Below are 72,089 nucleotides of genomic sequence, written 5' to 3'. Positions count from 1 at the left end.
CAAACACCCAATGCAGCCAAAAATAAAATAAATAAATAAATTTACTTTTTAAATTTATTAAAATTTATTTTAAAAAAAGAAGCTCCCAACAAACAAAAGTCCAAGATCAGATGGCTTCACAGGTGAATTCTATCAAGCATTTAGAGAACACTAAACACCTGTTCTTCTGAAACTATTCCATAAAATTTCAGAAGAAGAAACATTCCCAAACTCATCCTATGAGGCCATAATCACCCTGATACCAAAACCAAACAAAGGTACTACAAAAAAAGAAAAAATAAGTCAATATCACTGATGAACATAGACTCAAAAATCATTTACAAAATACTAGCAAAGTGAATCCAACAACGCATTAAAAGGCTCAGACACCATGATCAAGTGGGATTTATCCCAAGGATGCAAGGATTTTTCAATCTCCACATATCAATCAGTGTGATACACCACATCAATGAATTCAGTAAAGTCACAGAATACAAAATTAATACACAGAAATCTCTTTCATTCCTATACACCAAAAACAAAAGATCAGAAAGAGAAATTATGGAAGGAAACCCATTTACCATCACATCAAAGAGAATAAATACCTATAAATAAATCTACCTAAGGAGACAAAAGACCTGTACTCTGAAAACTCTAAGATGCTGATGAAAGAAATCGAAAGTGACACAAACATTTTGTTGAGGATTTTTGCATCTATGTTCATCAGTGATATTGGCCTGTAGTTTTCTTTCTTTGTGACATCCTTGTCTGGTTTTGGTATCAAGGTGATGGTGGCCTCGTAGAATGAGTTTGGGAGTGTTCCTCCCTCTGCTATATTTTGGAAGAGTTTGAGAAGGATAGGTGTTAGCTCTTCTCTAAATGCTTGATAGAATTCGCCTGTGAAGCCATCTGGTCCTGGGCTTTTGTTTGTTGGAAGATTTTTAATCACAGTTTCAATTTCAGTGCTTGTGATTGGTCTGTTCATATTTTCTATTTCTTCCTGATTCAGTCTTGGCAGGTTGTGCATTTCTAAGAATTTGTCCATTTCTTCCAGGTTGTCCATTTTATTGGCATAGAGTTGCTTATAGTAATCTCTCATGATCTTTTGTATTTCTGCAGTGTCAGTTGTTACTTCTCCTTTTTCATTTCTAATTCTATTGATTTGAGTCTTCTCCCTTTTTTTCTTGATGAGTCTGGCTAATGGTTTATCAATTTTGTTTATCCTCTCAAAGAACCAGCTTTTAGTTTTATTGATCTTTGCTATCGTTTCCTTCATTTCTTTTTCATTTATTTCTGATCTGATTTTTATGATTTCTTTCCTTCTGCTAACTTTGGGATGTTTTTGTTCTTCTTTCTCTAATTGCTTTAGGTGCAAGGTTAGGTTGTTTATTCGAGATATTTCCTGTTTCTTAAGGTGGGATTGTATTGCCATAAACTTCCCTCTTAGAACTGCTTTTGCTGCATCCCATAGGTTTTGGGTCGTCGTGTCTCCATTGTCATTTGTTTCTAGGTATTTTTTAATTTCCTCTTTGATTTCTTCAGTGATCACTTCGTTATTAAGTAGTGTATTGTTTAGCCTCCATGTGTTTGTATGTTTTACAGCTCTTTTCCTGTAATTGATATCTAGTCTCATAGCATTGTGGTCAGAAAAGATACTTGATACAATTTCAATTTTCTTAAATTTACCAAGGCTTGATTTGTGACCCAAGATATGATCTATCCTGGAGAATGTTCCATGAGCACTTGAGAAAAATGTGTATTCTGTTGTTTTTGGATGGAATGTCCTATAAATATCAATTAAGTCCATCTTGTTTAATGTATCATTTAAAGCTTGTGTTTCCTTATTTATTTTCATTTTGGATGACCTGTCCATTGGTGAAAGTGGGGTGTTAAAGTCCCCTACTATGATTGTGTTACTGTCGATTTCTCCTTTTATGGCTGTTAATATTTCCCTTATGTATTGAGGTGCTCCTATGTTTGGTGCATAAATATTTACAATTGTTATATCTTCTTCTTGGATTGATCCCTTGATCATTATGTAGTGTCCTTCTTTGTCTCTTCTAGTAGTCTTTATTTTAAAGTCTATTTTGTCTGATATGAGAATTGCTACTCCAGCTTTCTTTTGGTTTCCATTTGCATGGAATATCTTTTTCCATCCCCTTACTTTCAGTCTGTATGTGTCTCTAGGTCTGAAGTGGGTCTCTTGTAGACAGCATATATATGGGTCTTGTTTTTGTATCCATTCAGCCAGTCTGTGTCTTTTGCTGGGAGCATTTAGTCCATTTACATTTAAGGTAATTATTGATATGCTGGAGAGGGTGTGGAAAAAAGGGAACACTCTTGCACTGCTGGTGGGAATGTGAATTGGTACAGCCACTATGGAGAACGGTATGGAGGTTCCTTTAAAAACTACAAATAGAACTACCATATGACCCAGCAATCCCACTACTGGGCATATACCCTGAGAAAACCATAATTCAAAAAGAGACATGTACCAAAATGTTCATAGCAGCCCTATTTACAATAGCCCGGAGATGGAAACAACCTAAGTGTCCATCATTGGATGAATGGATAAAGAAGATGTGGCACATATATACAATGGAATATTACTCAGCCATAAAAAGAAATGAAATTGAGCTATTTGTAATGAGGTGGATGGACCTAGAGTCTGTCATACAGAGTGAAGTAAGTCAGAAAGAGAAAGACAAATACTGTATGCTGACACATATATATGGAATTTAAGAAAAAAATGACATCAAGAACATAGGGGTAAGACAGGAATAAAGACACAGACCTACTAGAGCATGGACTTGAGGATATGGGGAGGGGGAAGGGTAAGCTGTGACAAAGTGAAAGAGCGGCATGGACATATATACACTACCAAACGTAAGGTAGATAGCTAGTGGGAAGCAGCCGCATAGCACAGGGAGATCAGCTCGGTTCTTTGTGACCGCCTGGAGGGGTGGGATAGGGAGGGTGGGAGGGAGACGCAAAAGGGAGGGGATATGGGAACATATGTATATGTATAACTGATTAAATTTGTAAAATAAAAAAAAAAAAAAAAAGAAAAGAAAGTGACACAAACAGATGGAGAGATATACCATGTGCTTGGATTGGAAGAATCAATACTGTCAAAATGACTATACTACTTAAGGCAATCTACAGATTCAATGCAATCCCTATTAAATTACCAGTGGAATTTTTTTTTTTAGATTTTTTTCATGTGGACCATTTTTAAAGTCTTTATTGAATTTGTTACAATATTGCTTCTGTTTTATGTTTTGGTTTTTGTTTTTTTTGTGTGTTTTTTTGGTTGCATGGCATGTGGGATCCCAACTCCCTGACCAGGGATCGAACCTGCATCCTCCTCATTGGAAGGTGAAGTCCCAACCACCGGACCGCCAGGAAAGCCCCCACCAATGGCATTTTTCACAGAACTAGAACAGAAAATTTTAAAATGTGTATAGAAACACAAACCCCCAAATAGCCAAAGCATACTATGAAAGCAAAATGGAGCTGGAGGAATCAGGCTCACTGTCTTCAGACTATATTACAAAGCTACAGTAATCAGTATGGTACTTGCACAAAAACAGAAATATAGATCAATGGAACACAATAGAAAGCCCAGAAATAAACCCACACAACTATGGTCAATTAATCTATGACAAAGGAGGCAGGAATATACAATGGAGAAAAGACAGTCTCTTCCATAAGTGGTGCTGGGAAAACTGGACAGCTACATGTAAAAAAATGAAATTAGAACAATTTTCTAACATCACAGACAAAAATCAACTCAAAATGCATTAAAGACCTCAATGTAAGACTGGATATTATAAAACGCTTAGAGGAAAATCCAGGCAGAACACTCTTTCACAGCAGCAATATCTTTTTGGATCCACCTCCTAGAGGAAAGAAAACAAAAACTAAAATAAACAAATGGGACCTAATCAAACTTAAAAGCTTTTGCACAGCAAAGGAAACCATAAACAAAACAAAAAGACAACCTACAGAATGGGAGAAAATATTTGCAAATGATGAGACTGACAATGGAATAATCTCCAAAGTATACAAATAGCTCATGCAGCTCAATATCAAAAAAGCAAACAACCCAATCAAAAACTGGACAGAAGATCTAAATAGACATTTCTCCAAAGAAGACATACTGATGGGCAAAAAGCACATGAAAATCTGCTCAACATCGCTAATTATTAGAGAAATGCAAATCAAAACTACAATGAGGTATCACCTCACACCAGTCAGAGTAACCGTCATCAAAAAGTCTACAAACTGTAGACTACAAAAATGTTGGAGAGGGTGTGGAGAAAAGGAGTCCTCCTGCACTGTTGGTGGGAATGTAAATTGGTTCAACCACTATGGAGAATATTATGGGATTCCTTAAAAAACTAAAAATAGAAGTACCATATGATCCAGCAATCCTACTCTTAGGCATGTATCTGGAGAAAATTATACTTCCAAAAGATACATGCACCCCAGTGTTCAGTGCAGCACTATTCACAATAACCAGGATATGAAAGCAATTTAAATGTCCATCGACAGATGAATGGATAAAGAAGATGTGGTACATATATACAATGGAATATTACTCAGCCATAAAAATGAATGAAATAATGCCATTTGCAGTAACATGAATTGACGTAGAGATTATCATACTAAGTGAAGTAATTCAGAGAAAGACAAGTATCATATGATATCACTTATCTGTGGAATCTGAAAACATGATACAAATGAACTTAATTACAAAAGAGAAACAAACTCACAGACTTAAAAAACAAACTTATGGTTACTAAAGGGAAAAGGTATGGGGAGGGATAAATTAGGAGTTTGGATTCACATATACACACTACTATATATAAAATAGATAATCAACAAGACCCTACTGTAGAGCAAAGGGAACTCTACTCACTATTCTGTAATAACCTATATGGCAAAAGAATCTGAAAAAGAATGGATATATGTATATGTATAACTGAATCATTTTGCTGTACACCTGAAACTAATTCAACATTGTAAATCAACTATACTTCAATATAAAATAAAAATTAAATTAAAAAAAGAGATGAACAAAAGAAGTGTCTTCCAATGCAAGGATCAGATCAAAGAACATGAATGGAATATTCCTACTGGGACGATTAGGAGGATAACACATCCTTGGTAGGTGCAGAGCCTGTTCACTTATCCTCTGACTTTCCTTGTTCCCTTTCTCCACTACATCCTATTAAGCAGATAAAAACTTTGAGAAAGCTGCCTCTTCCTTCACCAATGCCAAGAAGGACAAACTCAAAGAGCCATTTTCTGTCTGTCTTCCTCTGATGTTGCTTCTTCATGTTTGAGCTATTGGGAGGAGAGAGAGGCAATAAATTCTCTTAATAAAAGCAAAAAATAAAAATAAAAAATAAGCCTATATGGTTAGTCATGATTCTTGCTATACTTATATAAATAAGACCAAGTTTATTGAATCTAGACTTATTTTGCAAACAAATTTGTCTTAATTTGGCTATCTTTGATAGAAATGAGGGTGATTTTAGAGAGAAAAATTATCTTTCGATAGAAACCAAAATACGTATTGTGGATATTAGATTCTAGTGCTATTAATTTTCCTTGAAGTTTTGTTAATTACCTGAAAACTGGACTGTGTCCTGAATTTTTCTAGTTTCCTCCACTACCTGACTACAGCTCTCCAAACTAGTGTTTCCAAATTTTCTCCCACCCTTTTAACTTGGAATCATTGAAACTAAAACTGCCTTTTTTTCTGAAGTCCTGCATACTGAAGGTAGATATCTTAATATAAACTTCAGAGAAATCTCCACAGCAGCTCATGTTTAGACAGTCTTCTTCGTTCCTGTTGCTATATGGACCACTCAGAAAGTTTACCTGAACATCTGATGGACATTCAAACTACAAAAGATGCTTTAACCCTGACATTTAGAGATCTTCTCAACTGTCTACCCTCAGAACTCAAAAACTGGTATGAAATTTGCCTCCATTATTAACCATTGTTTTTTTTGTCTCCATAGCAATGCCTCTTATTCAATACCTGATTGCTTGTATAGTCAGCTTAACTTCTACTTGGAAATACTGCTTTGGAAGAGAAAATTAAGGTAAAATGATCATACGGATGGACTCTAATCCAAGATGACTTGTATCTTTATAAGGGGGGAATACTAGAACACAGACATGCACAGACTGAGGGGCAACCATGTGAGGACACAGCGAGAAGGTAGCCATCAAAGGAGAGAGACCTCAAAGAAACTAAACTTGATACTTTGATCTTGGACTTCTAGCCTCTAGAGCTATGAGAAAATATATTTTTGTTGTTTAAGCCACCTAGTAGCCAGTGTGGTATTTTGTTATGGCAGCCCTAGCAAACAAATACAATCACTATTAGGGAAAAAAAAATCATGTGCTTTGTTATTCCAGTAGAATGATTTTAACACTGATTACTTCTTACCTTGAGATTATAAAAGACAGTGATAAACATTACTGTAGAGTATATATGAGTTGTGTCCTATGAAACAAAGGTAGTTAACAAACACCTCTCAGCTGTAGATGATGCCCTGTGTTCATCTGATCAGCAAGAGGACATGAGTGGAAGGGAGAACCTTTTCTGCTTCAGACAAGCAACTTCCTGGGTTACCCTGAGTACGACAAAGAGGGCCATTGCTTGGGGACCAGGTCTCCAAGCAGTCACAACAGGCCTCAGGAACCCACAAGAAAATTGTGAAGGAAGAATATTACTAGCCAGGCCCATATGAATCTTTTCCTCCGATCACTGCTCTTTTGTGAAAAGTTCTTCCAAATACACATTTTTGTCCCAAAATATCATGTTGGATGCTCGCTACTAGGAGCAAATTTTTCTAGCATCTCTGTTGGATGAATTTTCACACTTGCAAAATCACTCAGAAAAGAGTTCATCCTCCCAACACCTCCCCTGCACCAGTGTCCCCCTAAACAGCATCTGACCACAATATGAAGGAACTTACCTCCCAGGTAAACAGGTGCTTGAATGTGATTTAATTATCTCTGCATCCTCTCCCTGGTCTCCCTGTGAAATCTAGTCACCTCTTTGCATTAAAGCATTTCTGTGGGAAGCCCTGTAAGGTGCTGGCTATTCTCAATTCTGTCCTGCTGGTTTCTCTGAAGTGCCTAGAAGCTGTCCTCTCCACACACAAACTGTTCTGACAAACTTCATTTGAATGATTTGGATTTTAATTCTCAATTTGCTTCTGTTCCTAAGCCTTAAGGCTTTTTTTTTTTTTTTTTTTTTTTACCAATTCAGAAAAAAGCATCATTAAAAAAAAGACAAGGTTGGGCTTCCCTGGTGGCGCAGTGGTTGAGAGTCCGCCTGCCGATGCAGGGGACACGGGTTCGTGCCCCGGTCCGGGAAGATCCCACATGCCGCGGAGCGGCTGGACCCGTGAGCCATGACCACTGAGCCGGCGTGTCCGGAGCCTGTGCTCTGCAACGGGAGAGGCCACAACAGTGAGAGGCCTGCGTACCAAAAAAAAAAAAAAAAAAAAAGACAAGGCTACTCGCAGATCTAAGATGCTAAGCTTTAACTTAGTACGTTCTTAGGACTGATGTTTTCCAAGGAACAAACTTTCTTGTTTCCTGTGCAATAATAAAGGTTTGTTATAAAAGTTAGTACAAAAAGTGAGAAAAAATAGAAATAGTGGTATCTTCACAGTTGAGTTCTTAACATATTTTCTGATATATGTAAAAAGAGAAAAATTGGCAAAATGAGTACCAACATTTTAAAAAATAATAATTAAGCCTAAATCCCTGGATTTACCAATTTTATAAAATAAGAAAGTAACATTTTATAAAATACAATTTTATGAAATATGATTTTATAAAATTTGTTTAGCTAAGTAACAAATGATTTGCCCACAAAACAGATTTAGCAGGTGGAGTCCAGGAGGCACATTCTACAAAATAAATTTATTGACACTGTAAATGGTTACTAGCATAAAATTGTGGTGGGAATAAAAAGGGCAGTGACCTTCGTCCTGAAGTTTAGGAGTGATCCCTGAATTGAGAGATATCTGAGTTGAAGTGGTCACTGGAAACAAATGGTAGAGACAAATCACAGAGAGCAGACTGTATCAATTCCAGCTTCTGGACTCAGAGAAGGAAGGAAGAGCTTCAGATTACATTGCAGAGAATGAGGCTGAGAAACTTTAAAATCAGATGCTTTTTCCCAGATCCAGGGGGCCAGCTAATGCACAAAAATGCTTAAAGCCACATAGGTATGCCACCTTTATTTCCTAGAGAAGATGTTAGCATTTTCTAAATCCTCATCTACCGTGCCTGGCATGCATTATTTTATAGCTTTCTGGAAGTTTCATCAGCACCACTTGTATATTTGTAGTACGATGTGTCTGTGGAGAGTAGAGAATGCAGGTCCGGGCTGGGGGCAACGGACTCTTCTAGCTACCACAGTGAGTGGTGCCCCTGCAAACCTGAGTAAGGAAGACAACTTGCCTTTGGGTGGGTAGTGTTACAATCTGCATGTCTAGGGGCACAAATGTAAAGACCGACCCTGTTCTGGGAATGATTATGATTCTGACTGACCTCAAAGGGGTAATGATGAACCCCCTGGATCATCAGGATCTGGATGTTCCCTACTTTTTCCATGGTGTGATCATGACAGAAAGTGTGGCTGTAGATATCTGGGAACATTTCCAGAAATGTCCTCCTGTAGGAGTTAATTATAAAGTAAATGTGCATAAAAGAGAAAATAATATTGAAACCTATCAAGGGGAGTAGATCTTAAGGGTTAATATTGTAGATGGACTACTTTGGAAAAAATCTTTTTCCCTTGGAGTATTAAGAAGTCATCGCATAATTGCCATCTCTCCACATTTTGTTCTAGAGTGCCTGGTTTCTTGATATCAGTGTGAGACCTGTTTTAAATAAAAATCTATTTGTAAAAATCCAGATCTGTAATATGTTCTAAATATCATTATAGTGTCTTTTAACTATAGATTAAAAATCACTTCATTTTCAACAAAATATTTCGATGTAAACATCAAATGTTTTGAAAACAAAGGGGATCTGTTTTTGTTGTTTTCTCTTTTATCTAATTTTTGTATCCATTTTGTCTGGGCATATTAAATGGTAAAAATATTTATAAGATTTGCACTAGGTGAATCTTCTTAAAAAGAAAATACGGAAGGCCACAGAGTCTGGGAATATTAATATCTTTTTAATAGATTGATCCCCCTTGATTTCTTATTCTGGAGTAAAGGTACAAGTTTTTCCATGAAAATTAGACACACAAATCATCTGACACAATGTATGACAGATGGAAAATGGTTGATGGGAATTTTGCTTTAATGCACATTGTTCATTGTAATTTTGCCCAGCTTAGTGAACTGTGAATTAATAATGAGGAGCAACACATTCAACGTATTATAGTAATAAAGTGCTTTTATGGACATTTTTCATGTTTCCAGACTTTCTTGGCCACCCTGAACAATTTTAACTCAAAGGATTAAAAAATAATCACTTATTTAACTGTGTTAAAATAGTCAACTTTGAAAAGGATATTTTCCTGTATGAACTTTTTCCTAATTGATTCCATTTTGTTCTGATCAGTAAACTTACCTGAGTAAGCTGCACTATTAAAAAAAAAGTGATCTGATAGAGTATTAGATGACATACATGACCATAGTCCATTGTTTTCTGATTCAATGACATAAAGGAGTAAAGGGAAAAATTAATAATTATACATTTTTTAATTAGGAGAATAGAAAAACGAACTTTCTTGTAGAAATAAGCCCAGAGTCCTCGTGTCAGCCCTGTTCCTCTTAAAAGACCGTGACGCTGTAATACTAATGGATAATCTGGGAGACAACCAGCTGTCATTAAGATAGATTTTACCAAGGCAAGGGCAATAGGTTGCTTATTAGCAGTGAGAAATCAGTAGTCTTTTAGAAGTGTACCCTTTGGAAAGTGTGAGATATATAATAAATGAAAGCCTTTCATTATTCATTGTTATAAGCCAAATGTAGATTAAATGTACACTACCTTCAATTCAGATATTAAGATACCCTTCCCTCAGTAATTTTATGAGGTAACATGTAGAATGTCAAGCATAGGCTAAGTCATATATTTTATAATCTTTCAAAAATTTTTTAAGCAATGTGTTAACCCTATAATGAATATAAAGTGGATCCTAACTGCATGTCTTAGAAAATGTGCATTTCATAGAATTATTTAAGAATGAATCCTTAATAGCCCATCTTTTTAAGTATGTTAGCTGAACGTTATGATTGTGTAATATCATTTTAGGGCATTACCACATTTTAAGAAATAAAATAATATTCAGAAGCATAATTTTGCCAGAATGTAAAATTTAAAACCAGAAATTTGACTTGTGAAAAATCCTCACATGATTATTGGCCTGTTCAAAAATAAAGCAAACCCCACAAACCTGATGCAAGCTATTATGTGCAAAATAATGTGCTAGTTACACAGCCCTCTGGGAAGTGAATGTGAGTCCGGATGCTTCTTTCTTGGTTTATTTCATTCCTAGAGTACCTTTGTTGCAGGTTTTTCTTATGTTCCCAAAGGAAACAAGTAAGCCATCTCAAGTTTAAGTTCTGTCCTCAATAAAGTAAAAAATGTGCCAGATACCATTTGACTGGATGATAACTAAAACTGGACAAATATTTTCTCTCACTGGAGACTGACAGTGTTTTAGTTGTGCTTAAAATTTGTGATTCTCCTAAAAAAAAGGGTACAAATGAAAACTTATGGTTACCAGGAGATAAGGGGGGAAGGATAAATTGGGAGATTGGGATTGACATATACACACGACTATATACAAAATAGATAATAATAACCTACTGTATAGCACGGGGAGCTCTACTCAATACTCTGTAATGGCCTCTATGGGAAAAGAATCTTTAAAAAAAGTGGACATATGTATATGTATAACTGGCTCCCTTTGCTGTACACCTGAAACTAACACAAATTTGTAACTCAACTATACTCCAATAAAAATCTTTTAAAATAAATAAAAATAAAATAATGTAATATGTGATTTTCAAGCTAATGAACACCTAAGAAAGAAATTTGAAAATCTACATTTGGAGTGTATAATTCTTTTGTTCAGAGGCAGTGACATTCCAAAAGAACAAAACTTCTCAAACATGTCCCCATTTAGAGTAATGCTGACAGTGAGTGTCTGGTGGATCTCAGAGGGGCACAACTGATAATATATTTATCATGCTGCCAGTTTGCTAAGTGGTTTCATATTCACTAAGAAAGGCTTGTCAATGGATACTGAAGAATAGATGTGAGGTCTCTGTGAGGTCTTTGTGCCAAGTCTCTGTGTGTTGTCTCTGGGTGAGATCTCTGTGTGAAGTCTCTGTATGAGGTCCCTTTGGAAGGTAGCTCTGGGAAATCTGTTAAATCTGTGCTAGGTTTCTGTCTGAGGGTCTGTGAAGCAACATGAGGTCCCTGTGTGAGGTCTCAGTATGTGATCTCTGAGAAAGGTGTTTGTGTGAGAAGTCTCTCTTGAGAGGTGTGTCTGTGAAGTCTTTGTGTATTGTCTCTGGGTCTCTCCGTTTCTTTTTTTCTTTTGGTCTCTCAATTTCTTGTCTTACTGTACCTTATGGAAGACGGAGCAGCAAGAGAAAGGCAAAGGGACTTGATTCTTTCTGTTTTCTTGCTGTTCCATCAGCATCACCTGTCTGTGGCACTCTCCCAGCAGGAGCCAGCGGGGTCCAAGTCCAGCTTCCCCATATTCCCAGAACTCACTTCTGGGTGCCCCTGAGAGCACCCAGCAGCAGCCAGGCTCAGGTCCCAGCCCTGTCAACTCTTTCCTCTGGGTACCGACCCGTCCCACAAGTCCTGGCTCCACTCTCACTGCTCTGCCCATTCTGGAGGCTGCCTTGGGAATTGGGGCCCAGAGGTAGGGCCTGGCTCCAGGGAGAAACCAGGGGTGTGAGCAGTCCTGTGCTCACTCTGCCCCCTCCACCCCAGGTCACAGCATTTCCACGTGTTGAGGGGCCTGACAGGGATGGGGGATGGGGTCCATTTCTGTTGTCATCTGGATCAGGGGCATCAGCTGGAACAGAAATCTCCACAATGAGAAACACACCACCTGGAGCTGTGTCCACCATGCGCCCTGCACATGGCAGAAAGCACCAAATCACTCTAGAGAAATTCTTCCTCTTCTCCCTGCTTTTCCACATGGATGGGGGTCAGGAGACAAGAAAAGCTGTGCTAGAAGCAGATCAGTGGAACACCCCTGGATTGCACCCTGCCCCATCCACTTTGCCAGGTCACCTCCACACCACCACAAATCCTGTCTGATTGCTTCTTCACCTGCCAGGCTCTGGGGTGATCAAGGACTGGGAGACAGGCAAGGCTTACTACACAATCACAGGCCAGTCCCCACCTCTCCCCTGGAGCAGTCCTTGGGCCATGTGTTTATGTGAAGGTCACTAGACTAGGAGTCACATCCCAAGTTCCCTAGTCCTGGCTTTTACACCTATTGTTAAGTTATCCTTCCTAAAATTCAAGAGGTGATGATGTGTAAGCTTATTAAATATAGTATTAAGAGATTAACCTTCCCTGACTTGCTTTACTTCTATAAGTTTGACCTTCTGTTTTGACCTAAAGGTGGTTTCTCTAGGTCTGTGATCTTAGAGTTGGAATAGGGTAGAGACCCTGGGGTGGGGTCATGATGAGCTACTGGACCCTTAACTTTTCCTCCCCTTTAGGCCTTTAGATGGTGGTTGTATGTCAGGGGGCTGCTCTTTCAGAACTGAACATTTATGGGAATCTGGTACCACTTTGCCTCCCTCCTTCGATCCAGGGATTTTTCTACACCTACGTCCCACCCTAAGTTCACAGTGTTTGACCATCAGATAGTTACTACCCACAGTCACACCCCTATTCCATTCATCCAAAACTCCTTCTCTGGGGTTAACATAGAGTGGAAGGTAGGTGACCCATGAACATAGCCATTCATTTATATGGGGCTGCACTCAACACAGCCCTCAGCAGCCTCCCTGATACTCCCCCCACCTACACACACAGAGCTGGAAATGCCATCCTTGCTGCTGCTCTAAAGTCTAGGAAAAACAGAGGTGGGGGAGGGTGATGCTGTACATTTTATTATGCCTAAACTGAAAGGGGTTCATAGGGCATATCTCAATCCCAGCCTTCATCAGAGAGAGAAGGAACTCTTAAGAGCAGATGTTGGATATTCCCTACCAAGAGATCCAGGGGCAAGATTTCTCCTGTTTCTGAACTCAGAGCCCATACTCTATTCCCCCCAAACTTCCATCCACTTGGCTCTGACACTTCCTGGAGCCTGAATTGCAATGTCCGGCCCTATCGTGTAAACCTATCCACTACAGTTGCATAAAGTTCAAAGTAGCATAGAAGAAGGAGAAAGACTGGTTGAACCAGATCCTTGGGTGTGGGCTTCATAGGTTTTTCCCATCTCATTGTTAGAGTAATTTTGGTTTTTGTAATGACAGTATCATAAGGTGCAATGAAGGGACACGAGACAAGGAGCAAGCTTGTGATGCTACTGTCCACCTCCCTCCATGCCCCTCCCTTCTAGAAGACAAAGTGCACAGCACAGACAGCAGCCATTACACTATGCTTTTATTAGAAAAAATATATGTATATATATATATGTATTGGGGAACATTAAATATCTTGGATGTGCTAATGAGAAAATCATTTTCTCTACATGGACTGAATTTTTACTTGGAGACATGTTTTCCTACTAAAGGGAAGACTAAAGAAGGATTTTACTGTCGACCAGGCAAGACACCTCCCCAAAGATGACAATGCCTTGGACAGTAGTGTTGATGGCGGGCTGGGGCACCTGGAATCCTTGGCCCATAATGGCAGGTACTAACTGGAAACAAACTCTTCTTGGGGGGCAAGGATGGGAGGCACCTTAGGCCCAGCTGCTCATCGTCGAACCTTACACTTTTCAAACTATGTTGGTGTCTGACTTCCCTTTCCCTGATAGGACAACTCTGGCCCTTGGAGGTGGCTTTATGACTGCAGGCTGTAGAACCCATCATTCTCCCTTGCTCTGGGTAGGAGGTAAGCCTATGGCAGCCGAAACCCCCACATACTGGGACTTGGAACTCCAGTCTGTGTTCGTTTAACTTTGTGGCATGAAGTCCATGGTGAACTGCTCTGTTTTCTTCTACGATCTGTCCAACAGCTGTCATGCCTGCCCGACCCTCAGCAGTCCCACTCTTCAAGGTTGATCTGCTTTTGCCGGATCCGTGACTCTGGGCAGTGGCTGATATGGGCTTTTTTTTTTGCAGAGCATCTCGACCATTGACTTTTTTCTTGGGGAAAATCCACTTTAAAAATAGCCTCATCCTTTTTCTGAAGAGGCTTTCTGGAGGGCTATGTTTCTTCTCTGGCATGAGCTGGAGACATCTGCTCCCAAGAGAGTCTGTTATTCCCCTGACCTGGGCAGGGCGGCTCATACTTCCAGCTTGAGAGGTCCCTAATTCTTTAAACCTTTCTTCATGCTCTCCTGGTTTATGCCTCCTACAGTCCTCTCTTTTGTAAGTAGGGGCAATCATCTTGCTCTGGCTCTTCCATGAGTCTTGGAGTTTTGAAGTTTTGGGCTCCTGCTGCCCTAGGTGGCTCCTTTGGGCTTCCACAAGGCCACTTGGCTCCTGGGAAGCTAACCTGTCTCTGGTGGGGACTCTCTGGGGATGGCACTGAGGCACCTGAGAAGCCAAGTTGTCTGCAGCAAGGAACCTGTGTTTGGGAAAGTCCTGAAGCTGGTTGTCTGACTGTACCTTTACTTTGGAGTTAAACTCACTAGCAACCTCCATGTTAAGGCATGGCTCACCTGGATGTTGGAAAACAGACAGTCTAGGTAGTAGAAAACTTCTACTGGCCCCTGGCACCTCTAAACTCCTCACATGTACATTTGTAGTTTGGGATTTTGTCAACACTTTGGTTTCCAAGATAACACTAGACTGTGGTTGAAGAGCAGGAGACTCCTTGGCCTCCATAGCCTCCCTGGCCTCTTCACCTCTCAAAGATTGGGATCCTAAGTTCACCTCCGTCACTGTTACCCTATGGCAGGGGTCTCGTGAGGCCTGACCACCACTCTCCTCTCTTGGCTCATTCCTGACCGTTGCTGAAATTGGACCTGGCTCTAGGCTGTCCCTCTTGACCCATTCCACACTCTCACTCTTCCAGGTTCTGCCCACAAGGCTGAGTGTGAGGGACTGAGAAGGTGGCCTGCCCTCCTGTCCAGTCAGAGAAGCCTTTGAGGGCCCATGGTAGTCAATAGATGGAACCGCTCCCAGGGTACTCTGGATTTCCTTACACACAGTTGAGGGGACAAGGAGAGGCCTCTTCAGGGTAGGAACTGACTCTTCTCTTATCACCTTCTCTCCTGAATGAGCCCGAGGAGGTTTCTCCAGGAACTCAGCAAACTTGACTGTTGAGTGGGACCCAGACACACAGGTGGCTGAAGGGGAAGTGGCAAACTGCAGAACGGTGGAGGGTTGGCACTTTTTCGACTTAAAGAGATTTATGGGCTTGAGGACCTTGAGGGGTAGGGTCCACCTGTGCTTTACCCAAAACCTTTTAATATGTGCTTCCAGCACTTCTCGAGTGTCTGGATCAAGGAAGGAAACCCTACAGGAGGTGTTCACGCAGGGTTCCCAACCCTTCAAGCAGTATCTTCCACAGGCTCCAGCAGGCACGGCTTTGCACGTCTCACCAGGAGGGTCTTGACATGAGAGCTGATGAAAGTTGCCCTTGCCAGGAAGCCTCTCCAGGCAGCTGTAGGAGAGCAGATGGGGCCAGGATGGCCGGACAGGACAGGCAGGGGTGGGCACCTGCAGCCCAAGAACTCTCCTCTGCCCCCACACTGACTTCATAATGCTCCTGCTCTCCCTCACCCTAGGGCCTTAGCCACACCCTCCCATGGCTCCCCCTCCCAGGGCTGGGGTCACATTATAGGCTCTGGGAGGAAGGACGACCCAGGAGAGAAGGGGAAAGGTTCTTTACCTTTGCAGAAGTGAAACCAGGTCGTGAGTCCCCTCCAGTTCTTCCAGGCAATCTCTGCAAGCTGGAAATCAGGAGACTGGGTCATGGTGGTGAAGGCAGAGGCCTAAGAGTCTTTCAGGAGGCTGAGTGCAATGGCCCTTTAAGGGAAATCTTTGGAGGATTAGACTCTGGAGCCCAAGTATCAGTGTCCAAGGCCACATGTCCCTGACAGTGATGGTAAGTCTCACTTGAAAAGGGTTTGTCCTTTGCAAAGTGCTTCCACGTTCATTAGGCTCTGTTAATTAGGCTCAGGCTCTGTTTCCTGAGGAATAAGCTCTGCCCCTGGCATCCTCAGAGACCGTGAAGCTGGGCCCTCAGGATTAGGAGAGATGGAAGCTAACTCTCGGGTCGCGCAGGGCTGAATGGCAAAGGCTTACCTTTCAAAGATCTACTTTTCTTCCTACTCCTGCTCCTCCTCTTCAGCTTTACTTGATGCTGAGAGATAAGAAAAAGTGAGGGGCTAACACCCAACTCTCACTGTCCTCTATCTAGGCAAGCTGTGTTCATGAACAACATGACTTTCTACATTTAACTAAAACTCTGTGGGGTTTTTTCCCCTTTTACTTATCTTTAAAGTGGATAACAATATTTTCAGTTTTTCTTCTTTGAAGAGTGCAAAGAATTTTTTTTTGGGGGGCGGTATGCGGGCCTCTCACTGTTGTGGCCTCTCCCGTTGCAGAGCACAGGCTCCGGACGCACAGGCCCAGCGGCCATGGCTCACAGGCCCTGCCACTCCGTGGCACGTGGGATCATCCCGGACCGGGGCACGAACCTGCGTCCCCTGCATTGGCAGGGGGACTCTCAACCACTGCACCACCAGGGAAGCCCAAGAAGGATTTTTTAAGTTTTAATCACCATAGATTTCTTCTGTCACTGTTCCTCTGATCAAGAAACACACACATTCTCAGACCTAAATGCCCACGTGAGCTTTGTCAGATAGGATTCTGCTTCCCAAGGCCAGACCTCCACTCCAGCCTCTTCTCTCAGGCTCTCAGGGGCTCAGCCCCAACACAGAGGAAGGTCTCACTTGAGACACCCGCTGTGGGAAGGTGGCTGGTGAACCAGGGCTCAGGGGTCAGCCTTCCTGCAGAGATTGAACTCTTCGTAATCCAGTCCTTAACCATTAGTCACTGCATTTGGGACTTGCCCTGGAGCCCTCTACCATACCTGAACTCCTGGTCTAAGATCTTAGGCTAGAAATCCTCATGCCCACTCTAACCCCTCTCTGGCCTGGCTTTTCCCTAGAAGGATGATGTTCTATACTTTTCTGAGAGTTCCCATCTCAGGAGTCTCTCTACGTGGTTTAGAAAAGTGGAAATAAGAATAAGAAAAAAAGAGAGAATCTCTGCTGGGATTAAGCCAAAGGTTTCTTACCTTCCTGATGTTTCTATGTTTCCTAGGTGGTGCTAAGAATAGATTACTCTGGAAGCAGTGGAGTAACATTAGGAAGAGCCCCAGTCCACACAGGAACCCAAGGATGATATCAATCACCCAGGAAGTTGGGCTGGAGCTCAGCCAGATAGCAACAATGTCTTTCAAAGAAAAGAGATTCTCCATCTTCTGAACTGCATTGCTGCCCTCAGGCAACAGAGCACTGGGAGTTCACTTGATGGCAGAACCCCAGGCCTGCATCACAGAGCTGTGGCCTTGTCACAAAGGGCTCCTGAGTGTGGGGGGAGGGGCAATAAGAGAAATAGGCTGAATCACTGCCCCTCCTTCCCATCCACACCCACAGACACCTGCACCCTCCTGGGGCTTCCAGATCCCTCCTTCCAACTACTCTCATCCTGTCAGAGAGACCTTAGCCAATTTTCTCTTCATTCCATCTGGAACCTGGTTCCTTCATCCATTAGAGACCTTTACTTGAGGCCCACCAACTTGATAACTCTTGAACATCTTAAGCTGACCCTGGAAGACTGGCTGTTTCACAGACATTTTTACTCAGGATTTCCTTTGTTCTCAGCTCCAACTTTCCCACATCATGTTTGTGTCTTGTGTAAACCCAGGGATAGAACGTGAATTTCTTTTACACTTATTTAGTTTTGTGAATTTTGAATAGTGTATGTTTTGCCTCATTTTCTATCAGAGGGAACTACACACAAAAATTAAAATAATTTATTTTTCAAAATTCATAAGTATGAAAGAAGTATAAATAGTTATGTAATAGGGAAGAACAAATCTGCCTCCACATGAGATCTTTTTTACTTTAATCTTTATGCTTTGTTGCCTGAGCTAACTCTGTCCATCCCTGTGATCCAGGCTGGCTCTGCACTTTTTGTAAAACAATGTTGCCTAGAGCCTGAAATATACAGGATAGACTATTTCTAAGGCTCTGACTTTTAAGAGCCCATTCATGGAGATAAAAAGTTGCAGAACAGAGAATAATAATTGTTTTCTTGGAGGTTTACAGGAACACATGACCTGACCAGGATCTGACCCATCTGGCCAGCCTCTAGAACAAAGGATCCAACACCAAGATATTTGCAACAATTAGTCATGCCCCTCCCTCACCTTGCCTTTAAAAAGGCTTTGCTGAAAGCCTTCAGGGAGTTTGGGGTTTTTCCTGGGCATGAGCCACATGTCTTCTTGCATGGCACTGTGTAAACCTTTCTCTGCTTCAAACTCTGATGTTTCCGTATTTAGCCTCACTGTGCATCAGGCACACAGACTTGCATCTGGTAACAGTTAAACCTTCAAATGATGTTTTTGTAAGTTTGTAGTGTTTATAATTCTGGAGTTAGTAAATCTTTAAACTGCACAAAAACTTTTGGGACACACTGCAAACACGCACACACACACGTACTCATGTTCCTTAACCAATCTAGTACTTTCAAATCCAATAATACATAATTTTCTACTTAAAAAAAATCTTTCATATGTTGTCTCAACCCAGCTTCTTAGTTTGCAATGATAAGACAGTCCCCACGCTCCAGATAAATTTTGAAATATGTGGTCTTAGTCCATGAGGGCTGCTATAACAATATACCATAGACTGGGTAGAGTAAAGACAACAGACATTTATTCTCACAGTTCTGGAGGCTGGGAAGCCCAAGATCAAGTCACCAGTATGGCCACCTCGTAGTGAGAGCTCTCTTCCTGGTTCACAGCTGGAGCCTTCTCTCTGTATCCTCATATGATGGGAGGAGGCTAGAGATATCTCTGGAGTCTCTTTTATAAGGCACTAATCCCATTCATGAAAGCTCATAAGCACTTTTGCACGGCCCCGCCTCCTATCTTTAAGAGGTAGGATTTCAACATGTAAATTTTGAGAGAACATTAACATTCAGGCATGTGCACTCATTCTATACCCGGAAGCTAGGAATGGGTTAGGGTGAGCCAAGGTCCTGACCCTAAAGGGCTGTAGGGTGAAGAGTAGGACTAGGGGTCAAACCCTTGGGGCTGAGCCAGGTCTTGAGCAGCCTCTTCAGATATTCCTAGTGTGTTATGGATGTATTCTCTTTTCTGAGTGTGCCTTGCCTTTCCTGCCCCATCCTCCCAGGCCCCTGAAGCTTCAAGTCCAGCCTGAACCATATAGAAAGGGAGGTTTGAGTCTTACACAAAATTCCCTTATGACATCCCTTAGCAGTAACACAAGATTCACTGAAGGATTCACATGGTAAATATGTCTTAATGCCCCATGAGGGCTTTAAAATAATGTGTATTCTCTGCTTGTTGGTCATAATTTTATACAGTTTTAGTGGGAACGTGGGCATGTGAGTTTATTTGGCTATATTGCCATGAATGTGCACTCTCACAAACATATCTCCTACATCTACTCTTTTTCCTACAGTCTTTTCCTCCCATATGATATTCTCACCTTAATTCAACCTTTTATCAAAATTTAGACCTAGGTCTGTCACCATGTGGACATGCTTTGTAACAAAATAGCTTCAACCGAGGAGGTCAGTGGAAGGCCTGGACCAGCTATCTTGGTTCCATGATAGTAAGCAAAGGATCGCAAACTACCATGTTAAGCTCAAGCACAAAGCAAAGTTGGTTTAAGCATAGGTACACTCTCAGAGAGGGAGAGAGAGGAGAGAGAAAGAGCAGGCTGTTTCTGAGAACAGGCTATTTCAGCGAAGTGAAGCAAGCCCAAAGCAAAGTATATCGAAGCAAAGGTACACTCTCGGGATGGGGGGGGATGGGTGTACTGTTTCTGCAAATTGAAAGCAGCATTCCTATAAAGGCTTACGAGCGCTTTTTTTTTTTTTTAAAGAAGATGTTGGGGGTAGGAGTTTTTATTAATTTATTTTTGCTGTGTTGCGTCTTCATTTCTGTGTGCGGGCTTTCTCTAGTTGTGGCAAGCGGGGGCCACTCTTCATCGCGGTGCGCGGGCCTCTCACTATCGCGGACTCTTGCTGCGGAGCACAGGCTCCAGACGCGCAGGCTCAGTAGTCGTGGCTCACGGGCCTAGTTGCTCCGCGGCATGTGGGATCCTCCCAGACCAGGGCTCGAAACCGTGTCCCCTGCGTTAGCAGGCAGATTCTCAACCACTGTGCCACCAGGGAAGCCCCTTACGAGCGCTTTTAAGGAGCATTTGGCAGAGAGGCGGGGGTGAGTGACAAGGATCATTATTTGATTGACAGTCCTGAGCTATGTAACAAGTTTTCTGCTGCGCACGCTCTCATCCTTGAATCCCCAAGAAATGCCTACTGGGTGGGGGGAGGGGAAAAACCACATGTAATTTATTGTAATTATGGTATAATGAGTTGGGATTTACTATAGGTTATACGCCTGTCTGGTCTGGGCATGCACAGCCTGGAGAAGTCCCCTTGTGTTACTGTGCCTCTCTTTATCAGGATAAGCTGCCCACCACCAGACCATAGTTTCTCCCGTTCTGGGTGGAGTCAAGGGAGAGTCCCCAGATGGCTGCGTGACTCAATTTCTTCTTCTTGTCTTTCTCACCACTGTCACCTCCTTGCTGCTAATGTCTGACTAACTACCTAACAGGTCTTCTTTGCATTCATATTTGCTCTCTAAATTTTCTCTATTACTTTATTTTCAATATGTTTTGTTTGATGGGGTTTTTTTTTGGAAATTTCAAAATCTTATGATAACATTTACCTTGATTTAATTATTGTTCTACTGTTATTGATTTCTGCCATCTTACTTTATGCTTTATTTTCTACATTTTCTTTATTGTTTCTTTTTTTCCCTTCTTTGGCATCTTCCATTTTACAGGTCAAGGGTACTTATGTTTGTTTGACATTTGGGAATTTTTAATATTGTAATGGTTTTATATCTTGAATTATGTTAATTTTCTCCTCAATTTCTTACCCGTGGATGAAAAATGTTCCCTGCCATATCAGTAGACAAAGGATGTTGCAGTCATCAAGTCAGATGTCAAAGCAGGAACCCTCAACTGTGCACCTTGAGGGGATTCGGGATGGAGAAAAACAGGGTACTGATTCTAGAGTTAAGGTGCATATCAAAGGAATGATTTCACGGAGCCCAGATTCTTTCATCTTCTCATACATAGAAAAGTGCTAAAGTCCTTAACTTGAGATGTCTAGTTTTCTTTAATTAATAGTAACCTTTTGATGTTCTGACTACCTGGTTTTGGTTGACTCCTCCCTTAGGTCTTCTGAGCAGTTCCTCAGAGTGATCTGACAGGCTGTGTTCTGGGCTTAAGTCCTCAGAAAATCTGCCAAATAAAACATAATTCTCCTTTTGGGTTGTGCATAGTTTTCAGTCAGCAGTCTTGGCAACCAATGAAGGGGCCCAGAGCAGACTTTTCTTCTTTGCCTGAACTCTATGAGGATCCAGAGTCCTGGCACCAGCAGAGGCTTCTTGGGCCTGTCCGCTTTCTCAGAGAGTCCAGACGAATTTGGGTGAGTATCTCCTGGTTCTTGGATCTCCAGTTTTGGTTGATGATCCTAAGTTTTATGCAGTGGTGTTCAACTCTTCTCTTGAGTAGTAGGTGTTATCCTTGAAACTTGGTTTCAAGAAGAAGTATTTGGGTCATCCTCAGTGAAAGACACGGGGAAGATTTTTACTCAGTTTAAACACTGAGAGCTTATCCTCAGTAGAAAAACACTGGGAAGACTTCTGCTCAAGTGGGTTAGCCTCACTTAAAAGACACTGGGAAGATCTTGCTCAGTGTAGACACTGTGGTTTATCCTCAGCTGAAAGACTGGGGAGGCTTTGCTCAGGTGAAAGACACTGAGTAAAAGTTGGACTGGGTAATTAGGTGGAAGACTAACCTGTCTTCCTTGAATTGGCTACTTTAATAGAGTTTGTCAAAATAAAAGTGATCTTCACAAATTGAACTCAGAATGGGGAACTTAGCTTTCAATACAAAAGAAAAAGGAACAACAGATTTCCAGCCTCCAATGGATATCCTGGCCAGGTTTATGTCCATACAAAATTTACATTTACAAGTGCTTACTTACTTGGGACTTAAAGAAAATCTTGCCCTAAAAATGACTAAGATAGGACTCTTTGATTGCATATGCAGTTAAGTTAGAAAAAGCTGGCTCGATAAAAACATCTTTTCAGAATTCTGACTTCAAAAAAACAAAAGGCTTTCTAGGGGAAACTTGCATTTCTCTTCCTGTGTCTTTGAAATGTAAGTGTTCTGATATTCTTCTGTGTGTGTGTGTGTTTTGAGAACTTGGTCACTACCATCCAAAAGTACTTATATGGTGTACATTTGGCAGCCAGTCAAATAGACTGGGATTCTGAGCAGTCTTTTGTCTGACTGTACAACTCTCAGGGGCTTTTTGCCATCTTAACCTTCATTGTGTCAGCCTGTACAACAAAGACCATTACTTTCTTAAACTACTTTTGGGAGTAAACTTTCTGGATCTTATTTAGACAGCATCCTTTACACTCTTTTGTGGGGAAGCCTCTTGCGTCTTATTGGTTTGAGTCACTATTAAGGTATACCTCATTTATGGCCAGATGATGGATCCTTCAAATTGGAGAAACTTCTAAATTGGTAAATTTTTAGAGAGCTCTCATTATAAACAGCTGTTTCATTGGCTCCTATGGGGGGGCAGAAATGCTGGAAATTAGTCATACAATGGTTAACCTAAAAACTCCTTTAGTTTCAAACAAACCCCAAAAATTGGTTTGGGAAACCTTATTTGTGGTCTCTGCTTCCCCTAAATGGGTCTTCCAGATGCTAATAAAAACATTAGAATAATTATTGTTAATTAGGTTAAGTAACAGGGAAAAAAACTGAAGGAAAAGCCTAAAAACTTTTTCCCAACAAGGTGGAAATTTTAAAGGGACTTCTCCTAAATGAATAAGAAATCTTTAGATGGTTATTTTAAAGTGGGATAAATAAAACAGACATTAATGAGATAAATCAAAGATTGGATACAATACTACCTAAGATTGGATGGGCCAAAGGGATCTCCTACTTGTCATCAACATTAAAGGGCCAGACCCAAACAAGTCTGCCCTATTTACCCCAGTTTAAAGTACGTATATTTTATGACATGTAAATTTTATACACGTAAAATTACACTGAGATACCTGACCAACAATTACTTGGGGCAAAAGTTAGACCAATTAATCCAGTTAAAAGATTGACAAAAGTGCCTGAGTCCCTTGGTTCAACCACTCTCTGGGGACCCCAGAGTCTTTATAAAAATTGGTATGTTTAAATGGGCATTGTGTAAGATAATTACCTCTCTTTTGCCTAATTATATTGTGTGGGATAGACATGTTTCACTGGGGAATTCTTCCCCTGCCTGATATTATAAGACGGCATATGAAGGAAATATTAATTAAACATACTAAAGGAAACCAGTGGGATTACCTGAGCCTATACAATATAAAGTAAGAACTGACAGCTAATATTTAAGGGATAATAAAAATAAATAATGGAGACTTTACTCTGGGTCTAACCCGTGCACTCAGAAAGAGGGTCTTTGTTGAATGCCTTAGGCAAGTTTTGAAGGTATGATCAATTAAACCATAAAGTTCTAGACTATAGAATTCTGAAATTTCAGTCTAGTTGGAAATCTTCTCACTGATACAGAAAAGCAAGTTAAAGAAAACGTAGTTGGGCAAATCAATCTTTTAATATTATTTAGGTGACAGGCCAGTTCTTTGGGGAATTAAAAGCAACTGTCTTTGTCTTGCAAATCGGTACAAATCAGAAATGTAAATACAGACCACAATGACCTGAGACTGAGCCTAATTAGCTAAATTAGGTAGAACCTGAAACCAAGGTTAAAAAAGGGGAAAAAGTGGCCTTTTAAAACTCAAACGGCTGATTAGTCAGTCAAGAAGACGGAGGAGTAGGAAGATGTGGAGTTCATATCTCCCCACAAATGCATCAAGAATACATCTACAAATGGAACAATTCTCCCAGAGCACCTGATAAACACTAGCAGAGGACCTCAGGCACCTAAAAGGACAAGAAAGATCCCCACGTAAGCAGGTAGGACGAAAGAAAGAAGAAGGGAAAAGGAAGAGCAGATGAAGTGGGACGTGACCTGTGACCCTGGGCGGGGGAGCGGAGCTGAAGGTGAGAAGAGGTTCCCGCATCTGGGGAAGCAGCGGGGAGAGAAGCTGGGGCAGAAGGAGAAATTTGGTGGCTCAGAGAACAGTGCAGCAACCAGTCTGTGGCAGGCAGGAGAGAGTGAGGCCTACACGAGTGGTCTGGCCACAGCTCTGCATGCCCCAGCCACTGGGGACCACTGGTGCACACGGGGGCTGAGTGTTGGAATGTGGGGTTTGAAGAGCAGACCCAGGAAGGGGAATGATGTTGGCTGTGAGGAGACAGCTCAAGGGGATAGGAGTGAGGAGCTCCACAACCAGGAATGCTCCTGGAGGAAGCCCAGACCAGCAGAGAAGCAAAGTGCCACTGCTGCGTGATGCACAAAGGCCGGGGCCCCCATTGCAGCCTCTCTCCTCACGTACTGGCCCCTGCCTCCACAGGCACTAGGAAGGGCTCCCGCCAGAGTGGCTCACGGGCCCCCAGCCATCATCACCTCAGCACTCTCCTGCTTGGGTGGCCCATTTGTCCAGCTTGCCACCTTGACTCCCTCCTGCCTGACAGGCTCGTACGTTCCATAGCCACCCAGCACCCTCTCACCCGGGCAGCCTGCCTGCCCTGATTGCCGCTTCTACATCCTCCTGCCTGACAAGCTCATGTGCTCCAGCAGCCTTGGGAGCAGACGCCAGTGGGTGGCCCACATGCAGAGATGGGGCTGAAACCACAGCTGAGTTCCAGGGGATATGCAACTAAGGAAGAAGAGCTGAAATCTCTCCTCATGGCTGTGCAAATCATGGCATTACCCTTCCTCTGATGGCTTCCTAAATTCAGCCCCTGGGAACATCCCAATGGACACGTGCTCCTGCAGCTGAGACAGGTCTGGCTTTAGCAGCTGTGGGTTTTGGGGGCACATACATGCTGGGGTTTGGCCAGGCCAGCGTCTGAGCTGCCTCCGTATCTCACACAGTGGGTCCAGGTACATAATTACTGCAGTCCTGGGACCTGACCTCAGTGGATCTGGGCCAGTGGCCTGGTGAAACGGATGCCTGAGTCATCAGGGCCACTTGCCGCCATAACCATGGTTAAGGTGGGACTGAGAGCAGTACCAACAGCAGTGTACTTTGTAAGCCTACACAATGGGCGGAAAGGAGACAAAACAGAACATACCCACAGGTGAACACCTCCAGAGGAGGAATACTCAATGGCTTCTATCCCAGTGGGGGTGCTCCAGTCCTCCCGACCTCACACCGCAGATCAGAAACACAGCTAAGAAACAGACCTGAGGCCTCTGCTCCAACGACTAGGGATCAGAACCCAACCCTGACAAGGCAGTGACAGCCACAGAGGAAAGGGAAACTTCTGCTGAATAAAAATCAAAATTAAGAAAATCAACAGGAAAGATCAAACTTGGAAAATGTTTGCAATATCAATATCTGGCAAAGAACTCAGATACAGATTAAAGAATTTTTACACTTCAAAAATAAAAAGACAATCCAATGGGAGAAAATGGCAAAAATATATGTATGGATATGTTATATATATAAATGTAAAGTATATGTATCCATGAATATATGCCTATTGGCTATTTGCATGTCTTCCTTTTATTTTTAAGTGCCTAATTACATTTTATATATATATACACACACTATTACATATAAAATAGATAACTAATAAGAACCTACTGTATAGCATAGGGAACTCTATTCAGTACTCTGTAATGACCTATATGGGAATAGAAACTAAAAAAGAGTGGATATATGTATAACAGACTCACTTTGCTGTACAGCAGAAACTAACACAACATTGTAAATCAACTATACTCCAAAAAACTTAATTAAAATATTTACATATATTGTATACAACATATATATTAACTATATATTATTTATATATATTAGAGATTGCTCCATCAAAGACGTACAAATTATAATTATGATGAGATACCACTACATACCACTATAATGTCTAAAATTTAAAAAACTGTTAATATCAAGTTTTGGTGTGGACCTAGAGAAACATGAATACATTGTTAATGGGCTTGTAGCATGAAAGCTTTAAAGTTAAATATACATTTACATATGACCAAGCAATTACCTAGTAGTTCATACTTATCCAAGAGATATGAAGTCTTAGGTCACACAAATTTGTTCACAAAAATGTGTAACACCATTATTCATAATAGGTAAAACTGGATATGACCAAAATATCCAAGATTTTTTTTTAAACATCTTTATTGGAGTATAATTGCTTGACAGTGGTGTGTTAGTTTCTGCTTTATAACAAAGTGAATCAGTTATACATATACATATGTTCCCATATCTCATCCCTCTTGCATCTCCCTCCCTCCCACCCTCCCTATCCCACCCCTCTAGGTGGTCACAAAGCACCGAGCTGATTTTCCTGTGCTATGCAGCTGCTTCCCACTAGCTATCTATTTTACGTTTGCTAGTGTATATATGTCCATGTCACTCTCTCACTTTGTCACAGCTTACCCTTCCCCCTCCCCATATCCTCAAGTCCATTCTCTAGTAGGTCTGTGTCTTTATTCCCGTCTTACCTCTAGGTTCTTCATGACCTTTTTTTTTTTTTTCTTAGATTCCATATATATGTGTTAGCATACGGTATTTGTTTTTCTCTTTCTGACTTACTTCACTCTGTATGACAGACTCTAGGTCCATCCACCTCACTACAAATACAGCAATTTTGTTTCTTTTTATGGCTGAGTAATATTCCATTGTATATATGTGCCACATCTTCTTTATCCATTCATCCGATGATGGACACTTACGTTGCTTCCATGTCCTGGCTATTGTAAATAGAGCTGCAGTGAACATTTTGGTACATGACTCTTTTTGAATTATGGTTTTCTCAGGGTATAGGCCCAGTACTGGGATTGCGGGGTCGTATGGTAGTTCTATTTTTAGTTTTTCAAGGAACCTCCATACAGTTCTCCATGGTGGCTGTATCAATTTACATCCCCACCAACAGTGCAATAGGGTTCCCTTTTCTCCACACCCTCTCCAGCATTTATATGGTACTGGCACAAAAACAGAAATATAGATCAATGGAACAGGATAGAAAGCCCAGAGATAACCCCACACACATATGGTCACCTTATCTTTGATAAAGGAGGCAAGAATATACAGTGGAGAAAAGACAGCCTCTTCAATAAGTGGTGCTGGGAAAACTGGACAGCTACATGTAAAAGTATGAAATTAGAACACTCCCTGACACCATACACAAAAATAAACTCAAAATGGATTAAAGTCCTAAATGTAAAGCCAGACACTCTCAAACTCCTAGAGGAAAACATATGCAGAACACTCTATGACATAAATCACAGCAAGATCCTTTTGGACCCACCTCCTAGAGAAATGGAAATAAAGACAAAAATAAACACATGCGACCTAATGAAACTTAAAAGCTTTTGCACAGCAAAGGAAACCATAAACAAGACCAAAAGACAACCCTCAGAATGGGAGAAAATATTTGCAAATGAAGCAACTGACAAAGGATTTATCTCCCAAATTTAGAAGCAGCTCATGCAGCTCAATATCAAAGAAACAAACAACCCAATCTAAAAATGGGCAAAAGACCTAAATAGACATTTCTCCAAAGAAGATATACAGATTGCCAGCAAACACATGAAAGGATGCTCAACATCACTAATCATTAGAGAAATGCAAATCAAAACTACACTGAGGTATCACCTCACACCGGTCAGAATGGCCATCATCAGAAAATCTCCAACAAGATTTATATGGGTGAACCAGTTGTGGTATATCCATACAATGTCATATCATACAGCAGTAGAAGGATAGAATTATGAGGAATGCAACAAGGATGAATCTCAGAAACACTATGCTGAGAAAAAAGCTAGACACACAAGAGTATGTACTTTATGTTTCTGTTTATATGACTTTCTAGAAAAGGAAAAATGAATCTATGGCGACAGAAAACATATCAGCAGTTGCCTGTATCAAATATGGAGTAGAGAGTGACTGCAAAGAGGAAAGGGAAAACTGCAAAGGGGGGTAATAGGAAAATTGTCTACCTTGATGGAAACAGAGTTACAAAATATTTACATTTGTCAAAATTCATTAAAGTGGACATTCAAGTTAGTATATTTTTTATATTATACCACAATATATTTCTTTTAATAAAATAATTATGAAGAGTAGGTAAGTGGGCAAAGGACCTGAACGCCAGCTTTAGCTATGTTAGAGCTGTCAAATCAAAAAAAGATCAAGTTGCCCCTAATTTAAAAACCAAGAAAATGCATAGAAGTTGAGGAATAGAGATTTTAACTTATTTTAAGAGTGAGTTTTCTAACAATTAGAGCTTCCTAAAAATGAAATAAACTTATTTTGAGTTGGCAATTTCTTTCTCAGTGAGGACATTCAAGTACAAGATGACGATCATTTTTCAGGTATGTTGTAGAAGTGCCTTAGAGATTGAAATTTGCATTAACCAATATTTAAGATGATTCAATAACATCAGAAAATATGCTATATTTATATATGCTCTTTTATGGTAGAGTTCTGTCTATAATGTTTTCTAAAATATCCTTTGAATTAATATTTCAATAGTAGTCTCCAGTGCTGCAAATGTAGGCCAGAAAGTTAGATCTGTGCACAGTCGATTTTTTAAGAAGCTTGTAATCTGGAAGAGAAGACAGACAAAAATGTTGTAGCAAAATGCAGTAAGTTTCATAATAGAGATATCCTCATGCTCTTATATGACATGGAAGCAGTGTCACATTCTTAATATGTCATCTTTTTCTGAAATACTTCAGTATTAATTTCTAACAATGATAATAATTAATTAAGGCATGAATTATTTACGGAGAGATACTAGTTATTCCTAAAATATTTGGAGATTGTTTTAACATGAAGGTATTTCTTAGAATACCTCCAGTAAAGTTCCAAAACGTGTCTTTCAAAGCCTAAATGTGTTTGTACGATCCTGAAAACCTCAAGGAAAAATGTGAATGTTGCCGATTATCCACCATTTAAAGTTTTCTAGGCTTTGGCATTTTTCTGTAAGTATAAATAATTGACTATGAACTATGCAGAGAGTTGTTTTACCTGAATTTCTTTGAGATCCATCAGAGGTGGCCATTAAAATGAGCCAATCTCCTCCATTAAAACTACTCACTGTGCAGGCTTCTAGTCAAGCATTGGTGGAGATAGCGCAGCTCAATTTAAATGTAAAATTCAAGGTAATGTAACTAAACAAGTTAGTCCTATCCTTTTCCCCTTACTTTCCCTTAGAGAGTTTTTGAAGTTAGGGATTTGTAAAATGAAAATATTAAACCAAATTTAATAGCAAAATGTCATTGATATCATTAGTGAAACCAAGCCCAGTTTCCATTTACCCCAAAGTATAAATTGCCTATCTGAGAAGCAGTTCAAATTTAAGTCATGTCAGATTGGTGGTCTTTCTGAGTTTCAGTTTGGAACTCTTATTTGAAGTCATTGTTTCATTCAAGAGCATCTCAATATCAATAGCAGGTTTTCTACTTCAGCAAAAGCCTTGATGTACATCGGTGCCATTGGGTCCAGAGGATAGCCTCTTTGTACGTTTTTTTCTCCCAGTCTCACTGCAATGTTAAAGTCACTGATATCACAGAGCACATTTCTAATCCTAACTATATGCCCTAATTTTGGCAGAAATCCACTCCTCCACTTTTATGCAATGTATTAACAACCAGAAATTTAATTGTATTTGTTGAGACTGTAATATCAACGTGAAGCATTCCTGTTTTGAAGCTCAAATTCTTAACACTTGCTTTCCCCTTTGCAAGAAATACTTACTCCTTTACTTCCTTGTCCCCTTAGGCTACCTACGTCATACTTCAGTTAAGAAGACATTTCACAAGGGATGCCTTTCTTCATCCTTCCAGGTGAGAAAGGCTCCCTGTTCCATGGCTCATAGTACCCTATCTATATTTACTACAATTAGTAATTCTTCTTTAGACTGCAGGCTCTAAGAACTATGGACAATGCTTGCTTTTCCACACCTTGTATTACCAGCACCTAATGCAGTGCCTGGGACCTAGTAGAAGTTCTATTAATATGTAATGATTGCTGAATGAATGAATGAATGAATGTGTTAGTAACAAGATAAATGCATAAATCGTATTTGTAAAGCACAATACAAAGTAATTTCATTAATATTCACCCACTTATTTGTACCTTTATACCCTTCTCTTCATTTATATATCTTAGAATTACTTTTATCAGCAGGGATACAGGATTTAATGATGAAATTTTGAGGAAATGTATTAGAAATATTTGTGAGTGAGTAAGCACTATGCCATGGTGAGAGAGAGAAAAAAATAAAAGCTATTGCTATATTCTTGACTCAAGTCATACTCAATATTATTTGTTACATATTATATTACACACACAAATGCATTCTCACTGGCATGGTATCACCTACATTATTATAATTTCCATTTCCTTCCCAATCCCTCTAAAGCCCGTACCTGACCCTTAGACTTATTAAATTGCATCGTTTTAAACCACTTCTCCAATTTGTCAAGGTCATATTACGGTCATGTTGAATTTTGATCTTGACAAAGTATTAATCAGTCTTATCAACTAAAGAGAACTGTAAATGACTAAATCCACATGCTTTTCTATCATCCTAGACTTGATGAAAATATTAAATAGCCTCTGGCCCAGGATTGACCTCTACATATAAAACTTCTGTCCACTTTGGTTGAGGAGGAACTATAAATGAGTTTCATTGTTCTACCTACTTTGTTTCCAATAAATAGGTCTCTGGTGCTGATCTATTTTTATAAATTTGTGAATGAATTCGATTTGTAACATTTTTATAATATTAATATTTAATGTCTGATTTCAAGTCGTGGATGAAAAAATGCTAACATCAATGAAAACTACTACTTGCCCAAATAGAGTAATAATAGTAAGAACAGGTAAAGTAGATTTAAAACCTACTGTCATGTTTATTTACTTTCCTGAATTGTTCCCACTGTGCCACTTCCTTACTTTCTGAATATGACAGGTTCATGCATGACGTCCTCCTCTAGATGCTGTGCCATTAAGAAATCTCACTGATTATAATAGGTGATCATCTATGATGGATAATAAATATGCTTGTGCATTTTCAATCACAAATGCATGTCTTGCACACTGAAATGATTTTACTTGTTGCTTGATCACGGGGACTTCTTCCTCTGAATAAATAAGACTTGACTTTGCCTCTTTATGCAGTCATCTGTTCACAGTTCTGCCTCTCTCCAGTAGACTGTGTCTCCTTAAAGACAAATGAATATTCATTCATCTTTGATCCCCTTTGCTTAGCATGCATAGTAACTGTTCAACAAATATTTGTTTAATAAGTTAAACACCAATATGCCGTGAAGTAGGAAAATCTGGAGATGTGAGTGGTCAAGATGGGGGGTGTGATTAAAGGACCCCTCTGAATTCTAAGAACAACATACTTAGGAGGGAATGCATGAATAATCAACGGGGCTGACTACTTGACAACTAGTATGTATTCAACTTTCAAATTCTATATTATAAGCATCCCTGAGTGTAATTTGAAATGGATAGACAGGAATTTTTATTTTATTTTTTCTAATGAGGAAGCAGTGTAGGTCTCTATTCTCATGGCCTCTGTTGCTTCCTATGAATATTTCTCCAATATCTCGACATAATCATTTTCAGGAAGCCAAGAGAGTCCAAAAGAAAATGACAAACAACAGAAATTGCTTTCATTTTCTAGTGTTTGGAAAAACATAAAAATAGGTTTAAGTTTTTCAAACATACTTAGATTTCATGAGATTTTACTTGGTTTATAATCAATATGATAAGATGCATATATATGTATATAGAATCATCATTCATTTTAAATTGGAAATAATGTGTATCCCCATGGCTGATCTGCAAACTGTCAATAATAAGAACCAAGCTTATGTCCTCCTAAGTCTTTTGTAGCCCCATTTTAACACATTTTCTGAAAGTTATTTCACTTCAACCACTCTAGATACTTTCTAAAAAAACAATAGATGACTTTTTAAAATTTTCCTTTCAAAATGAAAATATTAAAATATGCTACAAATGGGTGCAATAATGGAAGCTACAACTTACCATGTAAGTTTGTTTGTAATTGAGCAAAATATGTTCCAATAATTTTTGCATTGTATTTGCCTTTCTCTCTGTAATTACTAACCCTTTTTCTTTCACTATGGAATGTGAATTTTGATTTCTCATCTTCAAATTTGCCTTTAAATACATTTCTACCCTTATTTTTCTTCCATCTGGAAGCTAAGTTTTCAAGAGAAAATTTGTTGCCACAAATATTGAATGTCTTCATATTAGGAATAATTCTAATGCAACTACTTTGTACTTGGAAATGTGCCACTGTGTTTAGGAAGGCTAAACACATACTTTTGGGTAAGTTCAAAAAAGATTACTCCAATGATTCAACCAAGTATATTTCAAGCATATTGATAAGAAATTTCAAACTAATTGTGTGTGATAGCCATCAATTAAAGACGTAAAATGAATGCCTGCTATTTTAAAACATAGTTAAGCCAAGGAAAAGCTGTGCATAACTAGCATGTTCTGTAAAGATAATTGGCTCACTAACTAAATTCTAACAGCCCATTCACATTTCTAGATTTTAATTGAAGAATGGATGGAAATAGTAAGGTGAGCTCATTGCCCAATACACATAAGCATGTGACAATTTTAATTTCTGCAGAGATGCCCATATTGTATGAAATCTTATTAATATTGTGATGGAATACAGTGAATCATGCTGTGAAAGAAGCACATATTTGTTGTACATGTGTTCACACACACACACACACAAACACACAGATACACACACATTTCTTTTCTCTCCTCTCTATTCTCATTTCAGTCCCATTTTTCCTCTTCTTAGATAACTGGTATCATGAATTGAACATAAATACTTTGAATCCATGCTTGAACTTTTTACTATATGCAAATAAATCCATGAAAAACACATGATTGCTTTGAGTTTTAAAAATCTGTATACATGTCATCATGCCAAATATGTAATCTTAAAAATCATTTATCATGTATGTAATTAATTATTTCGAGTGAAGTATTGCATTGCATCTTAAAAATAGTTTATATATGTCTTTTGTAAGCAGCATAAACTGGAATTTTTAAATTTATTTTTATTGTCTCTGTGATCAAATGTATTGTGATTATTGATCTATTTCTCCTTTATTTTTCCATGTTTTATCCCTCCCGGTACTAACTTCGTTTAACACATTTTTCATTCTCTTTTTATGGTCTACCTTTTTATGAATCATATATGAAGTATTCATTTTTAGTGTTTTCTGAAAAATTTGACATATATTTCTAACTTGGAAAAAGTCTAAAACTAATTATCTCATCTTCCTCCTAAGCGGTTCATGGACCCCTCAAATTTTAAATCTGATCTCCAGTATTTCAGTATATTATCTAGTGTTTTAGTTTTACTTTGTACATACCCCCATTGGCTATTATTTTTTACACTCAACCGTTATTCAGATTCATTCCAACATTACAAATTTCTTTGCTGGTCACTGTTCAGTGCACCTTCCTACTTCTTTTTATGCTTATTTTCTTTCTTACTGAAGAACATTCTTTGTACAATGGTCTGCCTAAAACACATGAGAATTATGTGAGAACTTTTTAAAGCTCCCATTACTGAAACACCGCCTAGATCCCTTTGGTTAAAAAAAAAAAAATCTCCAAGTATTGGCTTCAGGCATCAGAATATTTTTTAATGCCTTCAGACAATTCCAATAGCTGCTGCTACTGCTTTAGTCATTTTGTTGTTGTTGTTGTTACAGTTTGTGGGTGGTAATTCCTCTTTGTCTATGAATGAAAATTTCTTTACTTCTTGTTCTTGAGTAGTTTTTTAAAATGAGGTGTAGAATTTTAATTTGGACAGCTATATGTGCTCAGTACTTTGAAGATATTATTCTATTGTTTTCCAGCATCTACCTGTTTTCTGATAAGACAACAGCATCTACCTGTTTTCTGATAAGACAACAGATATTTAAAGCCAGCCCTCAAAAACAAGGCTTATTATTTCCAGGGCCCCCTTGAATTTCTTGGTTTCAACTCCTCCTCACTATTCTAATGTTGAATTTGTTTTTTCTCCTTAAATTCTGAGACTGGGGATCCCCCCCATTTTTTGTAAGCTTGTTCATTTTCTTTTTATGTGTTGCTACATGTAAAAGCAACATATAAAAGAAAACACAAGTATAACAAACTGTGTGTTCATATTGCAAGAAAGGATTCTCAATATCAGTTCAGCCTATCCTATTGACTGAAAGCATTTACCTTGTTTCTTTTACAACTAACTTGAATATTATGAGTCTTACATCTAACATACAGTACTCTTCACCCTTCTTGGAACGTCTATGCTCAATAAGGACATTAGTTGATTTGTCACTAATATTGCTTTCCCTACATGTGAGTGCATTCAGAGTTCTATCCTGTCCCATATACATAGCATAATCTTATATTTTGTATCTAACTGGCATCAGTTTTCCTTTTTTTTTTTTTCGATTTACTTTTAAGGTTTACTTTTAGCAGGACTGTACTGAAACACTCTTACACCTTAATAGATCTAATTGTCTGGACTTAAAATAATAGATTTCTCTATCACAGGGGCATTTGTCTGTACAGATACTGATTTCTGTTCTCTGCACATGTTTTCATGTTATATGCCCAGTGTAATATGAAGCGAGTTAATTTATTGTGTTGCATATAGTAAAGAATCCAGCAGAATAATGTTATTTAGGGTTTTTTTCATTATTTCTATGAATAACAACAACATCAACAATAATAGTAATAGAAAAGATAATTTCTACCTATAGCAAGTCTCAGTTTTTTCTTAAATGCAGTAGAAGGCCCTTCACACTCTATTTGTCAGCTTGGCTTCAGGTTTTCATATTGTTGGCTAGAAGACAGATAAAGGGGATTATGGACAGAACTGAGCCTGGTTTCTGCTAATCTCCAACTTGAATTCTTTCAAGGGTTGCAAAATATGATTCAAGTATTTCACAGGCCTTTATAACCTTTGTCATCTGTCTGGTATATGTGCCATCATGGGTGGATTTGGAACTGACATTTTATATCTCTGATCTCAACTGTATAAATATTTGTTTAGACTGACTATCAACATAGAACACAGACATTCTCTTCTGATGTATGGATGATAGAATAGTCCTTAACTGGGCCCCTAAGGATGGGGCAGGCACAAACTAACAGAGGGCAATGAGGCAAATTTTCAATGAACTCAGATTTTATATTTTCCTTTAGGTAAAAGAGTGGTTGCTTCTATACCAAAAAACTATTTCTTATAATTTGGGTTACATTAAAAATATCTCATATATACAACCATTTGTCTGAATCTATAATAGTGACTTGGTTTTCTCAAATACATTATATATGGAGTCCTTTAGACTGGAATTAAATTAATCATGGTTTTTTTTTTTTTTTCTATAGACTTCCCAGCTATTTTCCCCTAGGAAAACTCTCTTAAATAATCAAGAGAAATATTTTAGGCAACATTATGTAAATCATCACCCTTATTAGATGAATTAATATTCTTGAAGTTATAGCTCATTTCATGGAAATCAGATTAACCTGATGTTATGGGCATTGTCATTTATCAGTAAGTTATTTGTTAATATGCTCAGTATGTGACATAAAATATGTAACTTTAATAAGAGAATGGATCACCTCAAATAATTTAGCAAATCTTGAAAATGATAAGGATTAAAATTGTGGATGTATAAAGGACACAGAAGCTTGTGAAAAATCCCCCAATATTAGTGAATACTGAGGAATTAAGGATGATGCTATGAGAAAATTTTTATAATGTGAAATTTATTAAGTTAAATAAAATATTGTGCTTTTGAGATTAGAATGACTTGGTTTTGTTCTAATGATACTGATGCTAGACAGTGGTTGTATTTTGCAGAAGTTTTATGGGAGCAAAATAAAAACTTGATAATGTGATATAAATTTGGTCCCCCAAGGCGATTTTTATTGTTATTTCTATTGGTGTTGTTAATGAGAGAAATTTCTGTGAGCTATTAGAAAAAAAAATGTGGATATCAATATCTAATCAAAAAGAAGGACAAAATCATGGATAATTAGAGAATATATATAACCAGTAAGTTAAAAATATACTCACATGCTAAGGAAGCACAGTGGTGGAAGTTTTGCTCATCATAAAGCTTTAACAGTGAGTAGAAGGTATCTTGGTGTCTTGGGTGTGGGAAGATATGCTAACAACCAGTGATAGATCCGTTGTAAAATTTGGAACTGTTTCTTTGGTATTAAATTTCACTTAAGACCTGTGCTTCTGGACAGGATGGAGTAATAGGAACTGGATTTACTCTCCTGGCTTAAACTGCTAAAAGTAAAAAAATATATATATTAAACAATACTTTTAGACATTGAACAACAAACAGCACAAGACAACGGTTGTATAAAGCTGTTAATTATAATGATAACCCATAAAAACCAGTGGCATAATGTTTTGTGTAATACAGTTAAATGTTGGTGTTTGAACAAGTCCCTGGTCACCTGTGAAAAATAAAGGTGGATTCTCTTTTCATACTTATTAACAAAATGAATTTCATAGGGATGCAGTATTTAAATATGTTAAAATACTACAATTACTAGAAGAAAACATTTTTGTTTTATTTAATAAAAGTTAATTTTTAAAATTTTTTATATTTTTATGTGTTGCATTTATTGCTTTAAGATTATACAAATATGTTTTGATATAATTTAATACATGCAGCATCAACTAGAGTATTCAGTACACAGAGTATTCAATGGGTATAGGCTTAGTAGTGGGACCAAATTAGCCCTAGACTAAATTGTTTCACTTGCAGCCTAATAAGGCTTACAAGGAAGCCTCAAAATGATCAAACTATTTCTTAACTACCTCTTTGAGCAAAGTTACAAATATTTAAAAAAATACAAATACGCCCTGCAACCAGTCAAGTAAAATTCACAATATCTGACATGCAATCTAGAATTACTAGGGATGCAAAGACGAAGGAAAATATAACCCATAACAAGGAGAAAAATTAATTAATGAAAACAGACTGAAAAATGGTACAATCAGTAAACAAAGACATTCAAACAGTTATTATAACTAATTTTCATAGGTTCAAAAAGTTTAAAGGAAAGCGTCAACACCTTAAATAGACATACAGAGGATATAAAAATAACCCAAATTGAGTTCCTAGAGATGAAAAATATAGTTCCTGAGATGAAAAATAAACTGGATGGGATTAAAAGAGATGAGGCAATGCAGAAGCAAAGATTGACCTCCCTGCAAAAGCAAAATTTTGTTATTATAATCTGTCCCACTGAGTAGTCCAAATATAAAGTCTGAAATGCAAAATGCCAGCTTGGTCATCTTTTTCCATTTCAAGTTTGCTTTACCCTTTCTGGTTTGTGCTTCCAAAAATAATTAAAGTATAAAATTATGAAAATTGTATTCAATGGTATTAAAATTAAGCATCTATCCATTTTATGGATTGCCCTGCATAATGCAAATATCTAAAATCTAAATATTATGTGTATATATACATATATGTATACATACATATATGGATATATATCTCACTAGCAGAATGAAAAGAAAATATGAAAGTACAACACAAGTTGTGGAGGAATATAGTAAAGGAAAGTAAAATGATAGTATTTTTGTTTTTAGATATAGTTGCCCTACGCAGTGGAAAAAGGATATACGGATTAGCATATTTTATTTTCTGAGAAGCATGAATCCATTTAAAAGATGAAAGGGCAGATGAATTTAAAGAATCATTAATTTAAATACATAATCAGTCTTCAATTTTTTTGTTACTGACAACATCCCCTTTAAGATTTTCAAAATGCTGAAAGGTGGGATTCCAAGATTTTTAGTTGCTATAGAAGCAATTATTAGCAAATCCTTTCTTCTAATCTCATTACAGAAAATAGTGCCCTTTGTGCCCAGAGAACTCCCATTAGAACAGATAGCTAGTGGGAAGCAGCCACATAGCACAGGGAGATCAGCTGGGTGCTTTGTGACCACCTAGAGGGGTGGGATAGGGAGGGTGGGAGGGAGGGAGACGCAAGAGGGAAGTGATATGGGAACATGTGTATATGTATAACTGATTCACTTTGTTATAAAGCAGAAACTAACACACCATTGTAAAGCAAGTATACTCCAATAAAGATGTTAAAAAAAAAAAAAAAAAAGGAACTGCATTTCGGAGCATCTCAGAACATAGGGTGTACCACTCTGGAGCTATCCTACATTTCCTGTGTCTGATTAAATATTGTGTATATATGCTATGTATTTATATCTCCATCTAAATATACATCTGTATCTCCTAAAATACTCTCTCACATATAATGAAGTCACGGTTTCCAGATAGTTGTTCTGGTAGTCATTAGACAAAATATAGTCTCATTTATTTAAAAAATGTGAAATGAGAGAAATGTATGAAAAACTTGATCCATCTTCTGACTGAATTTGTGGTATTGGTACCTTCAGAAGAGGAAATAATTAATTTATTGTAAATTATTTTATTCCTCATTTATTAGAGAGGAAATTTATAAACTGAAACTGTTAGGGCTTAAAGGGTTTTTTTCCAGAAGATAATATCTGTGGTTCTCACCTTACACTGAGCAGTATATCACTAGTAAACAATCAGAGAAATATGTACATTATTAAGTTATTTTATTTTCACCTGGCTTTTTAATACTATCATCTGATATACATCATATTAATTGACACTGCAATTTCTTCCTTGATTTGTATATTTTTTTCTACAAACACTTTGCATTCCAACTTCCACGTATCTGATTTACTCATCCCTGTGATGGTCTTCATCTTCAGACATCTTGCTGTCTGGGCTGTTCAACCCTGTGACAGTAAAAGCACACTCACTAGGGACTAGGAGTTTGAGAAGGACTTAGAAAATTGTTTGGAACCTGAAAAAAATGGCTCCAGAATATGAAAACAAATCTGCAAAATGGAGATCAAAACTTGTGTAATTAATATTTTCAACTAATATTACTACAACAGCAATGTTACTCAGCTTTCATATAGTTATCTATAAATTATATTGGATATGTGACTTGGGCACATTTTAATGCATTTGATAACATTTAGGGTAAAGCTTCTAAAAGGGCAATTGCCTAGGACTGAGGAAGGTTTAAAAATGGCCCTGCACAGAATGAACTAGAAGTGACTTCAATGGGAGGCTGAGGCAGAGATGCTGGACCCGGAGAGTGACAGAGCAGGCGTACATTGGAGAGACCTTTCCTATATAGGAGAGCCAAGAATGTGTTACTTATTGAGGGGGGAGCATGAAGGTAGTGGACCCTATAATGAGAATCCTAGGATTGCTCCTAGATTTCTAACTTGGATAAATGACAGGACAGTACTCTTTGGTGAATACTAAAGGAACAGCAACAGCAGCAAAAGTCTAAGAATGGAACTTTAACATATCACAATGCCACCTTTAAAGTAAATGTGGCATTCTTCCCTTTTTGAATGAATGAAAATACATTAATTAAAGACATACACGGGCTTCCCTGGTGGCGCAGTGGTTGAGAGTCCGCCTGCCGATGCAGGGGACACGGGTTCGTGCCCCGGTTTGGGAAGATCCCACATGCCGCGGAGCGGCTGGGTCCGTGCGCCGTGGCCGCTGAGCCTGCGCATCCGGAGCCTGTGCTCCGCAACGGGAGAGGCCACAACAGTGAGAAGCCCGCGTACCACAAAAAAAAAAAAAAAAAAAAAAAAAAAAGACATACACATTCACACACCTGCTAATATCTGCTCTTCTGCAATCGTGTTTTCTGTATAGTGTCTAAACATCTATTCCAGTTGAAGTAGTGCTTAAACACTTCAATATGCCTCTTTTCAGCCAAAAAGAAAAACTGTCTATGACTGTTTCAACATATTTTAAATATATGTATAATCATTGCCAACTTGTCTGCTTTGCAGATTCTAGTTTCCTATACAATATTTAATATCTCCCTTTATTGAAAATGTCATTGCTCAGTATTATGATTGTTTTTCATTTTTATGTCTGAATATTAGAATTATTGATTAATCTCTTTATTAATGGAATAATCTCAGCACAATGTTAAATACACTTCTTCTCTACCATTATTATATGTTATTTTAAAGATTTTCCATACAGTTACTTTAAATGGGATTTTCAGAGTTTTCAGGCTTTTTGAAGTCAGTAGGATAGGCTCCAGTGAGTAAAAGAAATGCTGAAGAACAACAATATGAATTAAACAAATTTTAGTTAAGAAAGCACTAATCTAGTCATTGAGAAATGTATACTAATATTTACATAGTATGTATATATAAATCAATAGTTTCTAAATGAGATAATCTACTGAACAGAATATCTTAAAATATGAATGAAAAGATGTTGTAAAATCTCTATATGATTAAAGTACAAAAATTTTTATAAGCTTGGAATATAAATAATAAGTGCATTTTTGTCTGGGAGACAAGTTGTTATCTGGGAAACCTCAAGACATTTTGTAGATTATTGAAATCACTTTACTATCAATCTTGAGCATTTCTCCTATCAACTTTATAATTAGTATTGGAAATTACCATGATGACTCTATTTCACTATCAGGAACACTGAAGAAACTATTTAAAGTGCCAAACATTGGTTTTAACAAATAAAAAACAATTCATCTGAAGAAGATGTTACAATGAGCTGAGGAATTAAAAGATCTCAAAGTAGAGAAATTTCACTGACTGCAGTATAAACAACTTGAGGGTAGAGAGTGTCTGTTTTTCCTGTTTGCCCTCCAAATTTGGGAACAGTTTTATATGCACGGTGCAGGGTAATAAGCAAATGTTTAACAAATGAAAAGTACTGAATTCATTACCTTGTGGTACAAATTAGGATTTCTTTTGTACTGTAACTAGAAGATTTTAACTTCAGCATTATGAATTATTAATGTCTTTATCTGATTCCCAGTTCTGTGTCAACCAAACTGATTTGAGTGATAATTAGAGGACTTCATGTTTATCCTGTCTTCTAGGATTTCACTTTTGCATATCTGTTAATTCATAATTTTGACATTTTTATAGCACAACCAAAGACTATAAAAACACACAGAGCAAGCACTTGCCAAAGAACTCTAAATAAAACACATCTCAGATATGAAATTAGATCCATGCTTGGTTATACTTCTAAGTGCTTCATCTAAAGAGAGACGTGCAACACTGCTGCATGAATTAGTCACCTAGGGTGACTTTTAAACCTACCAACAGCTGGCCCCTCTATCATATCTGATTTTATTCAATAGTCTAAGTGATAATAATTTTTTGATCAAGAACTTTATTTTACTGGTTGTAAAGGTGGGCACATGCACACGCACACAATCCCCAGTGCTTTTAAAAATTGTGGGACAGAATTAATCATAACTATTGAGTTTAAATGCCATTTATCAACTTATTAAAGTGCAAGCATGCAGGGAAAATAAGCTAAAGACAAGACTTTCGTTTTTCAATTTATTTTTTAAAAGTCTTGTAGAAATCTTTATGAAATTAACACAAAATGGTGGTACCAAAAATCTTTTTGCTTTGTTTATTCCCTAGTCTGTGGCAATGTAAAGAGTGGAAGTTAACCCGGAATTTAAGTTAAGGAAAGCTATATTGTATTAAGTTTAGCCAAAATTCTCTAACTTGCCATATTTTTTCAAATAAATAAACTTTCTATTCTCTTCCCTCTCTCCTCATCTCCCTTAAGGTATGTCAACTCTAACCCCGCCCCCCCATACACACACCCTGTTGCCTCTGATATTATCTCCTCTACTAGAGGCGCTTTTGTACTTATTGCTACACGACAGTTCAACAATAAAATGTGATAAATGCAGGCAAAGGTGTTTCAAGAAAGAAGGTAAATGTCCTTACACATTTTCAACATAGAAACAAAAAGTTTACAAAACAGCAAAATTTAAAAAAAAATAGTTATAGATAAAGTTTGCAGATAATGTTGTCATCCCTCTTAAAAGAAGAGGGATAAGGCACAGAAGAAATGTAGTGTTGAGGACAATGAAAATCAGCAGTTATTGCAATCTATTTATGCTGCATTCAATGGATTTAGAAGACAGAGGCTTGAGTGCTGTCGTTATTACTTGTTTGCCATTAGATGGTGGGCAAAATATTTAATTTCATTGGGTTTCTCTTTCTATGCCTCTAAAATGTAGATTCCCAGGCTAAGAAAATATTTCAAATCTTTTCTAGGTCTAAAAGTCACAGACCTTAGTGTACCCTTTATAAAGGCCACATTTTCACAAAAGATAGCATTCTTGTAAAACACCTTTATAGAAAGAAAAAGCTATATTTAGAAAGCCCACTCAGTGTCCAGGGTTTTCTGAAGTCGTACTGCTGTTTGTAACCAGGTGTAGGCCAGTAGGACAACACATTTGCTTTAATAACTGTCCAGATTTCTTGGAGTTAAAGGTAAGTTTTTCATTATTCTAAGTGTTGACCTAAGAAATTATTGAAAATAAGAATTGTTCTAATTTACTTCTTGAATTGCCCAGTTCTTACATGGCCTGACATGAAAGGCGATTTAAAAGATTGCATTTAAGTTTGGACATATAGCCTTCATCCTGCTGTTTCATCACAGACCTCTTACAAGATAAACACGTGCAACCATTTTGAGTTTCTGAATGGGAGTGCTCCTTATAGTATTTTCCCCTTATAAATTTCTTGCCAACTTACTCCAATTTGAATGCAGGTAGAAATTTATAAATTTCTCCAAGAACTTATTTTTATTTTTATGAATCTTACTGATTTTGTGTTAATACTGAGGACTTTATCAAATTCATAGACATTTGATAGAATAAAAAGCAAAAGCATAATTCAGAAAAATCCAAAAACCTCAAATAGAAAATAAGATGCTATGTTGTTAGTAACAGAAATTAGCACAAATAGACTGAAAAACTGACCACCATTGTAAACTGAGCTTTTAACTATGGCAGTCGCCAGGAAAAGGAGGGTTACTCCTCTTTTTTTGCCTTCTTTTAACAATCTCGAAAATTAAAGAAAGATTGAAATGACAATAAAAATAATTTATTTCCCAAACCATTTGAGAGTAGTTGCTAACACAATGCAATGTCTCCCCCAAATCCTCTAGTATTTCCTACAAACACATATCCAAATATAATCATGAAAATAAGGAAATTAACACTGACACATGACCACAGAGCTACTAATCCTCAGACCCCTTTCAAGTTTTGTCAATTATCCCCATCATGTCCTTCATAATAAAAGGATCAGCCCAGTGTCACATGTTGCATCTAGTTGTCCTGTCTCTTTAGTTTTTTAATCTGGAAAATTTTCTCAGGCTTCCCTTGAATCTCATGAACTAGAAAGTTTTAAAGAATATGGATCAGTTATTTTGTAGGATTTAGCTGTTCGTATTTGTCTCATGATTATTCAGGATATGTGTAGTTGGCAGGAATAACACAGTGGTGAAGCTCTGTTCTTCTCACTGCTTCCTATCAAACAATTTTGGCAAACTTTTAACCTGTAACCTTACTGGAATATCATGTTACTCATTTGATTAAGGTGTATCACCCAGTCTTCTCCATTGTAAAGTTATTTTTTTCTCCTTCATTATTAATAATTTTTGTGGTAAGGCACTTTGTAATTATGTAAATATCCTGTTCCTCATCAAACATAATTTACTCAATTTAATTATTTAAATCAGTATGAACTCATAATAGACTCCTATTTTATTCAATTGACTATAATACGTTTCTGCCATTATTTATTTTGAGGCTGAGATTGTTCAAGATTTGTCCAGTGGAAACCCCTTCAGTTTGGCTTCTATATCCTTTGATGTTTCCCAATTATTCTGTGATATCGCCCTTCTTTTTTTTTTTTAACATCTTTATTGGAGTATACTTGTTTTACAATGGTGTGTTAGTTTCTGCTTTATAACAAAGTGAATCAGTTATACATGTATCCTCATATCTCTTCCCTCTTGAATCGCTCTCCTTCCCACCGTCCCAATCCCACCCCTCTAGGTCACAAAGCACCGAACTGATCTCCCTGTGCTATGCGGCTGCTTCCCACTAGCTATCTATTTTACGTTTGCTAGTGTATATATGTCCATGCCACTCTCTCACTTTGTCACAGCTTATCCTTCCCCATCCCCATATCCTTAAGTCCATTCTCTAGTAGGTCTGTGTCTTTATTCCCGTCTTACCCCTAGGTTCCTCATGACATTTTTTTTTTTTAGATTCCATATATATGTGTTAGCATACGGTATTTGTCTTTCTCTTTCTGACTTACTTCACTCTGTATGACAGACTCTAGGTCCATCCACCTCACTACAAATAACTCAATTTCGCTTCTTTTTATGGCTGATCCCTTACTTCTTGAAACAATAATATGTTCTAGGGTTATCTTATATTTTCCCTGTAGTGGTTCTAGAATCAGCCATTTCTGCAAAGAGCTTTAGTTCCTTCAGTTGGAGAGCTGTATTTAGAAACCAAGATCTGGACACTAGGTGTATTCATTGCTCTTGGGAAGCAGTGGTCCCAGGTACTCTCAATAGGCAGAGCTAGGGGATTTATGTACATATATACATACACACATATGCAAACACATATTCATAACCATTTACACATATTCACAAACACATTCATAAACATATGCATACATATAGTCTAGGTTTTTTCTATAATGTCTCTATACTGAAAATCATGTGTTCACATTAACATCCTCCATTCCCTTTCAACACCCTTTCATTCTAGTTTTTGCCCTTTTCATATTTTAACTCCCTCCACAGATATTAAAATAACACTGATTACCATATTCTTAATATCCTTAATTATCTGATCAATCTTCCTGTATTTAAGTAAATTCTTGTAGCTGCCACTTTCCCATCCACACATTTTCTCCACCTGGCACGGGTTAGGACAGTCTGTACAGAGTGGTTGCCAAGGCCACTTCCTCATGTGGATGCCCTTTCACACGAATCAGACTTCAGCAGTCAACTCCAGGCTCCCTTATGCAGACATCCTCTCCCCTTTCTCAGACTCTGAGACCCAATGCCAAGTCATTTGGTTCCTTGAATGCCCACCTCCCCCATGCTGACAAAGGGTTATTTTACCTCACTTAATGGACTAATTTGTTCAAGAAGGGAAGGGATCACAACACTATAAAGCAGTTATACTCCAATAAAGATATATAAAAAAAGGGAAGGGACAAGGAAGGGGATGAAGAAAGGGAGGTGGACAGGGATGAACAGGTATCTTTCCTTTCTAAACAATATTTGAAGAGGCCCTTCATTTAGAAGTTGCAAAGACATTATGAAGTATCAGCTGAAGAACTGAAACAATGACATATATTTACACATCTGTATCCCTACATCTATGACACACAATGTACACCTAATTTTATAGCAACCAAAATATAATTTAACAAAACTTATGATGCTTAGCCATACACTTTAATACTCAGCAACTTAAAAAAATGTGCAGTGCCATTTGGCTGTTAACTATCATCCATTTATATGAATGGATTTGTAAAACTCCTAGCCAAGAGTGCTTGGGATAGCGTCTCTACTGATCCTTACTGGATCCTCTTCTTCTTTTGTCACTCTTTTCAGTCATTTGTTGATTCTCGATTGTATCTCATTGGTGACTTGCATGACCATTGGTAATCATATCTGGGCAAATACCCCAGCTTGGTGTCTCTCAAAGGGCTGACTGAAAACCACCTGCAACAGAATCGACTGTGGTACTACATAAAATTCAGGTCCACAGGCCCTGTTCTGATTTCCTGCTCAGAAGCTCTTTAGAGAGTAATGAGTATTTGGAAAATACCTTAGCTAATTCTCACACATTAACACTGAAACCATGGTGGAGTTTGCATGTCTACAATTCCTCAAAGTTCACGGTTTAAAACACATAGGTCTCACCAACTACAGTTCTTTTATTTTAGCTTCATCAATTCACATTTGTTATTTAACCAACTTGGAAATTGCCAGATGTGTGAATAGCTGCCAAAGTAAAATGTATCTATCTTTTGCAAAAATGTCTGCTACCAAATGTCTCTACAAAATGAAATGTAAATACCTTCTAAGATCTTGCTTGGAGGAATCTTACAGATTTTTTAAATCTTCCAGGTTTTAGGGAATAGCAAGTGCAAAGGCCCTGATGTTGGGAAAGCCACTGCAGAAAGAAAATCTGGATGTGTGTGTGAGAGAATAGTAGTAGTAAACGAGCTTGGAGAGTAGGGCAGAAGAGATACTGAATAAAGCATGTGGGACAGGTAAAAAGTTTAATTTTTATTCTAAAGTGATGGGAACAGGTTTTGGGAAATAATGTGATATGATTCATGTTTTTTTGTGATTATTCTGGCTATTGTATTGGTTATAGACTATAGGGATTGGGGCAAGAGGGGAGGAAGCAAGGAGGTTGTGGAAGAGGCTGCCTATTGCATTAGATGAGGCAAGCAATGATGGCTTGGAGTAAGTAAAGACGGCAAGAGTAAGGTGAGAGGTAGGTGGATTCAGGATGTATTTTCAAGTTAGACTGGCAAGAATTTCTGATGGACTGGACACAGGAATTGTGGGAAAGTGAGAGTTTAAGGATGAATCTAACATTTTTGGCCTGAGCAACTGGATGAGTTATGGAGCCAGGAAAAACGGGAGTGCAATGGATGGATCAAAGCAAAATATTTAGTTTTATTCGCTAAGTTTGAAATGTCTATTATGCATAGATTGGAGATATTTAGTGGGAAACTGGAATTAGGAGTCTGGAGGTTAGGTGAGTGCTTAGGGCTAGAAGTACGAATTGGGGAATCATAAGCCATCTTCCCATTAAAGTAATGGGACTAGATTAAAACTCATGAGTAGTTAAGGTAGATGGAGAGTGAAGGGGGCCAGGAATGAGCCTTAGGGCATTCTAAAAGACGTTGAGGGATGGGAGGCATCACCAAGGGAGACTGCCAAGGAATGGTGAGTGAGGAGGGGAGAAATCTAGGAGAGGATGGTGTCCTGGTAGCCAGTGAAACAAAATATTCATTCTGGAAATGATGAGGTTCATTTCCCAAAGTTTCTTGAATTGATGATCATTTGAAACTTGGTATTTTAAAAAGAGCTTTAGCAAACAGAAAAGAGAATAATTTTCTATCATGAGTGATTGATTGCAGTAGCATGGGGAATGGAAAAGTTGTGAAAAGGGAATCAAGAATCTATGTAAAAGACAATTTTAAACAAAAGTATTCATTTAAAAAACAAGTACACAATATTTAGACATTATATTTTGTCTTTGTGTCAACAGCAGCTACAGCATGCTGTAAGTGAAAGATGAAGGATTACAGTTTAATATCAAATCAGGGAAAAAGGTGAAATAGTTGAATTCTTTGTAGCTTTTTTTTTTTTTTTTTTTTTTTTTGCGGTATGCGGGCCTCTCACTGTTGTGGCCTCCCCCGTTGCGGAGCACAGGCTCCGGACGCGCAGGCTCCGGACGCGCAGGCTCAGCGGCCATGGCTCACGGGCCCAGCCGCTCCGCGGCATATGGGATCCTCCCAGACCAGGGCACGAACCCGTATCCCCTGCATCGGCAGGCGGACTCTCAACCACTTGCGCCACCAGGGAAGCCCTCTTTGTAGATTTTTAATAGATTTCAAACCCCTATTGGTTTTGAATAATGTCATATTTCAAACATAATTTTCTAAATAATCATAACAATTTTAGAATCAGAATAAACCTTATATAACCTTATATAAAACTTATTTAAATGCACATATAGTTCATTTTTACGGGTAAAACTAGGACTCTGGTCTTCTGATTACCAGTACTATTTCTTATTGCAACACACTGTTTAAATGTATAGATGATTGAAAAAAAGAGCATACCAGTGATCTCTTAAATGTTTTACAAAATATTAAGTAATTACAATTAGGGGAAATAAAGCTCATGAGGATTAAATTACAGGAAGAGTTTATAAGAGGGCAAACAAGTAGGAGACGTTTTTCCACACAGATAAATATGAGGTTTTAGTAGACAATGACCAAAACTGCATTTATAAGGTCATGATACTAGCTAAATGAAATAAAGACAACCATCATGTAAATAACATATAATTTTGAAGGTGAATTTTGAATATGGAGACTGATACAGATTAACATCTGATTATAATAAAAATCAGACAGGCAGGGTAACAAGGTCTTCTTCATCCAATCACAGCTTATCAGGAATAAGGGAACCTCTTGATACTTTGGTATGTGCCATTTTAGGACAATGAACTTGGTACAAAGTGAACACCTGATACAAGAAATAGTTTAGAAACATAAATATGATTCAAGAAATTCATGGATGGTGAAAGCTATGTTGGATTATTTCAAAAAGTTAGGGATGACTTGGTTAAGTAACTTCTCTTTTTAATAACAGAATAACTGTCACATAAAAGATCTCCCTATGCCATTGACAAAGATAAAATCCCGGGACGCCATGGCTTCACAGTCTAATAGTCTAGAGATACAATGTCCAGTATAGTGTCCATTAGTCACAAGTGGCTATTAAATACTTGAAATGTGGGCAAGTTTGACTTAGGAACTGAAATTTTAATTTTATTGAACTTACATTTAAAAATTTAAAAACACATGTGACTAATGGCTGTAGTTTTTGACAGCACTAAGAACATTTCCATTATCATGGAAAGTTCTATTGACCAGAGCTGACCCATAACCTTTTTACTTAATTTTACATTTATTCCTCTTTGCTAAGAAAATCCTCTCTCTTACTAAAAAACAATATTAGCAAGATGGCTAGATATAAGCTCAAGATGCAAAAATCTATTGGATTTCTATAATCCAGGAACAAAGAGAGAGCTTAAAAATTATTTAAAATGGAAAAAAAAACTACCTAGGAATAAATCTAAATAAAAATGTGCAAGACATTTATGGAGAAAATGAAACCTTATTGAAAGACATTAAAGAAGTCTTAAATAAATGGAGAGGTACATCTTGTTTATGGATTGAAAAGACTCATCATAATGGTGTAAGTTTTCCCCAACTTAATTTATATAGTCAATACAATTACAAGAAAAATACTTAATAGAGGTTTTACAGGATTGCCAATTCTGAAATTTATGTGAATGGTCAAGAACAGCTCAGACACACCTAAAAAATCCATTCATTCCAAAATGGTCCTGGAAAACTTAATTATTCATAAGAAAACAAAGAAATTGGATAATACAGACAAGTCGATTGTAAGTGCATTAATGGCTTGAATAGAAAACAAAGATACACTAGAACTTTCAGAAGAAAATATACTATATCTGGGTAGCATTAAACTAGGGAAGGACATTTTAAGTAGAACAAAAAGACACTAAGCTAAAAGATAAATTTGATTTCATTAAAATTGAGAGCCGCTATTTATCACAAGACAACATTAAAAATGTTAGAAGGTATGAAATAACTTATTTGTGTCATATATAGCTGACCAAAGATTATTTGCTTGTATTTAAAAAACAATACAAATAAGTAAGAAAAAGATAAACAGTAGAAAAATGGACAAAAGATATTCTCTGGACTTCACAGAATAGGAAACATAGGCAACTGTTAAACAAATGAAAGGATTCTCAGCCTATCAGTAATTAGGGAAATACAAATTAAAATTGTTATGGACTGAATTGTGTTCCCTAAAATTCGTATGTTGATGCCCCATCTCCCAATGTGGCTGTTTGGAGACAGGGACTTTAAAAACATAAGTATGGTTAAATGAGGTCATAATGGTGGGGCCCTAACTGATATGACTGGTGTCCTTGTAAGAAGAGAAAGAGATAAGAGGGATGTATACACACAGAGAAAAGGCCATGTGAGGACATAGCAAGGCAGCAGTGGTCATCTGCAAGTCAAGGGCAGAGGCCTCAGGAGGACCCAAAACTGCCAACATCTTGAGCCTGGACTTCCAGCCTCCAGAACTGTGAGAAGATAAATCTCTTGTTTTTTAAGCCACTGAATCTGAGGTATTTTGCTAGGACAACCTGAGCAGACTAATACAAGGAACAAAAGACTAGAATGGCCATTCTAACTGGTGAAGCTATAGAGCAAAAGGGCTGAAAACTGATTCCATAACTTTGGAAAACATTTTGACATGAATTTTTAAAGTTGAATATTTGAATTCCCTACAACTCAGCAATTCTACTCTTAGTATGTCTACTCTTTTACTTATGTTAAATCTTGCACATGTGTACCAGGAAACATTAAAATAAATGTTCATGGAAGTACTGTCCGTAATAGGCCCCAAACAACCCAAATATCATTAATAGAATAATAAACACATTTTCTTGTATTTATACAAGAAAATATTATACAGTAGTACAAATGAATGAACACTAGTTAAAGTAAAGTGGATGAACCTTAGAAACATAATGTTGAGTAAAAAAAGCAAGCACAGAAGACTAAAGTATGATATCAATTTTATAAATCTCAATAATAAGCAAAATCAGATAAAAATTATGTGGATGTTCAACATAAAGCCAAGATCAGAGTGATTTCTTTGGTGAAAGCAGGAAGGTGGGATCAGGGTAGAGAACAGAGAGAAGACTCAGCAGTTTTGATTCTAGTTCTTAGTTTTGGTGGTGTGTTTGCAGGAGTTTTTATTATTTCTCATAACTTACATACAATTAAATATATTCTTTTGTATATTATCTAATAATATTTAAAAAATCAAAATCCATTATATACCAAAGATAACCCCTAGACATTAATTATAGAGAGTCCACTTTGAAACAACATACATAGTTACTCATAAATCTTCTGTAGTTGAAAGCTTTTAGCTATGAAATTCTTCCCCCTTCATAGGAGGACTTTATGTTCCATAATGAAGGAAAATTGTTCCTACTTTAGGACAATTTGCCTTCTTTATTTAAGTGATACTAGTCCTTTGGCTGCCTAGAAATTTTAAAAACAACTGATAACTACATCTACTGCCTGCAAGAGAATAAAGGAAAAGGAGCATAGGAGGCAATCTCATACATTATTGATAAACACAAAGACAATATTGGTACAAAGCTATTTCTCCATATAGCAACTCTGAATTTTATTAATACATATATATATATATATATATCAAACATTAATAAAAGAATAAAATCCAATATGAGTACATTTGCTCTTTTTTTGCAATTAGTTCCAGGATTCTATTTTAGATTATTACTTCATATCTGCGAGAGTTGGGTGTGTGTTTGTGTGTTTGGTTTTATGGAAGTTGCATTGTGCTAAATTTTACATTTCTTTCTAGAATTAAATGGCTTTTGTTATCCCTTGGGAATTCTGAAGATAGCAACAACAGATTACTACCTACCGGTGGAAAAGTATAAATAGCAATTTTAGCTGCTAGTGATTCTGAAATTGCCCTTAACTTTGTCCTTCTAAAAATGCTCCAAGAATTACGTTTTGCAAATCCACAGATTTACTATCCATATTCAAGTCATTTACGTGGACAAAGAATGTAGCCTGCGGTATCAGTACAAAGGATGTTATAGCCATCAAGCCATCAGCCACTGAAGCCACCCCCAATGCTGCACCCTGAGAGGATTCAGGATGGAGAAAACAGGATACTGGCCCTAGATAATTAAAGTGCATATCAAGGGAATGATTTCCATGAGACCACATTCTTGCATCTCACCATATATAGAAAAGTGCTAAATTTATTTAATTAAGATGTCTAGTTTCTTTAATTAACAGTAATCTTTTGATGTTCCAACTACCTGGGTGTTTTTTTTTTGCAAGAACCCCTAAATATCCTGTGCCCTCCCTTACCTCTTCAGAACAGTCCCTCAGAGCTATCTGAGAGGTTGTCTCCTGATTTAAGTCCTCAGTATGTCCTCCAAATAAAACATAATTCTCAACTTTTAGGTTGTGCATTTTTTTTCAGTCAACATTTAATTGTATGGCTCACGTAGGTACTATGCCTAGATGTAATGGGATGAGCTGTAAATTATTAAAACTAGATAAATTCTGTCAGCTCTACCACTAGCTGAGATCAGGCTTTCTTCTCTGGATACTTCTGTCATAGACCATGGTAGATATGGGGTCTGTGTTGGTCTTAAAATTATTCTTAGAATTGTGGGGACTCATTCATTCTTTCAGCAAATTTTATTGCTTATATTCTATGTGTCAGTTACAGTGCTGGGTCTTGAAATACAGAAGTCAACACACGAAAATACAAGGATAAAACACATTTTCTACCATATTAACTTTTTTCATTCATTAATTCATCCCTAAATCATTCAACACGCATCTTCTTATTGAATACTGATGAGGGGTCAAATGCTATGCTAAACACTGAGTATATAACTGCAAATGAGATGGATAGGCCCTGATTTTGATGTCACTACTATCGTTTGTCCTGCCATATAATGGCACAGCTTCATTATTCCCTTTACCCTAAGTTTTTATCACAAATTGCTAATGAAAATAAAACTGTTAGTGGAGTTTCAACATGCATAGGTAAATGAGAACACAGAACTCCCCTTTCGCATGCCCCATTCTTCTCCTTCTAACTCCCTATGTGAAGCCACTTTGTGCCAAGACCAAGAATTTGTGCCCCAATAAGAACCAAGCTGATTTCCTCACACTGACTGGAGCTATTACTCACTTAGAAGACATGATGCTTAACTTTGATAAGCAACTAGAAGACCATGGAGACAACCTATAAAAATGATTTGTATTGGGAGAAAATACTAAAAAGGGTTAATGTGCTGTTCCACATGTCTAACCTCCTGGGATTAAACCACAGGCACCAAGATCACCAAGTGTACTTGGCAACAATGAGCTAAAAATGAAAAAAAAAAGCATCATACTGTTATTGTATTCATTTTCCCCCAAGGCACTCTCTGATAAACACCACAACCTCTAAGGGAAATGAGAACAGCTTCCTTGTGGGGTAGGTTAGATATGCATCTTTTCCCAAGCAGTTATATCATATCCAGCTATCAGCACACCTTATTTAAGGTGATTGTAATGTATAAGATTAAATGTTCCTACCTGATTGGAAAACTTCTTGTCCTCAATTCATTGGCTATACTGGATTATTTTTCTTGGGTCAGACTTCCAGAATTCTACCAGAAATCGTTCCTTTGGGGAAACCAGGCCTTCCCAGAAACTCAGGAAACTGAAATGGAGACAGCAAGAGAGAAGGAAATTATTTGGACATATAGACCTCAATTGTTTGGTTTTAAGTAAACGTCAAAGCAAACATCTTCTAAATGGTATAATAACTTTAGGGAAATTCACGGTTTATAAGTTTGTGTACTCATAAACTGAACATATTATGATAAAAGTACAGGTTGCATTTTGTGTCTTCAACCCAAGCAAACACTTCAAAAAAGGCCCAGTTATCCTTTGTTCATTAAGACACAAAGAGAGGGCAAAAAGGGCAAGTTTCTAAGTCTTTTTCTTTAAAATTTACTTCCTTTCTTCAGCCTTCATCAAGATCTTCAGGAAATTAACTTTACTAAAGTTAATTATTCATAAAATAAACATACGAACCTGCAGAAAACTATTTCACAGAGACCTGTAATGTACAATATCCATCGCATACATGCACCATGAGCTTGTCTTTTCTAGCACTGGCATACACAAAACTCTGTGTGTGTGTATGTGTGTGTGTGTGCACATGTGTGTCTTTTTTTTGTGATGGAGCCATAGGGAGAAAATAAATCTATTGGCTGCAATTCAGTGATGTAGAAAGATTTAAGGGTAAAGGAAAAGGCTACATCAAGTGAAGCAATAAAGTCATGAGGTTGTGCTTCCATAATAATAACAATAGCAGTCTTCTGTAACCAAGGGATCAGGCTCCTCAAATTATAGTCACACCTGTTAGACCATCTGCCCATAAATTTCACACTATCATTAATGGAAAACAAATGGCACTGTCTCTCCTTCCCTTTATCCATTGGCCATTCTCATGTAAACGATTTTTCTCTTCAAGGTCGTGCTCTTTCCTATCTGTTTCAAAATATTAGGATTTAGGAGGGGTGATATATAATGTGCCATGCCTTGGTACTTGTACCAGTGATGGCTCTGTAAGGAGCACTGGATTGTTAGGAGGCTATAAATTGAATTCCCCTAGAAGCAGAACCTGAGGCAATAATTTGAATGCAAACAGTTCATCTGGGAGGTGCTTCCAGAAAACTCAGAAGTGGAGTGGGAATTGAGAATGGAGGCACGGAAGGAAGCCAACAGAGGTGCGTTACTGAATCAATTACTCCTGCAGGAAACTGCTGCCAGTACTTCAGGGGAGTTCTGTGAAACTCTATAGAACATGTCTCAGAGTTATCCCAAGAATTGGTGAGAAACTTGAAGTACTTATCTTCCAGTCCCCTCTGTCCTTGGTTGAAAGCTACACCCAGATACATTAACTCCTGTACATTTCTGGCCTGCCCTAAGGTGGATAATTGCAGGTGGTAGCATGAGTCTATCAGCATATACTGGAATGATGAGTGCTGGGGAGATATGAGTGGAGCATTGAAACCATCTAATACAGTGGGGGCAGGAGATATTAATTATTGGCTTGCAAGTCCAAATGGTAACCTTAAATTCCTGGGTTAATGGTTTTACTTTGAGGTATTTAAGCATGATGTATGAGTAAAAATTTCCTCTATTAAATCAAGTTGAAGATCCTAAGTCCCTAATCTTCTGGAAAACTGTGGGTATCTTTTTAACAGATTTTTGAAAAGTAACATGATTAAGATTTCAAACTGACCATTCATTCATTCATTCATTCACTCATTCAACAAACATTTATTGAACACCTAAAGTATGCCATGGGTTAAACTAGGCACCAGTGTTACTGTTACTAAAATCATTATCGTGCCACCTAGAAGTCAATGTATTGTGACACTCAAATAAGAAAATCCATAGTTACCGTAAAAATTATTACAGAGTGCTATAGGAAGACACGGTAAGACCTTAATTCATGCTGTGGACAGTAGTATATGGGGGATATCAGTAGGGCTTCCTGTAGAAGGCAATGGAAATGGATATGTAACATGAAGGAAGGGTGAATTTTTGAGGAAAAGACAAGATAAATTCATGTTTGCCAGAAAATGAATGGTTAAGGATCAGTCCAGAAAGGAGTTCCATTCATAATCAGTATAAGAAATGTCACTGGGGCTTCCCTGGTGGCGCAGTGGTTGAGAGTCTGCCTGCCGATGCTGGGGACACGGGTTCGTGTCCTGGTCCGGGAACATCCCACATGCCGCGGAGCGGCTGGGCCCGTGAGCCATGGCCGCTGAGCCTGCGCATCCGGAGCCTGTGCTCTGCAACGGGAGAGGCCACAACAGGGAGAGGCCCGCGTACTGCAAAAAAATAAATAAATAAATAAATGCTACTGGAGTGTAAGAAAAGAAGACAATGGAGAGGGTGGTAGAAGCAAGACCATGAATGGTCCATGTATGTATACTAAGTGCTATGGTCTAGTCTTTGTGTTCCCCTCCAAATTTATACGTTGAAATCTTAATTTCCAGAGGTGATAGTAGTAGTAGGTGGGGCCTTTGGGAAATGATAAAGGTATTAGTGCTCTTATAAAAGAGACGCCACAGAGCTCCTGAAGCTCTTCTGCCATGTGAGGTTACAATGAGAAGTCTGTAACTCAAAAGAGGGCCCTCATCTGACCATACTGGCACCCTATTCTTGAACTTGCAGCCTCCAGAACTGTGAAAAAAAAAATGCCTGTTGTTTATGAGCCACCCAACCTGCACCATAATCTTACAGCAGCCCAAAAGGACAAAGAGAGTTTGGATGTGAGATTTTACTCCAAGAAAGATGGGAATCCATTGAAGGATTTTAACTGGTAACTTAGAAGAGAGAAAAGTTTCATAACACAATCAGGTATTTTTATAAGAAAAATTTGTTTCATTTTCAGAAATATCACTCTGGAAATACTGTGGCTAGATTTTTGGAGAAGGGTGATGGCAGTCCCGGATATAGAAAGATGAGTTAGTGGTCCATTAATGTAAGTCAAACAAGAAAGTGGATATAGAAAGCGTGAATTTGTGGCTGAGCGTTCTTTTCTTTTAGCACTTGAAAAATGTTATGTCAATGCTTCTGACTCCAGAGTTTTAGACAAGAAATATGCTGTCATTGGAATTGGTGTTTCTCAATAAGTAATGCATTGTTTCTGCCTGTCCACTTTCGAGATTTTTTTTGTCTCTACTTTTCAGAAGTTTAATTATGACACGTCTTGGCAAGGATATCTTTGCGTTTTTCCTCTTTGGGTTTGCTCAGATTCTTGAATTTGTGTTTATGTCTTCTAAAAAATTGGGAACTTTTTAGTCATGATTTCTTTGAATACTTTGTCAGTCCTACTTGCTCTCTGTTTTCATTCTGGAACTTTGATGATATGAATGTTAGTGCTTTTGTTACTGTTTACACGTTCTTGAGATCCTGTTCTTTCTCCCGTCTCTATCCCTCAGTCTATTTTTCTCTGTACATGTGGTGGATTGTATTGATCTCTTCTAAGTTCATGATTCTATGCTTTGTAATCTCCACTCTACTCTTGAGCAAAGCTTTTTGATTGTTGTATTTTTCAGTTCTACTGTTCTCATTTGTTTTTATTGTTATAGCTTCTAGTTCTTTGTTTACATTTTCTATTTTTCCCATTTCTGTCAAAGAACACATAATTGCTAATTGAAGCATTCATGTGACAGCTTATTTAAAATCCTTGTCTGATCATTTCAACAGATGTTTTATCTCAGTGTTGGTGTATGTTTATTGTCTTTTCTCATTTATTCTGTGATTTTCTGGTTCTTAGTGTCATGAGTATTTTTCCATTGTATTCTAAACATTGTGAGTTATTACATGACTCTGCAGCCCATTTAATTTTATTATTACATTTTAGAAGGAAATCATCCTATTTGAGGCGTAGTATGAGGACTGGGGGGTTACATACAGATTTCCATTGGGCCCTACTGACAATACCCCTGCAAAAGTGGGCACTTACATTGCCTCACTGCAGACAGATCAAGTAGAAGTTCAGCTATCCTATGGCCTTTCTGACACCTTCCCCCAAAAGTGGGAACATTAATATCATTGTGTTGCCTTTTAGTAGGAGTGGAAGTTCATCTCCCCAGTAGATTTCTTGACACCAGGGGAGGGGAGAAGTGAAGTGTTTGCTGTCCTTCCTCCCACTTCATTCCTTCTTGTTGATGCCGGGTGTGGGTAGAGGGTCAGCTACGTGTTGGCCCCACTGACACCAGGGTAAGAGGCAGAGAACTGACAACTAGCCCTGCTTGTGCCACCTCATTCTGTCTTACTGCCTCAGGATGGTTATGGGGATTCAGCACCCCACTGGGTCTCACTGACACCATGTGTTGGGGGTTAGTGGGGTGCCTACTCCCTCCAACCTGTAACATCCTATTCTTATAGATGTCAGGCAGAGACGGAGGCTAAGTCCCACCATTGGACCCCACGACTGTGTGAGGGCAGCCCAGTGTTAACTAGCCTGTCAGGCACCACCTTTTAAAGTCTGTTTGCTAATGGAAAGGGGTGGAGGCTCAGCTCACCACTGGACCACACTGAAACAACCCTGGTGGGGAATCAGAGCGCTGCCTCTTCTGCAGGGCAGGAGTGGGGTGGTGTGGAAGATCAAATCCTAGCTTGGCCCAACTGAAACCACAGGACATAGGGGATGGGTGCAATATCCCACTGGCACTTGGCTCGAGTAGTGTGTATATTATTGCCCAAATGGTCTTCTGTCTTTAGCAACCCCTTTCCTCATACTTTGGCTAGGGGCAACAGGGTTTTGTGTTTTTTTCTGAAGCTTTTTTGTCTGTTGTTCTGTTGGTGGTTATTGATTGGGGGTTCCTGTAATACCCTCTTCAGGATGTATGGGAAGCAACAGGAAACACAGGGGACTCATCACCATGTTATTCCTCAAGTCCCAAAGTCCCTAGTTAAGTCTGCCTTCTCATTTCCACCTTTCAGCGTCTTCCTATGTTTGTTTGTTGTTATGTTCAGGGTTTTAGTTTTAAGTGGGAGAACCTGGGAGAAATGGGCTACTTCATCTTCTTGGAAGCAGAGGTCTGGAGGTCTACTGATGTTAAAAAGTACTGCTGATTGTAAATTAAAATTTGATGATAAACACCTTGCCCTTTAAGAATTATTCTGCTAGATGATGTGGCTTCCCAAAGTTGCTACAATTTGATTTTCATACTTCTAAAAGTCAAGTGTTTTGCTGGAGTTGAAATTTAAAGATAAGCAAGAGATGAGGCTAAGATGATCTATGTGGTAACAGATTAAAGTTGGAAACATCAATATATGTTCATGTTTAGCTTAATATTGCTTCATATTACCTTAATACACATGGTTATGTAGAGAGATACTTATAGATATGTGCCTATACATGGGTCATGTACACACATATTATCTCTTTGCTCTGTCAGCTGAGAAGATCTAGAAGCAATGACATCCAAGCAGCAATTAGTACACCCCACACCCAGATCCTCCTGTCTAATACCGTCTCCACTAAAAAGACCTAGTTATCCTTGAAGAAGTAGCTGATTCTAGGACTGGGGCAGTAAATATACAAGATTTATAGACAAGAGCATCTTAGAGTGTCAGAAAGTTCCCAAAAAATATATAGGATGGGGATACCTCAGAGTGGCACAAGAGCCAACTGAAAAGAGTTCACAAGGGTCAGGACTAGAGCAATTTGAGGAACAAAGTAACTAAAGTAGAATTAGATTATAACCCAAAGTATAAAATAAAAATCCATGAGTTCTTCTGATATAAATAAATAATTGGATACATAAATAAATGCAGGAGAATAGGTAAATCTCCAGTGCAAAGGAATTCCAAATAGTTTATGTAGTACTCCATCTTAAGCATAACTCCCTATTCCTTAGTTGTGGGCTGAGCATATTGACTTCCTTCCAAAAAGTACAGCATGAAAATGGGAAAACAGTAATCTTATGATGGAGAAACCTGAAAAACACTACCTCAGCCTGGTGTTCAAGGGCGACCTCAGCATTCATAATGCATATTGATACTTTGTACACTTGATGTGATCTGACAGAATAACCCTTCTACTCTGTGGTCTTCCTCCCCAAAACACATAATCCCAATATTCTCATGAAAAATGCATCAAACAAATTCTAGTAGTGGGTATCCTACAAAAAACTAACTACTCAAAATTGTCAAGGTCATCCAAGGAAAATATGAGAAGTTATCAAACCCAAGAGGAGCCTAAGGAAACATGGCAACTAAAGGTAATGTGATGTTTTGGATGAAATCCTGGAATAGAAAAAGGACATTAGGTAAAACCTAAGGAACTGGACTAATGGATGGACTATAATAAATGATAATGTATCAATATTTGTTAATTGATTGTAACAATGTAACATACTAATATAGGTGGATCATCATAGAGGGAAATGGGTATAGTGTATATGGAAACACTTTATACTATCTTCTCAATTTTTCTGTAAAATTAAAACACTTCTAAAAAATAAAGTCTATAAAAACATCGTGTTTCTTGTTTTATGAGTATGTGCCTGTATTTCCTAAAAAATATGTAAATTTCCTTTACCTTCCTTGATACTCATATTAAAGAAAATACTAAGTAACCCTGAAAGAATTTGTAACTCCAATTCAACAAGCAATAATTCTTGGTATTAACTTTTTGGAAGAACTCACTGAATAAATCAAAGCAAATTGTCTTTAAAGGCTGAATTTCTTTTCAGTGTTTAATCTTTTCTATGATTAATGCATACCACAAGCATGATTCTGTTTCAAAGGGCAGAAAACGTTGATTGTAGGCAATGTCTAAAGTACAGTGAAATATTAACGCCTGATGCTATAACAACTTTAATGTATTTAATGTTTTCAAAATGATGAATTGTTATTTCAGTCAACAAAGTATTCACTTTTATACATTTCCTACCCACCTTTTCCGAAAACACCCACAAGAAATGATACTATCATCTGACATTAGGTTCATCAAGTTAAATTAGCATTTTTGGTAGCTGTGGTTGCCAATGGTACTGGAATGTGTGATACTTTTACAAATCCTCTCCATGGCAAAATTTGATCTTCACAAGGTAAATCACAGTAGGTGCCTAAAGCCAAATGACATATAGCTTTGTAGCTAGATTACCAAGCATTTTACTTAGAGGCACAATAGAATGTAGAAAAGGCCATTTCTCTTTCTGTCTTTTTCTGCTCAAAGGTTACTCACCATCTTACTTTTTATCAGCCATCTCAGAAGTTTTCCACAAAATTAGACTATATAATGTCACTTAATGCGAATGTAGCTCAACATTCTGTTTTAGTACAGCTAATCTCACATTATTTTATTGGTGGTAAATATGTAAATCATCAGCAAATTTTTGTACTTAACTTTTCTTTTGATGTGGACCACTTTTTAAAGTCTTTATTGAATTTGTTACAATACTCCTTCTGTTTTATGTTTTGGTATTTTGGCTGCGAGGCATGTGGGATCATAGCTCCCTGACTAGGGATTGAACACACACCCCCTGCATTGGAAGGCGAAGTCTTAACCACTGGACTGCCAGGGAAGTCCCTGTACTAAACTTTTAAAAATAATTAAAATAAGCTATTCAACACATTTTCCCTTAAAAAAAAAAAAACGCAATTCTTCTTAGGCTGGCCCTGGGCACATATGTGACTCTGTCATTTTTTCCATGGACTATTTTCTTATCTGTTCTACTGTGTCACATTTGTTCTACCTTCTCAAAAAGAAGCATTTAAAAATTCATCTATGCATTCATGCATTCGTACATTTATTAAATAAATCTATTGAACACCTACATACAGCACAGAAAAAAAGGCAGAAAACTAATCTGGGTTGCACAGAAAGTAATGAACTCAGTTAAAATTTTTGGTGAAAACAGGTGTTAATCTACTGGAAATTACGTTTCATTATGGGGACTCACAGACTCAAGGAAAATCAAGACCTAAATAATAATAAAGTGATAAAAGCACTAGCCATTTACTGAGTGCCTGCTTGTACCTGACTCTGAAACTCTAAAATCATTACGGATGTTTTGAGGATTGTCTGATATGATTATCATGTCCATTTTACAGATGAAAATAACAAGGTTCAGAGACATTAGGTTACTTGCCTAAAGTGAAGTGGCCCAGAAACTACAGAACTGGAAATTGAACCTTAGACTTCATAATGCCAAAGTCTGTGCTTTTAATCACAGTGTGTGTGTGTGTGTGTGTGTGTGTGAGAGAGAGAGAGAGAGAGACAGAGACAGAGAGAGACAGAGAGAGAGAGAGAGAATGTGTTTAATAGAGAACTTCTGAGAAATGGCAAGAAAACTGCCAGGTATCCATAAAACAATAATTTAGGAGCTTCTTACTATACAGGTAATTGTTAATCATATGGCTGGATTAAGCATCTCTCACTTTTGAACTAAGAAATGAAAAGCTTCCAGAAGTTGAGTCTAAATTTTACACTTACATAAGATACTTCATACAGAATGCTCAAGTATAATAACTAAAGAGCTCTGAAAATACTGGAAGCATTCATATTAGTATGGTTTCATATTGTGGATAATAGAGGATTTAAGAAATTGGCAGAGGCAACTGCAGACTCATTTGTTATCATTTCTGTGAATAACTGAATAAAATGCCAAAAATGAAAAAAGAATGGCTAGCAATTTTAGGTAGTTTGCTTAATCTCCATACTAGGAAAGACTGAGCAAAAAAAAAAAAAAAAAATTCTCGAAATTTTATTTTGAAAGCACCTACAAGTGTATATGGTCTTTTTAAACCAAATAACTTGGAATTATGAACTGTCAAATAAGTCTAATTTTCTCTGATGATAAAATTGCTGACTTTATTTGAAACTATGAAATGAAAAATGAGGTAATAATCAGAAATTCTTAAGAAAAGGTGTAGAAAAAACAAAATTATAAGAGTTATGTTAAAAAATATTTTGAAACAAACATAAAATCCCCATTACTGGTACAGAGCTTTTAAAACCTTATTTTGGTTTTAAGTTTTAATAATTATTTATATGTTTAAATAATTACTGTCATAAGGAAGACACAACGGTAGGTCAGCTTTCTTCATTCTTTCTTTATTAAGCATTATTCTATTCTGCTCCATCATCTTGTAATTATACTATAGTAACTGTGTAATTTTCTACTAAGTGGATATAATTTCCTAAACTGTTTTCCTATTGTTACCAATTAAAGGTGTTTCTAATTTTTTGTTATTGCAAATGACATGACAATGAGCATCTTTATATAATAATTTTCTGGATTATAAAGTATTTATTGGCATAAGCTTCCAGAATTAGAATTAATGTGTAAAAAGCTATTAACATTTTTATCTTGCTAGACATTGCCAAATTACTTGTCAAAAGATGGAACCAAATTATATTGCAAACATCTTTGCCAACAGAAGACATTATATAAAATTTTTCATTTTGCTAAATTAATAAGTTGGAAACCTATGTTCCATTTCTTTGAATTCTTTGATAACAGAGTGCTGCTGGAGGCTGGGAGGGCAGCCATGTCCGTGAAGGCTCCCCAGAGTTGGAGCGGGGAAGTAGAAAAAGGTAAAAAAAATACTAATTGTATTTTCCCTCAATTGTTATCTCTCATTCTCTTCTGCCTCTGTGTAACTGATATCCAGGTAGCTGGAGAAAAATCATGTGGCAGGGCAAATTGGTATTCCAATAAATTAATAATCACCAGCTTCAAATGGATTTTCAAGACTGGAAATAGTGCTCTGACTTACAGTACGTTCTTTCTAATTCTCCTTAAGGGCTATTTTCTGAGAAGCTTTACCTGCCCTCCTCAAATGTTCCTCCATCCTCTCTACTCCCTCCATTCTGAGCCGCTGAGGTGCTTCATAACTCATTAAGAACACAGAAGTCAGTAAATAGTCCACTGCCAAATCCATTAATTCATTAGCATTTGCGTTGATCTTTGTATTCCCTTTTACTACAGGAGTGAAAGTTAAAAGGCCATGTGCACTACAGATAGCATTTCATTTCCTCTCATCTTCTCAAGTATTTCACAGCACTGCATTTTCTACAGCCCATCTACTCCTTATGAATGATTCTTGCCAAAATTCAACCTCATTCTAGACTAGTAACTCCAACTTAAAATGTTAAAAACTATATGTGTAAAAAAAAAAAAAAAAAACTATATGTGTAACATGAAAGCCTCCCTCCTCCCCTAATCCCTGCATATCTTCTTTAGCCAATTCATGTCTGAGCTTTTCAAAATTGTTATCTTCATATATTGTTTCCATTTCCTCACGTCCCATTTACTCTATAAGTTACATCCATCTGACTTCTCTCACCGTAATCTCTTTGCCCACTGTCCTGAAATTTTACTTATGGAGGTCACCAGCGATCTCCATGTCAGTATAGCCAACGAATAGTTTTTGTCCTATTTCTAGGCTTTTTCCTTCTTTAAAAAAGCAAAAGAAAAACAAAAACCGTTTTTTTTCTTCTATGCTTTTACACTCTCATCATCTTCTGTCTTGGTATATTTTACTGGCTTTCTGTGTTTAATCTGATTTCTAATATTCTATTAGTTTCCTTTATCTTGAGTGGAATAAACCAGTATATGAAGGATTATTCTCAACAGTTAGTTCTCATAATAACAGTACTAGTAGCAGCAGTCAATACTCTGTAATGCTTATCATGTGCCAGACACTATTCTAAGACACTGTTTAAATACATATATATAGACACACACAAATATATATGAGGTTTTCCTCCTCATAGGCCTATGAAATAAGCCTATTATTATACCCATGTTACAAATGAGAAAACTGAGGCAATGAGAGGCCAAGGTCCCATGATCAGTACATGGTGAAGCCCCGCCTGAGTTGATGCTGGAACTTTAGAGTAGACAGGATAAATAATGTCTCACAGATTGGCCTTAAAAGTGAGCAACATTTAATTAATGACTTGTGAAGTATCAGAAAAAAATGGAACATTTTAAATTGAATGGGAACTACTGAGTCATGTATCAGTAACTAAGAATGACTCTTATTGAATGAAATTATTTTTCATTATTCTTTTGAAAGAAGAATGTTCTTGTGTAAGTGTTTCACAGTTGTTTTTTCATTCACATATTTATTCATTTATTGGACCCACATTTCCTACACACCTTCTATGTGCCAGTGTCTGCTGCCAGCTGTTTTGCAAAATCAGAAGAAAAGGAAAGGTAATTCCTTTTCACCATTGCCTCAGCCAGTATTTCTTCTGTAATTAAAATTGAAAGCTTTCCCCAACAGGTTCTCAGAGGCTCTCCCAGAGAAACAGATTTCTCTTTTCCTGTATAATTAAGCACAAATTGTAAGGTGCAGGGCTTGGCCATAGAGGGATGGATGATGGTCAGAGGTGTTCCATGCAAGGCTGGGGGACGCTTTTGTGTTTGGTTAGCTGTTAGGAAATGCTAATTTCCTTTTCTCTTGCCATTAGGCACTAATTCCCTGCTGTGCCAGAATTTTTTTGCAGGCTGGGGCCAGAAAGGTGAAGGGAGCTGTACAGCACAAATGCCACAGAATCACCTGCACCAGGAAACTGCTGCTGGGCCAGGAAGGTGATTGTTCACCCAGCGTTTGTGCCAACAATGTACCTCACAACTCCTTTTCTTCTCGTCCTTGGGAGCAGGCCTAAGAGTAGGTACTAAATTCGGTCTCTGACTGTCTCAGGTCGCTAAGCGTGTACCCTACACACGAGGTTCCAATAGCAATTAAGCATCTAATCAAAATCTCCTAGCTCAGGAACAAAAGCCAAGGCTTAACTCTTTCCTGGGCTGCTGACTGCAAGGAGATCCGTGTTGCCTGCCCGTCAGAGCCACGTGTCTGCGTCCCCACATCTACTGCTCTGAAGGGGAGACAGCCCACAGCAAGCTCCCAAGCCCTACAGCACAGATACCCTGAAAGCTCGGGGAGGCCAATGTGTGTTCCTTCTGCTTCTCACAAACACAAGGCAAAACGGGCTGCACCCACATCACCCTAACACCTCTGCCTCTGCAGGTCTCATCCCAGAAACGCCCTTTCCTTTTAAAGAACCAGGTGGCCAGAACTGTGACCACAGATGACAATTTTTCTGCCATTTTATTATAGCCCTATGCAAAGAGCCTCTAGCGTGGCCCTATGACTCTGTTCGCCTGGTGTTGACACCTTGTATGATCACCACCTCCCTCTGAGCATAGACAGGACCTGTGACTTTTTTCTAAACAATTGAGTATGGCAAAGGTGAAGGGGTTTGGCAGATGTTATAAAGGTCCCAAGTCAAAAGGGTAAATCAAAAAGGAGATTATCCTGTGTGGCCTTAATCAGGTGAAAGCTCATAAAAGAGGCACCGGGCCTTCTACAGGCCAGAGACCCTCCTTGCTGGCTGAAGCAAGCAGCCACACCGAAGAAGCCCACAGGGAGGAACTGCATTGCCTCTAGGATCTGGGGTGGCCTCCAGTGACAATCAGCAAAAAGCTGGGGACCTCAGTCTTGGAGCAACCAGGATATGAATTCTGCCAACGACCTGAATGAGCATGGAAGTGCATTCCCCCCCAGGCTGATGTCCACATGAAAATGTGGTCCACCCAACACGTTTATCAGAGCCTGGTGAGACCCCAAGCAGAGGACCCAGTGCCTGGACTCCTGACCCATAAAACCTGGGTTGTTTTAAGCCACTCATTTGTTACTCAGCAAACAGAGAACTAATACAATTCCTAAGCATTCAGATCCTACATTTTTAAATGACTGGTGACTCAGCTGTATTGCAGCCATGGTCTTCATCATTAATATCTTCAAATCACCAGCCAATTAATATATTCCTTCTATGCATTGCCCCTTGGGTCCATGGTGCATATTTTTTGAGACCATTGAGCTCTTGAGATCTTCTATCAATCATTTCTCATTTCTTCTCAACCTTGCCTTTTTAGTCACTGAGAGCCCATATTGCAAAGAAAGATCTTAAAGTGAGTAGAAAACTACATTAAACAAAAAGATATGGATCCTATGCTTGACACACAAATATTACAAAAATATATTCTTTTTCTTTTAATCAAGCTTTCACATGCACAAAGAGAAAATCATATTTTATTCCTGCTTGTCTTAAGCCTCATGAAGCCTTCAGTTCATAAACTTCTAGAAAACTTTCAAAGTTCTCAACAAATATGTTTTGTAGTTCAGATCATTTTAGAAATCAACTGCCATATACCAATAGGATTTTTTCCCCATGGAGTTTGACAAGCTGAACCTATTTATATGGAAGAGCGGGCCAAGAAAGGCTAGGATACGTCTAAAGACTCCAAACGCCAGATATGAAGAATTATTATAAAGTGATACTTTATAGTATATTATAAAGTATGATGTTGGCACAATGATTTAAAAAATAATAAACCAACAGAATAAAAAGAGCTGCCCAACACAGGCCCATGCATGTATTGAAATCTGATATATGGAAGATGGGACATTACAAATCCGAGGGGAACAATGTTCTATATACTGAATGGTACCCCATGATAGGTTCCCAATATAGGGGTGGGGGATAAATAAAACGGAAGAAATCATCATTTAGGAATTTAGTTAACTACCAAACAATGAAAAGAAAAAGAGGTAAAAGAAAAGGTATAAGCCAGTATTTTTAAACTATAACACAGTAAACAGTTATATAAATCATGTTATTCATTGTGTTTTGCAATCATTTATCATTTTAAAACAATCTAGGGTTAAGAGAGGCTGACTGACCTTTTAAAATATATTAATTACTGCCTATGATTCAGCTCTTAAAAATATATGCTTAATTTGTGATTGAGAAAGGGGATTCATTTTAAAAAATAGCTTTAACATGCCTTTGGCCTAACAAAAGCCAAACATGGGATGTATTTCAAAATCATAGGATTATGAAGATTGGATGCGAGCATGATGAAACAAGATTGGTCATGAATTGATAAGTACTAAAGCAAAATAATGGGCATCTAGGGATTTAGTATGTATGCGTGTGTTTGACATTCTCCATAACTAAGAAAGTATTTTAAAAAAGGAAAGAAAAAGAGTGTTTGGTAAAGCATCTCAAGTAAGAAAGTTAAACAATAAGTCCCCTACATACAAATGAGTTCCATTCCGAGAACGCGTTCCTTAAGTCCAAATTGTTTGCAAATCCAACAAAGTTAGCCTAGGTACCCAACTAACAACTCGGCTATATAGTACGGAACTGAAATAGGTTTATAATACTTTTCACACAAATAATACATACAAAACAAACAGAAAAAATAAAGAAAACATTTTTAATCTTACAGTACAGTACTCTGAAAGTACAGTAGTACCAGCTACTTTACCTATGCTTTTACGCTTGCTTCTGGACATCCTGGGCTTGAAATAAGATACTGTATTACTGTCCTCTATACAGTTCTGTAAACTACACAAAAGCACAACCACTCGTAGAAGATGCATGCACGTGACAATTTACCCCAGACACTTGAACTTACGTGATTGGACATGCGAATGCATGTTTGCATCTTTGAAAGTTCACAACTTGAAGGTTTGTATGTAGGGGACTTACTGTACAGAACTTGTGTGCTATTATTTTAAGAAAACACACATGTATATATGTGCATATATATGTGTATATATATATATATATAGGCATAATAAAATGTGCATAAAAAGTTATGTTATATATATATACACACACACACATATATATACGCATATATACATAATTAACATAACTTTTGGGGGCAGGCAAGTCTACATTCTTACACAGTCATGTTACAGGTGAGGATCCTGATCTCTCCTGGGTGGTTATCTTCTGTTTGCCCTCCCAGGTCCCCTCTCCACCCTTCTCTGGTGAACTGGAAGGGTGAGGTTGACAGGATCCCAGCCCCTGAGACTTCTAGCTGGGTCTGGGCCATGGAGAGCATCAGAGAGATGTGAGGGAGGGAGGAGGAAAGTGAAGGCAGGGGATTTGTTTCCCTGGCTTTCTCCCTGCTAGATAGCCTCCAAGTGGGCTAACTATGACCTTTTACTGAAGGTTACCATACCTCTCAATAAGACCAATTCTCCAGGGGTCCTTTTTCTGCTGGGGTCCTGAAACTGATCCCTCTCTTCTTCCCTTTGGACATAGAGATTGTCTCAGCTCAGCTGCTCCTAGCCCCAGATTCTTGCACAATCCCTCCTATGGGGCTGTACTCACACCCTTGTAACAGTTTTGTGTGCCATCTGTTATCTATTAGGACCCTAATTACCACCCTCTTCATTAAACAATAGATGGTACGCAGTTATTATGAAAAGAGATGGGGAGATTATTATTCTCTACATTTGCAAATCTTTCCAGTATTGCAGTTATGTCCTAGGTGATTCCCAAACTGGACACAGCAGACATAGGAATAAAGGAAAAGAGAGATGTGCAATTGGGGGGTATCAACTAGATACTTACTGGTCCACAAACCAGTTCCTTTTGCTAATAGACATGGAGGCAACTGAGAAGACAGTCCTTTCTCTGAAAAGCCCCAATTGTGAGAGCAATTCAGCTCTTCTAACTTTCCCTATATCTGAACCTAGACTCAGTGCTATAGGACTATTAGAGCACATCAAATATTGCACTATAGTTACCTGGATACATGTATTTATCTCCTCCAGTAGGCTGTGAGCAATTCAAGGAAAAGAGTCCGTCTCATTCAACTTTATATCCTTGCCATCTAGCACAGTGTCTGGCATATAACAGACACAGTAAATGTTAATTGAATGAATAAATGCCTGCTTGAATAAATGAATGCCAGTGGGGCCAGTGTGTTCCGTAGCAGGGCTCTAAACAGAGGCTCTTCTCACCTTCCAGTCGCCATCTGGCTTCCAAAAGCAGCACCAAATCCAAATGTGACCTTGGTACCATGGAATAAAGAATCTTTCTCATCTGAATCACTCTGGCTACATCTGCCTGGCTACAGTCAACATAAGGTCTTGAGGCTGAGACACACCTTCATTTGTTAAAAGGGGGAGGGGAGCAGATGGCAAATGAAGGTACTAAAGCTCATTAATTCCTAATGGAGTTGTCCTCCTGGATGTAATTAGAACAACAAGAAGAGCCAAAGGAGGAGGGTTTGGGAAATAAAGTAGGCAGCTGGAAGAGGTTTATGAACGGTATAAACCCTCAGGGAGCTTTCCATTAGAGAGAATAATAATGTCCACACTTCACAATGGCATAGTTCTCCTCAACCAGCAAAACACATCTGCATACATTATTTCAATAGCGTCTCAGGAAATGATTGTAAGACACAGAGGAGAGTTTTATTTTTCCAATTGTGTACATTTAAAAAGTTAAACTTCTCCTCAGAGAAGTTAAGCCACCTGCCCTGAGTAACATGGCTAGAAAGTTATAGAATAAGGATGGATTTCAAACATTCTGACACTGAATTTGGTCTCCATCCGTTCCATGGCTATAAATGGAGAGAGTGACCTTCAGACCAATTCTAAAAAGCATGTGACACTCCACCCAGCCCAGCTATTCCACAGCATGCTCTTTTCTTCCATGCCCACTACCAATCACTTAAAGACAACCAGTTGCCTTCTATTTTTGATTGGCAAGTGGGACACAGAAGTTCTTATGAGCCTAGAGTTTTTATTTCCTTATGTCCCCATGGAAGACCTCAAGCCAAGAGAGAAGGGAACTCTTCCTATTAGACCTGGTTAACTGACTCCATTTCTTCCCACTGTTCCCAACACAAAATAAATTTATTCAAATATGTAGTTGCATTGAAATTGAGAATTACATATTGTACTTTGATCTTATAGGAAGTGTGCAGCATAAATCTGAGATATCAGCATTAAATGCAGAGACTTTATAACTAAGGGCTTGCTAGTAAGCCTGGGTTTTCATACTCAGGTCAGTCTACCCAAAAAGAAGTACGTTACTTGAAAATTGACTCTTTGCATTAAAGTAAACTTGCCCCTTAAAGTCTTCTTCTTCCTCTCTCAAAGACACACAGCTGACTTAGTTCAGAAGCAAGCTGAAAAGAGTAAGGAAGATGTTCTATTTAACCAGCATCAATTGCTTATAACTATCCTGTTCTCAGCATCTTTTCCCCCCAAGGAAGCATTCAGCCAACATTTTTATTGGACTGATGCCCAGATTGCTCCATTAATTCATGCAACTACCTTTGTTGGAGTGCTCCAGGCATTATTACTCATGAATCCTACAGAGCACAAATATATCTCTAGAAATACTGTCATTTGTACTACATATGACCTTAAAGCATCTTCATAAATTATACCTTCAAAGCAAACTAGAGAGCACTGAAGTCTTTTGCTATGTTAGTCATCTTAGTTTCACTAGACCCATTGTCTTTTCTTTACATATGCAATGTGACTAAGTTGGTTTTACTGATCTGGGTCCTTCAGATTCATCAACTTTATCTTAAAGTGTATAAGATATATGATCTTTAAATCTGTAATGGTCTCTTTCTGCTCTGTGGGTTTCATTGGTTCAAACTTATCTTCCAATTATGTCTTCCTGAGATGTATTCTAGCTATGATGGGGCCTTCTAGGCTGTGGTTTATTTCTGGTACTGTATCTATTAAGTAATCAAACCAGAAAAACAACAAAAATTGTGCTTTGGCTTCATATACATTAGACCATTTAACATGAAACCTGTCCATTTTCAGAGATTTGGGCAACAAATATAGTCACTTAATTATTAAATTAGTTACCTTATCCTAAACAATTGTCAGTAGCCCACCATGGTAATAAGAAAGTTCTTTCTCAAAATAATTACCATTTGATTTCCAATTGCTTATAAAACGAGCACTGTTTTCTACCCCAAATTTCCATGAAATCTTTTAATAACTATTCTTGTTTCATATTAGGAGTTTAAATGAATAAAGCATTATTCACATAAAAGAAATAAGTACTTTGATCTACTACATTATTTTCAAAAGGAAAGTAGAACCACAATGTATGATGATATCCTGAACATGATCTGGGACACAAAAAAATCAGTATTATCTGTGAAACCCTGAGCAAACTTTCTCTCCTTTGCGGACAGAAAGCAACAATGTCATTCAGCTATTTACATATGGCCCAGATACTAATGAGGAACTGTTTCCTGCTTTCTGTGAAGGAAAAGTGAACTATGAATAAATATCACTGGGGTCATTAGCACCTGCACACACAGGTAACTGGTGGCTTGCAACAAAAGAGTGTCAGAAGCAAAATGGATCTGTAGCAGGAAAATCTGTCTTAAGGCATGATTGGGGGTAAAAGACTAACTGTGGATAAATATTTGTGGTGCCTGGCAAAGCTCTCCAAGTTCCAAGATGACGAAAGACCTTTCACACATATATGGAACTTTCCATGAGAGTTCTAGAGCCTTTCAACCTCAGAATATATCTGGCCTATCCTCTTTTCAAAAGGTAAACTGACAGGATCTTGGAGAAATGGGAGTTGAACCTACTCTTAGAGATCTTCAGAGAAGAGGAATTTCAGCTTCCTGGCTTAACTATGTTGCTTCTATCTAGTTTATTTTACATG

The 72,089-nt window shown here is 38.0% G+C and overlaps 1 protein-coding gene and 2 long non-coding RNA genes across 3 annotated transcripts in view; 1 reads left to right on the top strand and 2 right to left on the bottom strand.

Moving 5' to 3' along the window:
• LOC132492523 (uncharacterized) overlaps positions 1-7,618 on the top strand; it is a 17,633-nt gene extending 10,015 nt beyond the window's left edge. Inside the window, exons 2-3 of the long non-coding RNA XR_009532827.1 lie at positions 6,015-6,098; positions 7,277-7,618. This is a non-coding gene — a long non-coding RNA (uncharacterized LOC132492523). The remainder of the gene's footprint in view (positions 1-6,014; positions 6,099-7,276) is intronic.
• A 6,053-nt stretch (positions 7,619-13,671) lies between these two features.
• On the bottom strand, positions 13,672-18,003 carry LOC132491668 (putative spermatogenesis-associated protein 31C1). The gene is made up of 4 exons (XM_060100502.1): positions 17,932-18,003; positions 16,446-16,503; positions 16,030-16,090; positions 13,672-15,801 (listed from the first exon to the last, which is right to left on the bottom strand). Exons 1-4 carry the CDS (start codon positions 18,001-18,003, stop codon positions 13,779-13,781), a joined length of 2,214 nt encoding a protein of 737 aa, XP_059956485.1. The 3' UTR covers positions 13,672-13,778.
• A 13,412-nt stretch (positions 18,004-31,415) lies between these two features.
• LOC132492378 (uncharacterized) lies at positions 31,416-53,721 on the bottom strand. Its single transcript, XR_009532809.1, has 4 exons — positions 53,606-53,721; positions 36,728-36,949; positions 35,397-35,485; positions 31,416-31,807 (listed from the first exon to the last, which is right to left on the bottom strand). It is a non-coding gene; the product is annotated as an uncharacterized LOC132492378 (long non-coding RNA).
• Between the last annotated feature and the right edge of the window lie 18,368 nt (positions 53,722-72,089).

Source organism: Mesoplodon densirostris, chromosome 6, assembly GCF_025265405.1.
Source record: "Mesoplodon densirostris isolate mMesDen1 chromosome 6, mMesDen1 primary haplotype, whole genome shotgun sequence".
Taxonomy (NCBI): Eukaryota; Metazoa; Chordata; class Mammalia; order Artiodactyla; family Ziphiidae; genus Mesoplodon; species Mesoplodon densirostris.
Note: the sequence above shows the minus strand (reverse complement) of the source record. Positions and strands in the feature narration are given on the sequence as shown.

Bases quoted from the DNA above. Each gene is read 5' to 3' on its own strand.
- LOC132491668 (XM_060100502.1), bottom strand. From the start codon at position 18,003: ATGTCTGTGAAACAGCCAGTCTTCCAGGGTCAGCTTAAGATGTTCAAG. The intron at 16,504-17,931 runs GTAAAGGTCTCT...CTTATCTCTCAG, and splicing joins ATCAAGTTGGTGGGCCTCAA to CATCAAGTAAAGCTGAAGAG. The intron at 15,802-16,029 runs GTAAAGAACCTT...GCTCTCCTACAG, and splicing joins CTGGTTTCACTTCTGCAAAG to CTGCCTGGAGAGGCTTCCTG.